Genomic DNA, 72,089 nt, shown 5'->3' on the forward strand with positions numbered 1-72,089 from the left:
TACAGGCGACCTAACTGATAAAAATAACAAACAGAAGCCAGGACACCCGAGTTGTCTACAATCATATGCCAGTAAACGCTCTGCATTGTCTTTCCCAATGCTCCCTGGCCAAGCGAACACGCTCAACACGCTCGGTTTGCATCCTCTTCTCCCAGTACTCCGGGCAACTGTAGGAAGGAAAAATATTTCACTGATCAGCAATCTCAACTTAAGGAAGGGTTTCTACGTAAAAAATAGTGCACACGTTTGTGTGGAAGAGAGAGAGAGAGAGAGAACTATTATCCCCTTTATTTATTTTTCTCAAATTCACTTAATTAATTATTACCTGTTTCTAAGCAGAATGTTGAGCTGATTCAGCCGCAGAGCGTTAGGAAAGACACCGGCCTAAAGCAGAGCCAAAGATATACGTTCCTGAGCAGGTGACCTTGGTAGAAAATATTGAGCAAAAATTTGATAGATTTACCCGGCGACAAATCGGGCATTTTGATCCGGGATCTGCAGACTCGAGTCCATCAACAACTGTCACAGAGGCTGCAGCGCTGCAACACATGTAGCAGAAGATGTGGCCACATGAAAGAGAAACTGCATCGAACACTGTGTCCTGCAAAACCAAACATCTTATTGAGTTATATCATCCACTCTCTTCAGCAGTCCGAGTTTTCACAAAAAGCTTTAATAAAAGGGCCGAAAATGTATAGCTCACGTACTCTCCTCTACAGTACTACCCTCTAAATTAGTTGTTGACACGTGGGTCACGTATCGGACCGCCAAGTCAGAGGCTAGCATGTGAGACTATTTATTTCCATAACTTACCAAGCAGATCGAACAGGTTAAGTCGATGTCGACCCGCAAGGAATCCAAGAGGCTACAAGAGAGCGTCGGCTTATCCTCATCGCCGAATGTGAGGGAGAGGTCCACTAAGAGCTCCATTGAAACGGTGTTGTTCCACCTCAAGTTGATGTACAAAGCCATGAGCTCGTGCAGCCACGGGGATTCAAGTATCTCGATGTGCAGCCTCCGCGCTTCAGTTCTGAAAGATTGCCCTTGTTTTGAGCAACATTTCTGCAAGTTTTTTTTGTGTCAGATGCTATCATTATGCCATTAAGAAAATGATTTATCATTATGTAGTTGCTTGTGACTATCTAATTATCAAAGCAGGGACAGTAGATGGTAATGTTGCCGCAGTAATCACCATTTCACACCAACAATATTGATGAGACTAATACTGTATGGTGTGCATCTTCAAATAAAGAGACATACAGGGGCGCAGCCAGGATTGGACCCGGCCTGAGCCAAACATGATGAACAATGTTGAACAGTAGCAGAAGTGCTACAGTCAATGAAGGATTCTAGGGCCATGACCTGGGTCTAGGCCCTGGGGGCCTTTGGCCTTTTTGCACCTCCGGATAGATAAATAGAGTGTTCACAACCAAGTATTACGACTTATTAGTCATCCATCTGTCAATTTTCCTTCATCGACAAAACTGAGTAATTTTAACATGTCCGTCTTACCTCCTCTTTTCACATGGGAGGTAAGAAAGTAGGAGTTACTCAGACCACTACCTAACAAAATCAACGGCTCAGATCTATTATACACTCTTACCTCCCATGTGAAAAGATGAGGTAAAAGAGACCATCTTAAAACTGCTTGCTTTTCTTTAGAAAACATATATATGTAGCGAAGGAAAACCGAATTATTGAGTTAGGGGCCATGCCTTGTCATACTTCTTTGTGATTTTCCTCATGGCTACAGCATTTACAATAGCATAGGTAACTAGGTCTTTTCCTTGCCGTACTAGTGCCTCATCAGTCCTTTGAGACCTGTTTGTGAACCAGATGAAGTACTTCCTCAATCCCGTGGATGCTACATGCAATTTAAGTAACTTTTCGACCTTTTCATTGAAGCAGCAAACGATTGTTGACAGCTCATTGGCAAGGGATGGAAAGAAACTCTCATCACGTACTGCAGATGCAATAGCTAGTGTCAAATATTGATCATGGGCCATGTAGCCTATACCTTCATTAATAACTCTTTAAATATTCGGGAACATACAGATAGGAAAACAAGTATAAATGCATGTGCAAGACTAAGGTGTTTGATTCGTATGAAGAATGCATGAACTTTGTAGACTTAGGTGTTTGATTCATGAAAATGGAAAATAAATACAAAGGAGTCATAGCAAAGGTGTTCACATTAATGCAAAGAACATACAAAGTAAACTTGTGAGACATGAGGTGTAGTATGTCATCTCTACTATGGGTAGCATGTAATCTCTATTGTGGTTGTTGTAGTCCCGTCGAGCTGTGGTTCCCCTGTACTTCCATTTTTTGCTACTCCTTATATAATACCTTAATATTTTGCAACACAATGGCTGCATGTATAGCCGACATAGAGGCCGGGAATTTACCCTCTTTTCTAGGAAAAGAATAAGCAAATGATAATTTTATTTTGGTAATGAACACCTTATTTTGGTAATGAACACCTTCATCTTAATCTCTGCACACAAAAAATCTAGAAAAAGGTTTAAGTGGATTGTACAAATATGGCATTTCTCTTTGAATCGGAGATCAAAATAAAATTGTTCTTGTTTCTTCTTTGCACCATTAATTACTATGAATCCAATTTTGATGGATAATGGCACCAAGAGAATAATTCCCCATTCTTATCATTTTCTTCACATTTTCTATAAATCAAGGAGGACCCTACATCGTCTACCTCTATCCTATAATATCACCACATATGTAGGATGTGCAAAATTAAATGATATCTCTCAAAATGGAATAATGCATGTTTTCACAAGATACTCCCTTAGGGCTAGAGGACAACTATCTTTTTTTTCAATCATGTTGCAAGAACTTAGTACCACCGTGTGTTGGGCATTAATTACTGATTTCACAAACTTAGACGGATCACTAATTTACTTGGCATTTAGGGATAAGCTTAACAAAAGGTAACCTTGTTAAGGATCTTAAAAAAAGGATCAACTACTATAACGGAAACCAGAAGTGATGTTATTGCCATGAGGGAGAGACGACTCATGTGGAGATTGTGCACCGGGCTTTCAATTGACCCACGCTTACTAGTTTTTCAAAGCATGTCTTAAAATTAGTTATCCAAGATAAGTGGACAGCCTAAGCCGAAAATTCGGGTGGGGTGTATGCTCTATGTTGTGCTATTTGAAAATTTCATAATGATCTTGTGTTTTAAAAAAAACTTTCCATTTTTTGCAATTTATTCATATGACTACCCACTGGATCCATATGCAAAGGTGTAGGATGTTATGTATTTTAGGTGCATGTATTTGAAGATGGTAGCACAAACTATGTTCAACCGACATAGATGGCATGCGTACTACACAAGTGTATCTTGTGATCCATATTGTGTTTGCTCAAACTATTTTTGAGAGTTTGCTTTTCAAACCCTTTCTACTGATATACTTTGTAAGAATGAAGTGCATTAGTCGATCGGAGAACAATAGAGAACTGATTGAAAATAACAAGCACAAAGCAATTACCATAACAGTGGCCAGCCCCGGTGCACTGGCTATGCCCTGTGACGACCATGGTGGTGTCGTCGCCGGGGAGCTGCGGGCAATAGGGACTAGTGTTGCATTTCTTAATCATTTGTTTGAGAGCCCAAAGTGGGCAGTTCCTCCTTCATCCCCTGCATATGTCTCTTGTACTCCTTGGCGAACTTCATCGCTACAATGGAAGACATGAACATCACCAGATCGAGATTTTAGGAATGGAGCGAGAAGAGAAGTTGCTGCAGGGAAAGCGATTAGTGTCAATTTAATTACCTTGCTGCTAAGCGGCTTAACCGAATTTTGGAAGAGTAGCCAACTACAAAGGCGCCCTTGCATTTGATAAGTCAACGCTAGCTTGTATTTGAATGAAGAGGCAGGCCCTTGCATTTGAATGTCAATGCCAGGTTGTATTTGAAAGAATAGGCAGGCCCTTGTTGCAAGGTCAACGGTTGTGTTTCGATGTGCACATTATGTAGTGTTATGTGCATGCTTGTGTTAGTTATTTATTAAAGCAAGATGTATGGCGGCAAGTATAAAAGGGAGTTTATATGGCGAAGCTAACTAGAGAGCATGGATAAGCTTGCGCACAGACACAGCTAAGGAGCTGACAATGAAACTTTTAAATCACTCACAAGAGCAACAAAAATAGCTAGATACCAAGGCAGTAACTCGACCATGATCGCACGCCCATCCATGATAAACTATGTAAAAATTTCTATATGGTACAAATATGAGAAAGAGTAGCATATATTTATATATATTATGTAGTTTACAACATAATATCTAGGTGTAGCCACATGTACTGGGCATCGTAGTTGGAGTATTAGCCAAATTATTATTTTTTTGTAAAAATTTCCAGCACAATTTGGACTTTAAGCCAGGTACTTTATCTATCAAATATTTTCTTTCCTTTTCGGATACGCGTATTTCTACTAATAAATAATCATCGTGTATCTATGGAAAAGAATGATAATGAAGTTAGTTTGTCGGTTGGGACACTGAATATATGAAGATCGCCCGTTTAAAGGTTTCTTCAAAATATCCGAGCACCCCGCCTCCCCTTGATGCCTATGAGAAGGAGATGGATGCCACATATGATGCTCCGCTTCTCCCCCACTTTGTTGGTGCGGTTATTCAGGTCATATTTGATGATGCAAGACATGAATCCATGCTTTATGACTTCACATTGTCTTTGCAAATATCACATTCCTAAGAAAATGTCCAAAATGGTGATGGCTTCAACTCCGACCCAAGTTTTCACATGGGAGGCATGAGTTGAGTACCCCAACATGGAAGGATTTTGATTGACAAGTCATACTGGCATGAGAGCCTAAACCTGGTGAGTCATTAAGGGGTGAAATCTAGCTCCAGCTAGCCGGAACCATGGTACAGTGGTTGGTTGATACCAATGCATGCTATAGGCCCGACATATTCTGGATAAGGATGGTAATCGGACGAGAAATAACTTGTTGGTGCATCCTTAAACTTGGTAGTATCCTCCATTGCTAGAGCCACATATGTCGGTAGAAGTCTCGTCATGATAAAACGGATAATTGGATCATACATCAAAAACTCCTCGTTCAGAGAAACAGGGCGCAAGTTCATGATGATGATGTTTACTAGGACCAATATGATATTGTGACGTCCCCACACTCGGCGCCAGTTTTTGAAGGATTTTTCGTCAGATCCTAGTAGCTATACTAGAACGAATTTCTAGAGGGAGAGGTGCAGCAATTTGGCTCCCGATATCCGGGAATGTGGAAAGAGCAGTTGTGAAAAGTAAAAAAAGCATAAAAAATGTTGCATCAGGTTATCGGTGGATCTAGAACATAGATAAAAGAAGGACATGCCATGTTTAGGCACCCAATGTCCGTAAAAGTCCTACTTATTGCTTTGCTCTCTTTCTTTATATGTGGCGTGACATCTTCTTCGGGCAGCGGGAGACGATGTCCTCACCGATGCGGGGCAGGGAGTGCTCGATCAAGGTTATGGCCGGCGTCAGCTGTGGTGGTGTGCAGGGTGTCTGGTGTACGGTGATGGGGAATCTAGGGTTAGGTTGCGGAGGACCTCTAGGGATCCACCGGATCTGGCCCGTGGAGGCCCACCGCTGTGGTGGCTTCTAGGGCTACCCCGGCGATGATGCTAGCTAGCCTCTCTTGATCCGTGCCACGACAAAGGTGGGTCTCCCAACGCGTGGACCGACATCGGGATGCCCGGTTCATGGCGGTTCTGCTATGATGTTGTCCATTTCTTGATGCCTTTGTTCTTAGGTGTCCTTTTACTCTCGTGCTGGTGGTGAGTCCGACTTCGATTCCAAGGCATCGACCCTTGATGGTCCGTCTACATGGTTGGGTCTGAGTGTCTATTGTGGCATTGGCGAGGATCTGAGTGAAAGCTATGCGCTTTGGCACACACAACAGTTATGCATGCGTGTGTCGCTTACCCTTGTGACGTCGTTGCAGGTTTCCTCTTTGTGTCTGGGTTCTGGTGAAAACCCTAGACAGTTTGTTTCGTGCTTGACGGCGACGACACTTTGCGTCGTTACCCTCTTGGGGCGTCGGCGGGGAACTCAGATAGTACCACTGAATTGTTGGAAATATGCCCTAGAGGCAATAATAAATTGATTATTATTATATTTCCTTGTTCATGATAATCGTTTATTATCCATGCTAGGATTGTATTGATAGGAAACTCAGATACATGTGTGGATACATAGACAACACCATGTCCCTAGTAAGCCTCTAGTTGACTAGCTCGTTGATCAATAGATGGTTACGGTTTCCTGACCATGGACATTGGATGTCGTTGATAACGGGATCACATCATTAGGAGAATGATGTGATGGACAAGACCCAATCCTAAGCCTAGCACAAAGATCGTATAGTTCGTATGCTAAAGCTTTTCTAATGTCAAGTATCATTTCCTTAGACCATGAGATTGTGCAACTCCCGGATACCGTAGGAGTGCTTTGGGTGTATCAAACGTCACAACGTAACTGGGTGACTATAAAGGTGCATTACAGGTATGTCCGAAAGTGTCTGTTGGGTTGGCACGAATCGAGACTGGGATTTGTCACTCCGTGTAAGCGGAGAGGTATCTCTGGGCCCACTCGGTAGGACATCATCATATGCGCAATGTGACCAAAGAGTTGATCACGGGATGATGTGTTACGGAACGAGTAAAGAGACTTGCCGGTAACGAGATTGAACAAGGTATATGGATACCGACGATCGAATCTCGGGCAAGTAACATACCGCTAGACAAAGGGAATTGTATACGGGATTGATTAAGTCCTTGACATCGTGGTTCATCCGATGAGATCATCGTGGAACATGTGGGAGCCAACATGGATATCCAGATCCCGCTGTTGGTTATTGACCGGAGAACGTCTCGGTCATGTCTGCATGTCTCCCGAACCCGTAGGGTCTACACACTTAAGGTTCGGTGATGCTAGGGTTATAGAGATATTAGTATGCGGTAACCCGAAAGTTGTTCGGAGTCCCGGATGAGATCCCGGACGTCACGAGGAGTTCCGGAATGGTCCGGAGGTAAAGAATTATATATAGGAAGTGCTATTTCGGCCATCGGGACAAGTTTCGGGGTCACCGGTATTGTACCGGGACCACCGGAAGGGTTCCGGGGGCCCACCGGGTGGGGCCACCTGCCCCCGGGGGGACACATGGGCTGTAGGGGGTGTGCCTTGGCCTATATGGGCCAAGGGCACCAGCCCCAAGAGGCCCATGCGCCAAGAGAGAGGAAAAAGGGGAGAGTCCTAAAAGGGGAAGGCACCTCCGAGGTGCCTTAGGGAGGATGGACTCCTCCCCACCCTTGGCCGCACCCTTCCTTGGAGGAAGGGGCAAGGGCTGCGCCTCCCCCTCTCCCTTGGCCCTATATATAGTGGGAAAAAGGAGGAGCAAACCAATCTAAGGCCTGGCGCCTCCCTCTCCCTCCCGTGACACATCGACCTCCTCCCGCAGCGCTTAGCGAAGCCCTGTTGGAATCCCGCTACTTCCACCACGCCGTCGTGCTGCTGGATCTCCATCAACCTCTCCCTCCTCCTTGCTGGATCAAGGCATGGGAGACGTCTCCGTTCCGTACGTGTGTTGAACGCGGAGGTGCCGTCCGTTCGGCGCTAGGATCATCGGTGATTTGAATCACGACGAGTACGACTCCATCAACCCCGTTCACTTGAACGCTTCCGCTTAGCGATCTACAAGGGTATGTAGATGCACCTCTCCTTCCCCTCGTTGCTAGTCTCTCGATAGATAGATCTTGGTGACACGTAGGAAAATTTTGAATTTCTGCTACGTTCCCCAACAGTGGCATCATGAGCTAGGTCTATTGCGTAGATTCTATGCACGAGTAGAACACAAAGTAGTTGTGGGCGTTGATTTTGTTCAATATGCTTGCCGTTACTAGTCTTATCTTGATTCGGCGGCATCGTGGGATGAAGCGGCCCGGACCAACCTTACACGTACTCTTACGTGAGACCGGTTCCACCGACAAACATGCACTAGTTGCATAAGGTGGCTGGCGGGTGTCTGTCTCTCCTACTTTAGTCGGATCGGATTCGATGAAAAGGGTCCTTATGAAGGGTAAATAGCAATTGGCATATCACGTTGTGGTCTTTGCGTAGGTAAGAACCGTTCTTGCTAGAAACCCATAGCAGCCACGTAAAACATGCAAACAACAATTAGAGGACGTCTAACTTGTTTTTGCAGGGTATGCTATGTGATGTGATATGGCCAAAAGGATGTGATGAATGATATATGTGATGTATGAGATTGATCATGTTCTTGTCAAGGGAATCACGACTTGCATGTCGATGACGAGACAACTTCAAGAAGACACGATGATGGAGATCATGATGATGGAGATCATGGTGTCATACCGGTGACAAGATGATCATGGAGCCCCAAGATGGAGATCAAAGGAGCTATATGATATTGGCCATATCATGTCACTATTATTTGATTGCATATGATGTTTATCATGTTTATACATCTTATTTGCTTAGAACGACGGTAGTAAATAAGATGATCCCTCATAATAATTTCAAGAAAGTGTTCCCCCTAACTATGCACCGTTGCTACAGTTCGTCGTTTCGAAGCACCACGTGATGATCGGGTGTGATAGATCCTTACGTTCACATACAACGGGTGTAAGACAGATTTACACACGCAATACACTTAGGTTGACTTGACGAGCCTAGCATGTGCATAGACATGGCCTCGGAACACAGAAGACCGAAAGGTCGAGCATGAGTCGTATAGAAGATACGATCAACATGAAGATGTTCACCGACGTTGACTAGTCCGTGTCACGTGATGATCGGACACGGCCTAGTTGACTCGGATCATGTAATCGCTTAGATGACTAGAGGGATGTCTATCTGAGTGGGAGTTCATAAGATGAACTTAATTATCCTGAACATAGTCAAAAGGATTTTGCAATTTATGTCGTAGCTCGCGCTTTAGTTCTACTGTTTAGATATGTTCCTAGAGAAAAATTAGTTGAAAGTTGATAGTAGCAATTATGCGGACTAGGTCCGTAAACTGAGGATTGTCCTCATTGCTTCATAGAAGGCTGATGTCCTTAATGCACCGCTCAGTGTGCTGAACCTCGAACGTTGTCTGTGGATGTTGCGAACATCTGACATACACATTTTGATAACTACGTGATAGTTCAGTTAAACGGTTTAGAGTTGAGGCACCAAAGACGTTTTTGAAACGTCACGAAACATATGAGATGTTTTGAGGGCTGAAATTGGAATTTCAGGCTCGTGCCCACGTCAAGAGGTATAAGACCTCCGACGATTTTCTTAACCTGCAAACTAAGGAGAAAAGCTCAATTGTTGAGCTTGTGCTCGGATTGTCTGAGTACAACAATCATTTGAATCAAGTGGGAGTTGATCTTCCAGATAAGATAGTAATGTTTCTCTGAAGTCATTACCACCAAGCTGCTAGAGCTTCGTGATGAACTATAATATATCAGGGACATATATGATGATCCTTGAGATATTCGCGATGTTTGACACCACGAAAGTAGAAATCAAGAAGGAGCATCAATTGTTGATGGTTGGTGAAACCACTAGTTTCAAGAAGGGCAAGGGCACGAAGGGATACTTCATAAAACGGCAATTCAGCTGCTGCTCTAGTGAAGAAACCCAAGGTTGAACCCAAACCCGAAACTAAGTGCTTCTGTAATAAAGGGAACAGCCACTGGAGCAGAATTACCCTAGATACTTGGTAGATTAGAAGGCTAGCAAGGTCGATAGAAGTATATTGGATATACATTATGTTAATGTGTACTTTACTAGTACTCCTAGTAGCACCAGGGTATTAGATACCGGTTCGGTTGCTAAATGTTAGTAACTCAAAATAAAAGCTACGGAATAAACGGAGACTAGCTAAAGGTGAGCTGACGATATGTGTTGGAAGTGTTCTCAATGTTGATATGATCAAGCATCGCACGCTCCCTCTACCATCGAGATTGGTGTTTGCGTTGAGCATAGACATGATTGGATTATGTCTATCGCAATACGGTTATTCATTTAAGGAGAGTAATGGTTACTCTGTTTATTTGAATAATACCTTCGATGGTCTTACACCTAAAATGAATGGTTTATTGAATCTCGATTGTAGTGATACACATGTTCATGCCAAAAGATAGTAATGATAGTACCACCTACTTGTGGCACTGCCACGTAAGTCATATCGGTATAAAACGCATGAAGAAGCTCCATGTAGATGGATCTTTGGACTCACTCATTTTTGAAAAGTTTGGGACATGCGAACCATGTCTATTGGTATATATGCATGAAGAAACTCCATGCAAATGGACCGTTTTGTACTCGCTTGTTTTTGAATCACTTGAGACATGCAAATCATACCACATGGGCAAGATGACTGAAAGCCTCGGTTTCAGTAAAATGTAACTAGAAAGCAACTTGTTGGAAGTAATACATTTTGATGTGTGCAGTCCAATGAGTGCTGAGGCATGTAGTGGATATCGTTATGTTCTTACTTCACAGATGATTTGAGTAGATGTTGAGTATATTTACTTGATGAATCACGAGTCTGAATTATTGAAAGGTTCAAGTAATTTCAGTGGGAAGTTGAAAGATCGTCGTGATAAGAGGATAAAAATATCTATGATATGATCATAAAGATGAATATCTGAATTACGAGTTTGGCACAGAATTAAGACATTGTGGAAATTGTTTCACAACTAATACAGCCTGGAACACCATAGTGTGATGGTGTGTCCGAACATCATAACTGCACCCTATTTGGATATGATGCATACCATGATGTCTCTTATCGAATTACCACGATAGTTTATGGGTTAGGCATTAGAGACAACCACATTCACTTTAAATAGGGCACCACGTAATTCCGATGATATGACACCGTATGAACTATGGTTTAGAGAAACCTAAGCTGTCATTTCTTAAAAGTTTGGGGTTGCGACGCTTATGTGAAAAAGTTTCAGGCTGATAAGCTCAAACCCAAAGCGGATAAATGCATCTTCATAGGACACCCAAAACAGTTGGGTATACCTCCTGTCTCAGATCCGAAAGCAATAAAGGATTGCTTCTAGAATCGGGTCCTTTCTCGAGGAAAAGTTTCTCTCGAAAGAATTGAGTAGGAGGATGGTGGAGACTTGATGAGGTTATTGAACCGTCTCTTCAACTAGTGTGTGGCAGGGCACAGGAAGTTGTTCCTGTGGCACGTACACCAATTGAAGTGGAAGCTTATGATGGTGATCATGAAACTTCAGATCAAGTCACTATCAAACCTCGGAGGATGACAAGGATGCGTACTACTTCAGAGTGGTACATAATCCTGTCTTGGAAGTCATGTTGCTAGACAACAATGAACCTACGAGCTATGGAGAAGCGATGGTGGGCCTGGATTCCGATAAATGGCTTGAGGCCATATAATCCGAGAGAGGATCCATGTATGAAAACAAAGTGTAGACTTTGGAAGAACTACTTGATGGTCGTAAGGCTATTGAGTGTAGATGGATTTTAAAAGGAAGACGGACAATGATGGTAAATGTCACCATTAAGAAAGCTCGACTTGTCGTTAAGATGTTTTCCGACAAGTTCAAGGAGTTGACTACGGTGAGATTTTCTCACTCGTAGCGATGCTAAAAGTCTGTTGGAATTATATTAGCGATTACTGCATTATTTATGAAATCTTGTAGATAGGATGTCAAAACATTGTTTCCTCGATGATTTTCTGAGGAAAGGTTGTATGTGATACAACCGGAAGGTTTTGTCAATCCTGAAAGATGCTAATAAGTATGCAAAGCTCCAGCAATCCTTCTGAGGACTGGAGTAAGCATCTCGGAGTTGGAATGTATGCTTTGATGAGATGATCAAAGATTTTGGGTGTATACAAAGTTTATGAGAAACTGGTATTTCCAAAGAAGTGAGTGGGAGCACTATAAGATTTTCTGATGAATATATGTTGATCGGAAATGACGTAGAATTTCTGGAAAGCATATAGGGTTATTTGGAAAGTGTTTTTCAATGGAAAGCCTGGATTAAACTACTTGAACATTGAGCATCAAGATCTATAAGGATAGATCAAAACGCATAATGGTACTTTCAAATGAGCACATACCTTGACATGATCTTGAAGGTGTTCAAGATGGATCAGTCAAAGAAGGAGTTCTTGGCTGAGTTATAAGGTATGAAGTTAAGACTTAAAGCTCGACCACGGCAGAATAGAGAGAAAGGACGAAGGTCGTCCCCTATGCTTAAGACATAGGCTCTACAGTATGCTATGCTGTGTACCGCACCTGAAGTGTGCCTTGCCATGAGGGTACAAGAGTGATCCAGGAATGAATCACAAGACAGCGGTCAAAGTTATCCTTAGTAACTAGTGGACTAAGGAATTTTCTCGATTATGGAGGTGGTAAAAGAGTTCGTCGTAAAGGGTTACGTCGATGCAAGCTTAACACCTATCCGGATAGCTCTGAGTAGAGATGCCGGATACGTATAATGGAGCAACAATTTAGAATAGCTCCAAGTAGAACAGTTATTTGGATTAGCTCCAAATAGAACGTGGTAGCTACATCTAGTAGATGACATAGAGATTTGTAAAGCACACACGGATCTGAAAGGTTCAGACCCGTTGACTAAAACCTCTCTCACAAGCAACATGATCAAACCTAGAACTCATTGAGTGTTAATCACATAGTGATGTGAGCTAGACTACTGACTCTAGTAAACTCTTGGGTGTTAGTCACATGGTGATGTGACCTGTGAATGTTAATCACATGGCGATGTGAACTAGATTATTGACTCTAGTGCAAGTGGGAGACTGTTGGAAATATGCCCTAGAGGCAATAATAAATTGATTATTATTATATTTCCTTGTTCATGATAATCGTTTATTATCCATGCTATAATTGTATTGATAGGAAACTCAGATACATGTGTGGATACATAGACAACACCATGTCCCTAGTGAGCCTCTAGTTGACTAGCTCGTTGATCAATAGATGGTTACGGTTTCCTGACCATGGACATTGGATGTCGTTGATAACGGGATCACATCATTAGGAGAATGATGTGATGGACAAGACCCAATCCTAAGCCTAGCACAAAGATCATATAGTTCGTATGCTAAAGCTTTTCTAATGTCAAGTATCATTTCCTTAGACCATGAGATTGTGCAACTCCCGGATACCGTAGGAGTGCTTTGGGTGTATCAAACGTCACAACGTAACTGGGTGACTATAAAGGTGCATTACAGGTATCTCCGAAAGTGTCTGTTGGGTTGGCACGAATCGAGACTGGGATTTGTCACTCCGTGTAAGCGGAGAGGTATCTCTGGGCCCACTCGGTAGGACATCATCATATGCGCAATGTGACCAAAGAGTTGATCACGGGATGATGTGTTACGGAACGAGTAAAGAGACTTGCCGGTAACGAGATTGAACAAGGTATATGGATACCGACGATCGAATCTCGGGCAAGTAACATACCGCTAGACAAAGGGAATTGTATACGGGATTGATTAAGTCCTTGACATCGTGGTTCATCCGATGAGATCATCGTGGAACATGTGGGAGCCAACATGGGTATCCAGATCCCGCTGTTGGTGCCTTAGGGAGGATGGACTCCTCCCCACCCTTGGCCGCACCCTTCCTTGGAGAAAGGGGAAGGGGCAAGGGCTGCGCCTCCCCTCTCCCTTGGCCCTATATATAGTGGGGAAAAAGGAGGAGCAAACCAATCTAAGGCCTGGCGCCTCCCTCTCCCTCCCGTGACACATCTACCTCCTCCCGCAGCGCTTAGCGAAGCCCTGTTGGAATCCCGCTACTTCCACCACGCCGTCGTGCTGCTGGATCTCCATCAACCTCTCCCTCCTCCTTGCTGGATCAAGGCATGGGAGACGTCTCCCGTACGTGTGTTGAACGCGGAGGTGCCGTGCGTTCGGCACTTGATCATCGGTGATTTGAATCACGACGAGTACGACTCCATCAACCCCGTTCACTTGAACGCTTCGCTTCCGCTTAGCGATCTACAAGGGTATGTAGATGCATTCTCCTTCCCCTCGTTGCTAGTCTCTCCATAGATAGATCTTGGTGACACGTAGGAAAATTTTGAATTTCTGCTACGTTCCCCAACATGAATTGCAGTGTGTCGACGTCTTCGGGGTTGCCTTGATCATGGAGTGAAGCTTCGTCGGCTCCCACAAGGATGTGTTAGTCTTCCATCATTTACACGTGTAATAGGAGCATCCGTTGACAAAAGGATCACCCTAAGATAATCATCTCATGTCTATTGGGAACGAATCAAATCAGATGGTTCTATTTCTCAACCTTTCCGACTTGCTCCTACGGAACCAAGGTCGAAAGGATTGAAAAAGTCAATCATTCACAACCACTGATGAAGGATTCCTCGAAAAGTATGGATTAGTAGTTCTTTTTCGAAATCGATTTGAATCGTGGTCAACGTTCTCAGCCCTCATTATCTGCTGTTGGGATGGGCGTTCCACGACAATGGCAATTTTTGCTTGACGCACTTGCTGGTACAACCTCGCCAAATAAGGAGTGGTTTTCATTGTTACTACATCGGTTGTTAAAATTAGCCCTGCTTGCAGCTTGCTTAGGAAATTATCTTCGTACCAATCCCTAACGATCACAGTCGAATCATGGGCCTTATCATCCACATATTATTTTGTGAAACCTTATGGTTGACACATTGGGTTCTAGATTGTGAACGAAAAATCAAAGCAAACACAACAACTGTGTCGACATCGTACCTTCGTGTCCAGACATCGTCATTGTGTCGACATCGTACCTCCGCGTCCTGAAATCCACACACACACACAGAAGACCGCGCATGCCTGTCTCATGTTTTTTATGCCGTCACCCAGAATGTGGACCCTGGCTCACCCCCCGACGGCCCACCAGGCGCGGACGCGGCGGGATGACAACATGCGCCGCGCTGATGCAGTGGATACCATGTGTTCATGGCTGTAAACTCTGGCCGGAGTCTCAACTTTCAACTCTCAACTCGCATCCGATTGTTCTGCGGGACAAGAGCAAGACGACCGCATTCGTCGGCCGGCGTTCGTCGAGAGACCAGGAAATGGAGCCGTACGTCGCCCTCTTGCCCTACCTACAACGGTTCGCAGGTATGTACGTAGATATATCACGTTACTACTAATTAGTTACGGCGGCACCGCTCGATGGTTCTTGGTAGTATGACTATGACGCGGCCGCACTGCTTGATACAGTATATCTGATGATGGGTAGCAGCTTCGGTTTCCGCGGCGAGCTGTGACGCGGAAGCGACGGGGGATGGCGGCGGCGATGTCTGCCGCAACGAGGCGGCCGCGCTGCAGCTCAAGATGGTCGCCGTCGCCGCTATCCTTGTCTCGAGCGCCGCCGGCGTCGCCATCCCGCTCGTCGGCCACAGGTGGCGTGGCGGGGTTCGAGCCGGTGAGGGCGGGTGGGCGTTCGTGCTCGCCAAGGCGTTCGCGGCGGGGGTAGTCCTGGGCACGGGGTACGTGCACATGATGCACGACGCGGAGGAGAAATTCTTGGACCCGTGCCTCCCGGACTCGTCGCCGTGGCGGCAGTTCCCCTTCGCGGGCTCTGTCGCCATGCTCGCCAGCCTCGTCACGCTCATGGTCGACTTCATCGGCACACAGTTTTACGAGCGTAAGCCGCGCGATATGGCCGCTGCCGCCTCCGCCACAACGAGCGCCCAAGATGAAAGGTCGCCATTGCTGGAGGACGGGAGGACTACAGGGGGCGAGAAGTGTAAGGCCACCCTTGGGCACAGCCATGCGCACGTCTACGAAGGAGTAGTGCACAACGGCCATGGCCACGAGAACGAGGAGGGCCCGTCCCAAGCTCGTCAAGTGGTGGTTTCGCAGGTACGAACACAGTGCTTGCCTTGCCCCTCCTCTCAAGCTCAAGCATAATCGATGCTGTTTTTTGGGATAGCTTATACCAGGCAAGCATAATCGTAACGAGCTCAAAAACACTATATCACTCTCGCTTAATTAATTAGTCGCTTAAGTATGTGTGCAAGAAGGAATTCTCTCGAAGCAGGCTTTCATCATGCTTTATAGATAAATCAATCATGCAGTTCATACAACAAGTTCAAGTGCACCAAAGAAAATAATAACGCCTGCTGGGGCATCAGCACAAACACATCCAAGGGGAATGCAAAGAAAGAAGAAAAAAGGCTGCCAAGTGGCCGGAGTCAATAAGAATGTACTTACTCCCATTGGACCTAACACGGTCACACCATGGCACCGACCTAGAAGCGACCAGAGCAATAAGCGGGTTGAAATCCCTCAAGGTTACCCTCGTATGAGACAACGGCGTCACTATGTACGTAATAGGGAACGACTACAACCTGCAATTCATCTTGTCCGAAATCCGCTACCGATCGTCGTCCGAGAATCCTAAAACCACAATGTCGCTCTTATCAAATTTGATCTTAAGACCGGGCATGGCCTCAAAATAGAGAAGAAGAAACTTGAGGTTGATGATATCAAGTTTCAACCCCCTCCACCATAGTCATGGTATCATCCGCATATTGTATGCACGTGACACCAACCTCCCGGGTACATTGCACGCGCACATATACTCCGGGTGCAACTTTTTTTATTAAGCTATATACTTTCAGCAAATTAGTTGCATCTTTATATGGGGTTAGTGACACACCAATAGGAAAAGATGACAAATGTGCTAGTCGAATTAATCATGCATGCTCCTTTCCCGCAAAAAATAGAATTAATCATGCATGACATATATGATAAACCAACATATCTACACCCTCCCTCCAGATGCACATATAAGCCTCGCATGGGAATGTAGGTCATCAATTTAACTAGCAAAACACATATAATTTTCCAATATATATATATAACCTCCCTCTAGTACATGCGCATCTAGACAAATCTAAGCCAAGAATTTTGGGACATATAATTTTCCAAAATATATATATAGGAGTAGGATTTTCTACAATAGCTTACCATAGAACTAGTTAAAGTTTTCAAAGGTGTAAAAGTTCTTAAAAATACTGAAAAAAATATTAAACCAACACACCTATAATATAACATGATCCAACGGCGGGATTAAAAAAATATGTCTGGATGTGTCATGGACAAAAATAGCAAATGTCTCGGTATATATTGATCCTGAAGTGAGGAATAGGGATTGACTATTCGTCACCCTCGGTGAGGAATAGTTATTCTTCACCCCCCCCCCCCCTCTGTTTCAACATTAATGCATCGTAATTTTACTTTCCGTAAATTTTGTCTTATTTTAGACGTAAAAAGAGAACGTAAGAAAACATATATTCGCCATAAAAAATACTTTGACATGTAAAATTACATATGTAAAAATATAGTATAAAATATACATAGAATACGATTTTTTGGTCTTATGACCTATATTTTTCTTTTTCTATGCAAATTTTACATAGTGAATCAATATGAATGTAACTATTTGTATTTCAATGGTATTTATTTATAAAACGATCGTAAAATTATCTCGGGTGAAGAATAACTTATTCTACCCCCAGGTAATGAATAGTATCACTATATATAATTATCCAAACAAGGATCAGCATTCTGGCCATGACCAATTTTTTGGTAGAGTAGTCTTTGGTAGCAATTCCAACTTGTCGTGGTGCTACTCCCGATCATCCATCATCATTATAATGTGGATCCAACATGTCGATATTTTTCCTCAAGACAATATTAAAATATTTGTCTCGTTGCAGCTTCTTTCTAGTGGATCAATAATAAATATTTGATAGTCATATCATTAATTTAACATGGTAAAATAAAAATAATTACATAATTTTCATTCTTTGGCCAACCACGGACTGTAGGAGGTGATTAGTTTGTTGTAGCCTGGTCAAGAAAGCAGTACCCCGCAAAACAAACATGCTAGTGTTTGGTTTAGTACACAATTATATTAAATTTCATTGCAACGCCCTTAAAAAAAATATACACTTTCTGTGTTTGTGAGTTATGTTTCAAATGTATACCATGGATCTAGAGTTGCGCATACTGAAGGGACAGCAGCCCACGTTTTATTTCATCAGTGTATATAGTATGTCACTATTGTTCTCACAAAAAAGTACTACATTCGTATTGAATCTCCACCATTATGATATGTTAGATTCGGATTGACAAATACCAACCATTATACTTATTTTCCAAGCACTAGTAGAAAACAGGGCTTTGGTCCAGGCCGGGTCATCCCATTAGTTTCGGTTCAGTCCAGAACCGGGACCAATGGGGGCATTGGTCCCGGTTCGTGAGCCCAGGGGGCCGGTCGGGCCACGTGGGCCATTGGTTCCGGTTCATCTGGACTTTTTGGTCCCGGTTGGTGGGATGAACCGGGACCAATGGGCCTCGCTCCTGGCCCACCACCATTGGTCCCGGTTGGTGGCTTGAACCGGGACCAAAGGCTCCCCTTTAGTCCCGGCTCATGTCACCAACCGGGACCAATGAGGTGCCTATATATACCCCTCGCTCGCGAGCAGAGCACCCCAGTGCTCTGTTTTTCTCTGGCCGAGGGGGAGAGGGCTTGGTGGTGCTCTAGCTCACCTCCTATGCACACAAGGTGTTCGATGGAATGCCCGAGCCACACTACTTAAGTTTTCTCCTCTCCAAGCTCGACCTCCAATCTCCATTTTTCATAATATTTGTTTAGGTTTAGCGGTCCGTCACGCCCCGTCCCGGTCTTCACCGCCGTCGATCACCCGCGCCGAGCTCATCCCCGGCACCACCATGGTGAGCCTCTTGTTCTTATCTTCTTTCTGAAAGGAAAAATATTCTTACTTGTATGTTTACATAGATACTTGTATTATTTTCTTACTTTTATTATTGCATCTTATATAGTGCGATAGTTTTGGTATCCACCCCCGTCGGCCCTCGTCCTGTCTATGATTCGGATGTGGTATATATATTATCTTTATAACTATTGGTTCATTTATTGTTTATGAAAATTATGCCGACCAACGTGACATAGATTTTATTTATGTAGGATGTATGTGAATCGGAAATGCCAACCGACCCTATTGTCGAGAGGTTAAATTTAGTTGAAGAAGAAAACAATTTGTTGAAGGAAAATATAACAAAAATTGAGGAGGAGAAGATGATATTGGAGTTGCATGTTGCGGATGTCATCGATGATCACAAGATCAAGATGGATGCAATGCGCTTGAAGATTAGAAAGATTAGAAAATATGCCATTCATACCGAGGCTTGGTATCATTATGCCGTTGGATCAATTATTACCTTGGTTGCGATTATGATCGCATTTGTTTTCGCATTGAAATGTTTTACATAGTTTCAATGTATGGTTTAATTAATTAGATGCTCTGGAGAGCTATATGTTGTTAGATGAGAACTATGTATGCACTTTGGTTTTAATGTGATGATGAACTTCTATTAATTTAGACACTTAATTATATATAATGCACGCAGATGAACCAGCAATGGATGTACGGTGACAGACACACCCACGAGTACATTAAGGGCGTGCATGAGTTTCTCGATGCGGCTGAGGCAAACAAGCAGAATGGTTTTATGTGTTGTCCATGCACTGAATGTGGGAATACGAGGTCTTACTCTAACCGGAAAATCCTTCACTCCCACCTGCTTTACAAGGGTTTCATGCCACACTATAATGTTTGGACGAGGCACGGAGAAATAGGGGTTATGATGGAAGACGGCGAAGAAGAAGAGTACGATGACAACTATGTGCCCCCTGAATACGGTGATGCTGCAACGGGGGAAGCTGGTGAAAATCAAGAGGAACCAGACGATGTGCCCAATGATGCTGCAACGGGTGAAGCTGCTGAAGATCAAGAGGAACCAGACGATGTGCCCGATGATGATGATCTCCCCGGGTCATTGTCGATGCAAGGACGCAATGCGAAAGTCAAAAGGAGAAGCTGAAGTTCGATCGCATGTTAGAGGATCACAAAAAAGGGTTATACCCCAATTGCGAAGATGGCAACACAAAGCTCGGTACCGTACTGGAATTGCTGCAGTGGAAGGCAGAGAATGCTGTGGCTGACAAAGGATTTGAGAAGCTACTGAAAATATTGAAGAAGAAGCTTCCAAAGGATAACGAATTGCCCGATAGTACATACGCAGCAAAGAAGGTCGTATGCCCTCTAGGATTGGAGGTGGAGAAGATACATGTATGCCCTAATGACTGCATCCTCTACCGCGGTGCATACAAGGATCTGAACGCATGCCCGGTATGCGGTGCATTGCGGTATAAGATCAGACGAGATGACCCTGGTGATGTTGACGGCGAGCCCCCCAGGAAGAGGGTTCCTGCAAAGGTGATGTGGTATGCTCCTATAATACCACGGTTGAAACGTCTGTTCAGAAACGAAGAGCATGCCAAGTTGATGTGATGGCACAGTGAGAACCGAAAGAAAGATGGGAAGTTGAGAGCACCCGCTGACGGCTCGCAGTGGAGAAAAATCGAGAGAAAGTACTGGGATGAGTTTGCAAAGGACCCAAGGAATGTATGGTTTGCTTTAAGCGCGAATGAGATTAATCCTTTTGGGGAGCAGAGCAGCAATCACAGCACCTGGCCTGTGACTCTATGTATGTATAACCTTCCTCCTTGGATGTGCATGAAGCGGAAGTTCATTATGATGCCAGTTCTCATCCAAGGCCCTAAGCAACCCGGCAACGAAATTGATGTGTACCTAAGGCCATTAGTTGAAGAACTTTTACAGCTGTGGAATGGAAACGGTGTACGTACGTGGGATGAGCACAGACAGGAGGAATTTAACCTTAAGGCATTGCTGTTCGTGACCATCAACGATTGGCCCGCTCTCAGTAACCTTTCAGGACAGACAAACAAAGGATACCACGCATGCACGCACTGTTTAGATGACACTGAAAGTATATACCTGGACAAATGCAGGAAGAATGTGTACCTGGGCCATCGTCGATTTCTTCCGACCAACCATCAATGTCGAAAGAAAGGCAAGCATTTCAAAGGCGAGGCAGATCACCGGAAGAAGCCCGCCATGCGCACCGGTGATCACGTGCTTGCTATGGTCAATGATTTACACTACGTAATCTTTGAAAAGGGTCCCGGTGGACTAGCTGTTCCGAATGACGCTGAGGGACACGCACCCATGTGGAAGAAGAAATCTATATTTTGGGACCTACCCTACTGGAAAGACCTAGAGGTCCGCTCCTCAATCGACGTGATGCACGTGACGAAGAACCTTTGCGTGAACCTGCTAGGCTTCTTGGGCGTGTATGGGAAGACAAAATATACACCTGAGGCACGGGAGTATCTGCAACGTTTGCACGAAAAAGACGGCATGCCTCCGAAGCAGTATAAAGGTCCTGCCAGCTACGCTCTTACTAAAGAAGAGAAAGAAATCTTCTTTGAATGCCTGCTCAGTATGAAGGTCACGACTGGCTTCTCGTCGAATATAAAGGGAATAATAAATATGCCAGGGAAAAAGTTTCAGAACCTAAAGTCTCATGACTGCCACGTGATTATGACGCAACTGCTTCCGGTTGCATTGAGGGGGATTCTATCGGAAAACGTCCGATTAGCCATTGTGAAGCTATGTGCATTCCTCAATGCAATCTCTAAGAAGGTGATCGATCCAGAAATTGTACCAGGGCTAAGGAGTGATGTGGCGCAATGTCTTGTCAGTTTCGAGATGGTGTTCCCACCATCCTTCTTCAATATCATGATGCACGTCCTAGTTCATCTAGTCGACGAGATTGTCATCCTGGGGGCCGTATTTCTACACAATATGTTCCCCTTTAAGAGGTTCATGGGAGTCCTAAAGAAATATGTTCGTAACCGCGCTAGGCCAGAAGGAAGCATCTCCATGGGCCATCAAACAGAGGATGTTATCGGGTTTTGTGTTGACTTCATTCCTGGCCTTAAGAAGATAGGTCTTCCTAAATCGCGGTATGAGGGGAGACTAACTGGAAAAGGCACTCTTGGAAGAGACTCAATAATATGCAGGGACGGATATTCTTGGTCTCAAGCAAACTACACAGTTCTACAGAATTCTACCTTGGTGACCCCGTATGTCGATGAACACAAGAACAGTCTGCTCTCCAAACACCCGGAGCAGTGCGACGACTGGATACCATGTGAACACATCAGGACTTTCAGCAGTTGATTGGAAACACGTCTCAGAGATGACAACACTGTTTGTGATGAGTTGTACTTGTTTTCCAGGAGACCATCTTTGACTGTATTGACTTACAAAGGATATGAGATAAATGGGAATACATTTTACACGATCGCCCAAGATCAAAAGAGCACCAACCAAAACAGCGGTGTCCGCTTTGATGCAGCAACCGAGAGCGGAAAGGACACATATTATGGTTACATCATGGACATATGGGAACTTGACTACGGCCCTAATTTTAAGGTCCCTTTGTTTAAGTGCAAATGGGTCAATCTGTTAGGCGGCGGGGTACAGGTAGACCCATAGTACGGAATGACAACAGTGGATCTGAAAAATCTTGGGTACACTGACGAACCGTTCGTCCTATCCAATGATGTGGCACAGGTTATCTATGTGAAGGACATGTCTACCAAACCGAGAAAAAGAAAAGATAAGGAAGCGAATACATCATATGATGAGCCAAAGCGCCACATAGTTCTTTCAGGAAAAAGGGACATCCTGGGAGTGGACAGCAAGACAGACATGTCTGAAGATTATGAAAAGTTTCATGAAATTCCTCCCTTCAATGTCAAGGCTGACCCAAGCATCCTGATAAACAATGAAGATTATCCATGGTTACGGCGCAATAAGCAAATGACACAAGCGAAGAAAAAGTGAAGACTTTCTCCCGCAACTATTATGATGATACCATGCCAACTTTGTAACACACGAACATGCTACCATTGTCTGTTTTGTACATGCACATGCTATGTGGGTGAAATTATGATACCATCCCAATTTTCAACTTTTTCAGAGTTTATTTGAAATGCTTTCATGTCTTATGGTTCGGCCCTCGTAATACCATGACAATTAGTCCCTGGCCCTAACAGAAAGTTTATAATTTTGCTCTTCGCCCCTGGCCCATGACCATTAGTCCCGGTTTGTGCCACAAACCGGGACTAAAGGGTTGGTCCTCGTTGCGGGCAGAGTTTACTCCCACCTCGCCAACTGAAGGGGGCTCACACCGGTTTATAAGCCCTTCCCTCTCTGCCCTGTTGAGCTCCTCTCAAAGTGAAAATAGATGCCCTAATAGAGAAAAGTTTAACCTAAATTCATAGTGAATTTCTCTGAAATTCATAAAAATTTACTAGGAATTTAGGTTGAATTTTCTCTATAAGCGCATCTATTCTCATTTTTTTAGTAAGTTAATCACAAACTTGTGATTCAAACAATTTTCAAAGAATTCAAATTTTAACTATTCAAATTTGAAAACTAATGGCACTAACAGAAAGTTTATAATTTTTCTAAAACTAATGGCACTAACAGAAAGTTTATAATTTTGCTAACCTAAAAGCAAACAGAATTAAAAATTAAAGCAAAAAACAAAAGAAAATAAATAATGCAAAAAACAAATCAAAAAAAAGGAAAAAACTATTTTTATAGTAAAGTTAATCACAAAATAAAATAAATAAAGCAACAAAGAAAACAAAAAACTAAAAAAGTGTTTTCAAATTTGAAAACTAATGGCACTAACAGAAAGTTTATAATTTTTCTAAAATTAAAAGCAAAAAGAATAAAAAAATAAAGCAAAAAACAAAAGAAAATAAATAATGCAGAAAAAAACAAAAAAACTAGAAAGAAATAGCAACAATAAGTATTTTGTTGTAAGTAGAAACAAAATAAAATAAATAAAGCAACAGAAAGTTTATAATTTTGCTGACCTAAAAGCAAAAAGAATTAAAAAATAAAGCAAAAAACAAAAGAAAATAAATAATACAGAAAACAAAACAAACAAACTGGAAAAAAAATTAAAAATAGCAACAATAAGTATTTTGTTGTAAGTAGAAACAAAATAAAATAAATAAAGCAACAAAGAAAACAAAAAAACAAAAAAAGTGCCACCTACTGGGCACCCACGGCCTGAATACGACTAGAAACCCTACCATGGGCCAGGATTCAGGCCCGCGGGAGGCCCAGTAGGCCCATAGGCACACATTGCACGGTTAGGCCCGAAAGCCTGCTTTAGAGAGGAGCTCGAGAGGGAAGGCGCACCGCACCTTATAAACAGGTGCGGCTGCCTCTCAACTAGCAAGGTGGGACTAAACATTTGGGCGTGGGGTAGCACAAGGCCTTTGGTCCCGGTTGGTGGCACCAACCGGGACTAAAGGGGGGCATTGGTCACGGTTGGTGCCACGAACCGTGACCAATGCCTTAGCTATATAAGCAACACTTGAGAAATTTTCACCATTTCCCTCGCCAGTTGCCCCGACGATGCCGAGCTCATCGACGTCGCCAGGCCGCCCCGACGCCGTCCGCCGCCCCTGCCGTCGCCCGTGCCTCGCCGTCGCGTCTCCGTCGCCGTCGCCGAGCCCACGTGCCCCTGCCCTCGCCCCCGAGCGGGCCTCCGCTGTCCCCGAGCCTAGCTTCTTCCTCGTCGCCGACGCCACCTCGCGGTGAGCGCCGCCCCGTTCCCCTGCTCCTCCCCTGTACTGGCTACCGTCGCCGCTGCGCGCTACCATCGCGCTGCCGCCCCTGCCCTTCGCTGCCGCCGCGCGCCGCCCTGCCTTGCGCGGCCGCCGCGCGCCGCCCCTGCCCTGTCGTGCCGCCGCCCCTGCCATTCATTTTTTGAAGTTTAATTTTTTTGTTCATATATATATATAATGTATATGTGTATGTACGTATGTGGCTATGTGCATGTATATGTTCATAGAAAATTTCGTATAATGTATATGTGTATGTATAATGTATATGTGTATGTATAATGTTCATATACAATGTATAATGTATATGTGTATGTTAGTTTAATTTTTTTGTTCATAGAATTTTTTTTCATATATATATAGAAAGTTTTTTGTTCATAGAAAGTTTTTTGTTCATATATAGAAAGTTAGAAGAAAATTTAGAATATGCTAAAATTTATAAGAAAAAAGAAGGATAGGAAAGAAGAAAATAAGAAGAGGAAAGAAAGAAGAAGAGGAGAGGAAAAGAAAACGAGAAATAAATAAGGAGAAGAAAAAAGAAGAAAAAGAAGAGGAGAAGAAGAAAAGAATAGTGGAGAGGAAGAGAAAATAGAATATCTTGTCCACTATTCCTTTCTTCTTCTCCTCTTTTTTTTCTTCTTTTTTTCTTCGATCTTCTCCTCTAGCTATTCCTTTTTTCTTCTCCTCTTTCTTCTTCTTCTTCTTCTTCTTCTTCTTCTTCTTCTTCTTCTTCTTCTTCTTCTTCTTCTTCTTCTTCTTCTTAATTTTTATCGGGAACGAGGGTGTCGAGGATCGCCGAGGGGTCGAGGGTCGGGAACTAGGGTAGAGGGTCGAGGGTCGTTAAGGGGTCAAGGGTCGAGGGTTTCAGGGTCGAGGGTTCGAGGGTTCTATAGGGTCGAGGGATCGAGGGTCGAGGGTTCCAGGGTCGTCTAGGGGTCGAGGGTTCCAGGGTCGTCGAGGGTTCGAGGGGTCGAGAGAGGTTTCCTAGTGTCAAAGTATTAAAGAAATCCATGGCTTCATCATTAGCCGGAAGTAACCAGAGCATGACGAAGTCCTCCAAAGTTATTTTGGAATGGTGTCCCGGATAGGATAATTTGCCTTTTTGTATGAATTTCAGCAAAGGCCTTCCAAATAACGATATTTGGAAGGTTCTTGCTGAACTTTGTACCAAAAAGCGAATTATCCTATCTAGGACTCCGTTCCAAAATAACTTTGGAGAGCTTCGTACCATCATGCACCTGTTACTTTCGCCTAATGATGAAGACATGGTTTTGTTGAATCCTTTGACACTAGGCAACCTCCCGACCCCTCGGTGATCCTCTCGAACATGAGAGGAAGAAGAGAATAAAAAAAAAGAGGGAGAAGAAAAAAAAGAGGAGAAGAAAGAATATAGGAGTTCTTCTCCTCTACTCTTTCTTCTCCTCTTTTTTTTCTTCTTCTTCCTCTTTTTTTTATCGGGAACGAGGGTCGTCGAGGGACATAGATGTAGTGTCGTCGTTGTCGATATAACCCCCTCCCGATAGCTTCAACACGTGGGGGGGGGGGTCGATATTACCCCCTCCTTGAAGCGTTCTCGAGGCCACCCCAAACCCTTGAAGCGTTGTCGAGGCCACCCCAAACCCTAGAGAAGCAGCGTCGAGGCCACTAATTAATATATATGATTCCTTACTATGATTAGGTAGCTAGTTCTACGTTTGCCACTAATATATCCATCTGTCATGTTTGAATAATAATTGCCATGTTGTAAATATTTGTAGAAACTATGGACACCGCCCGAGACGAAGCAAAAGAAGCGTTGTTGAGGGACATAATCGCAGAAGGAAGTGATGCCGTCTCGTTGTTTCTCAACGACACCGATGGTCTGGAAGGAGAGGGTGCAGAAGCTGGCTACGGTGACCTAATGCCGGTGCAAGAAGAAGAACATGAGGACGGCTCCGGTGACCCAATGCCGGTGCAAGAAGGAGACCGTGATGACGGCTCCGGTGACCGAACCGAGTCCGGCCAGGTATATATATTAGTTAAACCTGTGCTGACTAGCTAATTGATGCATTCATTGTTTTGGTATGTACACATATTAATTAAGTCTTTGTTCTTTTTTCTAGCCCTCTGGATCGAGCACAACTTCGGTAAAGAGACGAGGCCCGAAGAAAAAGTTGAGCTCGGATGAAAGGTTTGAGATCATAGCAATCGCGCCCGACGGCCAACCGATTGAACCCATCCGAACAAAGAACACATCTGTTGCTCAGTGCGGGGTTCTGGTTAGGGACAAGATCCCAATCAGCATCCAGCAATGGTTTAAGACGGCTACAGAAGACCCTAAGGTGTCTTATGTCAATGATATGCAGAAAAATGATCTTTGGACTGAGCTGAAGTCAAATTTCACCCTACCGCCAGAGGATAATCCAGAGAAGCCAGTTAAAGAGCAATTAATCAAGTCTTTTGCTCTTAAGAGGATGGCAGAACTATTCAGGAGGTGGAAGAAAGAGCTGAATAAGTTTGTCGAAAATAATGAGACACCAGAATTCAAGGGCAGATATGAGAAGATCAGAGATCACTGGCCCGCATTTGTGGCCCACAAGACATCGGAAAAGAGTAAGAAGATGTCGGCGATAAACAAGCAAAATGATGTGAAGAAGAAGCATCACCATCGCACAGGGTCAGGTGGCTACCTCGTAGCCCGGCCTAAGTGGGCCAAGACTGAGAATGATCTGGTTGATAAAGGGATCGAACCAGAGACAATTAACTCGCCAGACCGTTGCCGGACTTGGTTCTTCGGGGCTGGCGGAACCTTGGACCCTGTAACAGGGAAGTGCATTTGGACGAACGATCAAATGGACATACCAGTCAGGAAGCTTCAGCAGTATATCGAAGCAGCGCAGCAAGGGACGTTCTTTCCGGACAGAGAGAACGACGAGCTCACAATGGCCCTCGGGAATCCTGAGCACCCTGGACGGACATGAGGCACGCCAGGCTCCATTCCGTGGAAGGTTGGGTTTCCGGACGCAGGCGGTTACAAATCCCATGAGAGGAGGAAAAAAGTGCAGTAGACCCAAATGAAGGCGCTGCAAGCAAGGGTACAAGCGATAGAGGAATGAGAAGCAAATCGCAGCAAACGTACTGCCGAAGCTTCCCCCGAAGCTACCCCGCCATCTCAGCGGAGAAGCAGCGTGGCTTCCACCGAGCTGCTTTAGCCGGAGCATGCCTTGACGGCTCCTGCCAGCTATCCCGTGGATGCTATCACGGAGTCTCAAAATTGCCATCTTATTACGCAATGGATGAATTTGAAGGTCAAGGCGGCTGTTGGCTCTGTTTATCCTACTGAACCCGGCGCAACTTCTCACTGCCGGCCGATTCCAGAAGAATATGCTAGGGTGATGATGGATGAAATAACGGAGGGATTTGAGGACCTCCAGCTTGACCACCCTACCGGTGAAGGGGAGACTAGGCTGGGGTCTGCTCTGAAGACTCCATGCCTATGGCGGAAGGAGCTCATCAACCTTCCGAACTAGACGCCTCCGCCTCCTCCTCCTCCTCCGGCAAGTCAGGGCACTCCGCCTCCTCCACCGCCTCCTCCTCCGGCGAGTCAGGGCACTCCGCCTCCTCCACCGCCTCCTCCTCCGGCGAGTGACGATCAGGGCACTCGACCGGCTCCTTCTCCAGCACGTGGCGGCACTCCGCCTCCTTCTCCGCCTGCGCCGACGCGCCCGAGCAGCCAGCCTCCTCCTTCTCCGCCTCATCAGCAAGGGCGGAAGAGACCTGCCACCGCTCCGGCTGCTCCGGCGCGTCGTAGTCCTTCTCCTCCGCCTCGTAAGCAAGTAAAGAAGACAACCGCTCCGTCTGCTCGGCCGGCGTCTAGCAGTACAGCCAGAGGCGGGAGGACATACAGATTCGGTCCTTCTCTGAAGACTCCAGAGAAGTTACCATACGAGAGGACCCCGGAGGAGAACGCCGAGATCGCGCGAACCGAAGTGGATGACTGGTTTCAAGGGTTGAAAGCAAAGAGACATCCACCTCCGGAGGAGAAGGTAGATCCGGTGAAAGCGAAGCGCACTCTGGCTGCCCTGACAAAACCATCCAAGTCTCCGCCGAAAGGAAACTATGAGCGCATTATTGCAAAGGAATTTGCCGAAGCGGAGCGGTCGGGAAGTACTGTCAGTGATCAAAGGCTGAAAGAACGACGAGCTGGGAAACAAATTGCCCAGCTCGGCGAACAAGCGAAGCAATCGTGCCCCCCGCTCAAGGTGCCTAGCCACAACGTCGCTAATGATCTGAGGATGGTGCCCGATTATAGCAATCTTGCAGATTACCTGCCCGACGATGTACATTATGAGCCCATGGAGGTGCAGATACAAAGATACGAGTACGGAAAGCCTCTCGTCAAAGATGAAAGATCTCTATCAAAGATGATGCGAAGATTGCATGATTGGTACTTGAAAATCTGCAGAGACTCTGGGGGGAGGAGTACTTTGTATGTGAAAGTTAAAAAGGAGCATGACCTCGTTGGAATTGAACTGTTGCATGTTCCATTTGAGGAGTTCTATCAGTTTTTCAATCAATTGGCCCTCGATAAAACAACGGCCGCCTACTACTGTCTGTAAGTAGTACTACTTCTGTCATTAAGTCTATCTATATAGCTCAGCTCTTTCATTGCATGTATTTATAATCATCCTCACTATATTATGCAGATTGAAGATCGCCGAATTGAAGAAAAGACAAGTCGGTGATATTGGGTTCATTAACACATATCTCATAGATGCAACTCAGGTTAAATTTCATGCCGCAGCTACCGAGGCCAACTTGCTACGATCGTTGGTAATAAATGAAAACAAAGATATAATACTCTTTCCTTACAACTTCAAGTGAGTGTTACTGTCTTGTGCGTATTCAGTTTCCCTTATATATTAGTCAAGGTTATAGTAATGTAATTGATGAGTTATGCATGCGTGTGCAGCTTTCACTATATTCTCCTAGAGATTAAGCTTGAGCAGGGACTAGTAACCGTCTTAGACTCGAGACGAAAAGATCCTCAGGACTATGCAGACATGACTCAAATACTCGAGAAGTAAGTTAAATCGATCATTATCCACCATATCAGCAACTTTGTTCATTTCCTGATATATCAAGTAATTGTTTTCTTTGTCCGGCAGGGTTTGGAGAAAATTCACCAGAAAAGCTCCGGGACTGCCGAAGGAGCTGCAATTTAGACACCCGAAATTAAGTACTATAGTAGCATGTTCCGCGCATCTACTAGTCATTCAAGCGATAGTTTCATCAATACCATTTGGCATTCTTGCTTATCAGTTTGATTGACCTCTATTTCTTGTAAAGTGGTTGTGTCAGGAACAAGGGAATGATTTCTGTGGATACTACGTTTGTGAGTCCATCCGCCACACGACCTGTGAGCGGGGCTACACTAACGAACAATATGAAGTACGTAAATAACAACATTCACAATTTTATTTTATTACCATCATTTGTGTTGAGTTTCATTCATTCATATATATATGTATTGACCCCCTTCTTTAAATTAGATGTTTCGGAAGCGGGATGAACTCCTAGCACCAGCTCGCATGCGAGCAATTCAAGAGGAATTGGCAGCATTCTTTCTTGACCACGTGATCCCTGAAGACGGAGAATACTATGTGGACCCTGAGTCCGTATGATTATATTTGTAAGAGATAATTATTGTATATATGTAGCCGGTAGTGTCGGATAGATATACGAGAACTTGTTGTTCGACCAATCTCTCGGAGAAGGAGAGGTGGTCGATATCACTTCTCTCTCCATGCATATATGTTCATGACGATCTTCAGTTTCCTTCATTTGCTTACTAGCTAGCTAGCGTGTCTAGTCCTCTCTATACGTATGTATAGTACGTAGCGTCGACCAAGCACGGACATAAGAGAGGACACTTCTCTCTATTAATTATAGCTAGCTAACACAATATATGAAACACCTAAATTAACCCCCCAAAACCCCCAACCCCCCCTTTAAAAAAAACAAAAACCCCAACCACAGAAATGCTGACGCGTGGATGCCTATTGGTCCCGGTTGGTGCCACCAACCGGGACCAAAGGGTCTCCTTCCTGGGCTCCACGTACAGGCCACGTGGAGGCCCATCTGTCCAGGTTCTGGATTGAACCGGGACTAAAGGGACAGGGCATTAGTACCGACCCTTTAGTCCCGGTTCCAGAACCGGGACAAAAGGCCCTTACGAACCGGGACAACAGGCCCTTTTTCTACCAGTGAAGGTATATGGTGAGTGGAGGAATGTTTCTCGTACTTCACAAAACTACTCAAATTAAACTGATGCATTAATTTGAATTAATTGTAATTCATGCATGCTTGTAGACTAGATGAGTAGGAATATTACATGCATTGGTGTGTTCCTTTTTAATTCTTGCATGCAGTGATTTAATGGCCCCCGGAAGTTTCAAATGAGATGGAGATGAGCCCTTTAAATTGAGACAAGCCCTATAAACAGAAAGGATGGAGTACTAGATTATTGTGAGGATCGATGTACAACTAAAGAAATTAAATGAAGACCATGATTAATTAAGGGCCTAGATACTTTGAATTCGTCAAATCCTTGCTCTTTATTGTTAGCATTATATACTACCGTCTGGAACCTTGTCAGTTTAAGCACGTACTGCTTATAGGCTCCACTTCTAACTTTTTAAATCGATAATAGTTGTGATACAAAATTGATTTTACTTTCTAGAGAAAAGGTGGTGCTTCTTAGAAGGTCTTATTTACTATGTCTATATATGTAGCTGTATTTACCATAAATCTCTTTCTTCGAGGGAATACATCTGTATTTAGTACTGCATTAATGTAGCCAGCCATATGATCAATAGAAAATATATTTTAGGTGATGTAGACTATGTTAATCAAGCCAGTCATATGATCAATGGAAAAAATATTTTAGCTGGTGTGTGGATTAATACAATGGCCTATTTTCATGTGGTTTAATAATGTAATGAATGGCCAACCTTCAAGATTTATAGTCATTTGCTGCATGTATATATGCCTAATAATTTATAGTCATTTGCTGCATGTATGGACAACCTTCAAGATTTTGGAACTTGGAATTGTATCACACTCAGTGATCATCGGGCTATCACTGGGTATTTCGCAGAGCACGTGTACAATCAAGCCTCTGGTTGCTGCCCTCTCCTTCCACCAGTTCTTTGAGGGTTTTGCACTGGGTGACTGCATTTCTCAGGTTAATTAACTATCTCCATTTTCCCATAATCATGCTTAAGTGTGGTCTTTCAGAAAATGAAAAGAGGTGTGTTTTTTTTTTCAAAACCTTCGTATTGTAATTGAGATGTACCTGCTCAACCAATAATAGTACATATGTGCTAAACATAATAGTTCCTCACTTTAAGCAAGGTATGTCATGAAACAAATCTATGCAGGCTCAGCTGAAGGATCTCTCTATGCTTTTGATGGCGTTCTTCTTTGCCATCAAAACACCCGCCGGGATCGCTGCAGGCTCCGCCATGGCATCATTCTACAACCCGTACAGCCCCCGTGCTTTGGTGGTGGAGGGTATTCTTAATGCCATGTCGGCTGGTGTACTGATCTATATGGCACTGGTGGATCTCATCGCGGCTGATTTTCTTGGTCGGAGGATGAGCAACAACCCGACCATCTTGCAGGTTGGTGCATATGTCTCCCTGTTTCTTGGGGCCATAGCCATGGCATCCCTTGCTATCTGGACTTAGTGTTGGTGGTTGGTGTGAGTATCTATACATACTTGAAATGACTAGAGATGGAAAATAAGATGAAGGATTGGAGTTGTAGAAGCTGGACGTACACATGGCTTTCAATGCACTAGGAGTTGCTCTATAGTCCCTTGGAGAAATGGAGAAGCTGCTTCTTTTTTCGTTGGTTCTTTTGTTTCCTGTTCTCAACATGGTAGTGGTGGGACGCAAAGGTGCCTTTGTTGGTAATAAACAACAAAGTCCCTCTTTGTCATGCATTGTGAATTTGTGATGGATGGTGATACAGAAGATGAATTAGTGTTGGGGATAAGGAGCTCCAGGAACTGACTTTGTTCCCGTCACAAGCTCACATTTAAAATCGGGAATTATGCTACAAGTTCACTGCACGGATCCAAAGTGCGACCCAACCTACTCCATCCGATTGCACTTCCATGCAGTGATTCTGTTTTCATCTCCTACCGTCACACCCATAAACTCATCGCAATATAGTGCATTGGTTTTTGGTTTGAATTGCTATTTCGACTTCGTTTGGAGCGCATGCAGTTCAATTGTTCCTTTTGTATCCTTCCTTCATTTTAATAGTTAATTAAAAGTGAATTTTATATATTCCCTTTTAAACCTTTATTTTTTAAATTATTGCAAAGAGTTAATTGCTAGAATGAATAGTACTGAACTATGTGTCGTTCTCATTCATGATGTTCACATATTTGTGCAATCCCCAGAGGGGCTGTTCCAAGAAGAAGAGAGGGGGAGGGGACCTTACGGCGGCAATAAGTAAACCCAACTAACCACATATTAATTTACTCTCAACACTTGCCCTAATCACCTCTTATCCTTGTTGTCATACATCATCTTGTATAAAGTCCCCTCCAAGAACCATGCAGGGAAAATATGTGAGGAGATATACATAACTGGCCATGAAAAACTCCTTCCAAAAACCAAGTGGGAATATAAGGAGAAAACGACATATCATAATACTTGTATTACTATTGTTTCTTGAAAAACCTTCTTTAAGAAACCATTCAGAAAACAATATAAAGGAAAAGAGTGCAATATCAAAGATTCTAGGATCTCGAATAGGTTATCATCCTTGGTTCTTGCAAATCACGAATTCTTTTGTTACCAATTCCATTAACAAGTTCTAGAATAAACAAATTGGTAAGGACTTTGTAAAGAAATCACTGAGATTATTGCATGACTTCCTTTGAAAAATTATTTGTCTCCCTATTTTTCTGCAACTCAATGTGCTAAAATATTTCTGGAGCAATAAACTTTGTAATATAAGGAGGATAAAAATTATTTGTCGATATAACATGTCTACATACATTTTCATCAACATACATAGAAGTGATACGAATTTCATCTCTGGATTTCTTGATAAAAATCAGCAATCATCATAATTAATAACAATGGTTGTGTGCATCACAATGACGCAAAAGCCTGGGGTTTCAACCATTTAAAAGAATCATTCTTTGTGTAATCTTCTAATAAAAGAATTCACTATCATACCACATCCTTCCTGACTACTTCAAGCCAGAATTTGACTCTTACAGCTTTACGCAATACATGTTGTGGTTAATTTTGTAATCTCCATCCCCTCATGAATTTCCATACACACATCCGTACCAAGACACCCATATACAATTATGCTGTCACGAGATACAACAGTTCGAGACACATTCGTTATTCACAGCCATCGATATCAAATATCGAAACCTTATTTTGCTAATAACATGAGATTATGTTTCATGCAATTATTGTCGGGTCTTTGCATGAACCCTTGTGCTGCAAGCCTCGCTTCATGTCTCACCACCTCATTGTTTTCAGTTCTATCATGAACCAAAACCTATTTTGCTCCCCAAGGACTAGGAGCAAGGCTGTGGAAAATCCATGAGCATCACCGAAAATAGAATAAAGCAACATGGATGGCCATGTCCTGGTAGCATCAGAGCTACCAAACATGCAGCAGTTTGAACCGAACATAACCCTGCTGATATAAGAAGGTAATTTATAGTCTTCCTTTTGTGAAGGAACCGATAGTCCCTTGCAAAGAGATGATAAGCACCTCTGCAACTCCTGAAAAATGAAAGCAACAGAACCAAACAACTGCATCTGCCATAGCACTTTGGGACAAAGAAGTTAATGAAAAACTACCTCTACAGCTGAAGCTGTTTGTGCATCGTATCTGAGCTCACCAATGGCCACATACTAGGTGTGTCGAACTCGCAACCGCAAGTGCTAGATATAGCCTATGACTATCTGCACAACATAGCATTATAGGTAAGAAATTAACTCGTCTTTTCAGTTTCAATACTAGAGATATTGAGATAGAGAAAAGTCATATCTAGTGACAGTATCATGGAGACACTCGTCAACTATATGCCGTCATTACTTCTTATTTAAGTGGAGAATCAAATGCACATATTAATGAAAGCCATGTGTCACTACTCACCGGCCAAAAGTACAGAAAGACCAGTGCTTTATAAAGTTCATGGGCAAATATCATAAATGAATGAACAGTGTCTGGACAGAAATATACGGAAAGACCGGTGCATTATAAGGCTGCTCATAGTGGGAGTAACATAAGTACTAGCATGCATACCATATAGACAAATAAGATGACGTGGCAAGTAATTAATGAGGAGATATGAAAATAGAGTAACATAATATGAAGCTCTCTATGTTACCACACATATGACACTACTCACTATGAAGGTAGTAACATCGACCAGTAACATAGTCTAAGTGACTCCTTGTTATGACTAGCATAAAGGTCATGTGCACATACTACCACATTGATCATCAATCCCGGGAAAAAGTTATTCAGTAATCTCTGAAGACTAGTAATGCTATCACCTCTCCATACACCCTTTCCGTTGTAGCTAAGGTGCGTTTGAAGCATGGTTTTCACTTTCAGTGAGATTTTAATGAAATTCACTGAACTTCATTGATCTTATAGCAGACATTTACGTTTCGGCCAAAATATTTCAGCAATTTCAATAGCACACGGGAATTTAAATATTTTAAGAAAAATATCAAATACTTAATGGAATTCAAGTGAATATTTTGGCCCTTTGGCCAAAGTTCAAACAAAAATTCACTGAATTTCGGTGATTTCGGTTGGTGCAGCAGTCAGTGGCGGGCGTTAATAAGCACCCGCCACACGTACTTGACAGATTAGTGGCGAGCGTTGCTCCTTGCCCGCCATTGATAGGGGCGTCCGCCACTATGATACGTCTCTAACGTATCTATAATTTTTTATTGTTTCGTGCTATTATATTTTCTGTTTTGGATGTTTTATATGCATTAATATGTTATTTTATATTATTTTTGGAACTAACCTATTAACCTAGAGTCAGTGCCAGTTTCTGTTTTACCTTGTTTTTGAATGTTACAGAAAAAAAATCAAACAGAGTCCAAACGAAATAAAACTTTATGATAATTTTTCTTGGACCAGAAGACACCTACGAGGTTTGGAGAGAGGGCCGGAAGAGTCCCGAGGAGGCCACAAGCCTCTAGGGTGCGCCCCTGGCTTGTGGGCCCCTCGTGGACCTTCCTGACCTAATTCTTTCATTATATATTCTTAAATATTCCCCAAACATCAGAAGCATCTATCAAAATACTTTTTCGCCGCCGCAAGTCTTTGTTCCCGTGAGATCCCATCTTGGGGCCTTTTCCGGCACTCTGTCGAAGGGGGATTCGATCACGGAGGGCCTCTACATCAACCTTGCTGCCCTTTCGATGAAGCGTGGGTAGTTTACCACAGACCTAAGGGTCCATAGCTAGTAGCTAGATGACTTTTTCTCTCTCTCTCTCTCTTTGATCTTCAATATAATGTTCTCCTTGATGTTCTTAGAGTTCTATTTGATGTAATCTTATTTTGCTGTGCGTTTGTTGAGATCTGATGAATTGTGTATTTATGATCAGATTATCTATCAATATTCTTTGTATTTCTCTTCGAACTATAGGTTTGGTTTGGCCAATTAGATTGGTTTTCTTGCAATGGTAGAAGTGCTTAATTTTGAGTTCAATCTTGCGGTGTACTCACCAAGTGATAGAAAGGGTAGCGAGGCACGTATTGTATTGTTGCCATCAAGGATAAAAAGATGAGATTTATATCATATTGATTGAGTTTATCCCTCTATATCATATCATCTTACCTAAAGTGTTTTATAAACTTAATACTCTAGATGCAGGCAGGAGTCGGTCGATGTGTGTAGTAAAAGTAGTAGATGCAGAATCGTTTCGGTCTACTTGTCACGGACGTGATGCTTATATTCATGATCATTGTCTTAGATATCGTCATAACTATGCGCTTTTCTATCAATTGCTCAATAGTAATTTGTTTACCCACCGTATGTATTTTTTCAAGAGAGAAGCCTTTAGTGAAAGAGAGAATTCCTTATTTGGCCCTTTCTTAAAATTTGGTTCCCTATTTGGCCCAAAATAAAATTTTATTCTCCATTTGACACCTAAAATAATTTTTGTTTCTTATATAACACTTCCGTCCATTTTAGAAACTAACAGTGTTAAGTGTGAGGCGAAAAGACCGTTTTGCCCCTAGTGTATTGTGTAACTATTATGGATGTAGTAAAAAGGCAATCAATTTTAGGGATGTTCAATGAATACTGCGCATTTATATATATATGTGCTCAATATATGATTAGTTCATGATGTGCGAGTGCGTCTGCAGAGCAGAGTAGATGGCCCACGGCGCTCAGGAGGGCTCGGCCTTGGGCGTCTACGCAGAGATGGCGCCGCTGGCGTGTCTACCCATACCACAGTGGTGCCATGAGTCGCGGACGGAGTCGGCATCGCCTGCGGTTCGAGGCAGTCGCGATTAAAGATGCGCCTGCGGTAGTCGGACGTGGCAAAGGGATGCCTTAGCTCACGAGTGAGGCCCTGGATGGAGCGATGGAGCGGTCTTGGGCGTTGTCATCTGCAGGTACGTAACTTGGTTCTGTCGAGACGCGCTAGCCGATTGCACCGGAGTTGAGGTGCACGTGCACACCAAGCAGGTAGGCAACCAGGTGGATTGATTCCACGTGAACCTAGTGCATGCACGTGTACACGATATGCACGTACACGGGTAGCTACGTACGAAGCCGCCGGCTAATACACACGCGAGAACAGGAGGCACACAACACGCGAGATTTGGTGGCCACAGCCACAGACACGTACACAGGAGGCTCAGGCAGTTAGGCTGCAAGCGTCGTCGTGCACCCTCAGAGAGAGGAGTCGGAGGTAGTTGTGAGGGCTGGACGCCGCCGGCGGCGGCGGCCTTAGACTGGGCAAGCGCGTGGTTTCTGGCTGTGCGTAGGTGATTGTGGGCGTTCCCCTGGTCCTCCTAACGTGATGAACTAATCAAAATATGGTATTGTACTGATCATAGATATGCTATAAGTATAAGTTTTATGGATGTTTTGTATGGCTTTTACACGCACATAACAGATACCTAAGAAACAAAATATTGGACCATGAATATACATGCACAACATCTCTTGAACATCCATAGAACATGAGTGAACTGTTTGCTTTTTATTATATTCAGGATAGTTACACAATACACTAGAGACAACATGGCCTTTTCACCTCACACTTAACACAATTAGTGTTTAAAATGAACGGAAGTGTCATATAAGGAACAAAAATATTTTAGATGTCAAATAGGAAAGAAAATTCTATTTGGGCGAAATAAGGAACCAAACTTTAAAAAATGGCTAAATAAGAAATTCTCTCCTAGCGAAACCTATAGCCCCAGGGTCTATTTTTCACCATATATTTTCAGATCTATAAACTAAAAAACCCAACAATACCTTACTGCAATTTATTTATTTATTTTAGTTTGCTCTTTTATTTATCTTCTATACCTATCTCTATTAGATCTCACTTTTGTTCGTGACCGTGAAGGGATTGACAACCCTTTTTTCGCGTTGTGTGCAAGTGTTTGTTAGTTTGTGCAGGTGCATTAATTGGTGACTTGCTTGTGCCTCCTACTGGATTTATACCTTGATTCTTAACTGAGAGAAATTTTTATCTCTACTTTACTGCATCACCCTTTCCTCTTCAAGAAAAAAAAATCAACGCAAGCTCAAAAAATAGCACACTGCTACGAGATGGACTACAATAATGGGAAAATTACGCCACCCGCCACTGTTGGGGCCCTACCAGTGGCAAGTGGCATAATTTGCCCGCTAGTGTAGTCCATCTTGTAGCAGTGGCGGGCCGCAAAATTTGCCCGCCAGTGTAGTCCATCTCGTAGCAATGGCGGGAGGTTAGTGGCGGGCAGCCCAAAGAGGCTCGCTCGCCACTGCTGGGCTTTAGGCGCCTAGACATTCCTGTAGTAGTGGAGGTATGGTTTTCAACACCTTTTCCACTGCTAAAAGTTATTGCGGTGTTTGTAACTAAGTTATCAGGTGTATGATGCGTATGTTACCATGCTATTTACACACAAGTTACTAGGAGTGTTCTTTCAACACCTTTTTTTCCCCCTTGTCAAAGTTACCATGGTGTTTATATGTAAGTTATCAGGTCTGCTGCATGTAAACTACCATGTGGTTTACAAAAAAGTTATTGTGATATGTTTTAACAATTTTTTCTCTCGGGTAAATTACCGTGTTGTTTACATAGAAACTATCAGGATTATGTTATCAAGTGAAGGTTACCACTGTGTTCGTACGTAAATTATCAGGATTGCGGCGGATAAATTACCATGCTACTTACATAGTATTTACAGGGGTATAATTTCAACAAGTTATTTTTCCTAGGTAAATGTTACCACGATGTTTGTATCTAAGTTATCAGATATGTGGTGCATAAATTACCATGCTATGTAATTATCATGGTTTGTTTTCAACAATTTTTCCTTGGGTCAATGTTACCACGGTGTTGTACATAAGTTATCAGGTCAACGGTGCTTATATTATCATGCTATTTACATAAAAGTTATCGAGGGATATTTTTTAGTATATTTTTTACAACTTTTTGCCCGGTCAAAGTTACAGCGGTGTTTTTGCGTAAAATATTAGGTCCATAGTGTGTATGCTATTTACATAGAAACTACCGGGGTTTTGTTTTCAATAACCTTTTTCCTGGATCAATAACTTTCTCAATCCGAAGGCAGCGCTCGGTTCACACAAGTATACAAAAAAATCTAATTAGCTGGAGGTGGGTAATTGGCATCAATTTAGTTATGTAAATGTTTGGGAAGGGAACGCCGGCCGAACCTTCCGCCGGTTCCACAGCACGCGTTTGATTCACGCAGATCCTCGGCCCAACGCACCTCGAGTAGTTGACTAATCTCCTGGGCCCATGACCAACTGTTTCCTTTTTTTTCTTCTCCTGCAACCGATTCTCTTCTTCCTCTAGGTACTTTTTTCTCTCTCCTACGGGATCACAGCATCGCCGTGGCTGCGCCCTTCACCATGGCCGCACGCGACGGGGGTGAGCACCGGCGGTACTACGACAGGAGGCCATGGCCTATGAGCTCACAGGCCAGGGGGCCAAGGCTTACGAGCTCCAGGCGGATGACAACGAGGGATGGCCACGAGCTGCTATGGGGGCACAGACCAAAGGACACCCCTGTGATGTTGCAACCGGCGTTCTGAAAAGCTGACAGATGCTGGAACCGGTCATTGCCACAACAAAAAGCTACATCCGGCGTCACAAAAAGCTTCAATCGGCATTGTAAAAAGCTTCAACCAGCGAACGACGATGCTAGGGTTGGTTGCTGCCAACAGGAAAATGCTTCGACAGGGTGTCACAAAAGCTTCAACCGGCATCGCAAAAAGCTTCCACCATTTTTTGCTACATCATTCGCAAAGATGATGCAACCTCGACGATGGGGGGCAATGTTTTTTGTGCTGCAAACCACGCAGTTTTTTGCTACCACCGGCGACATGATTTGCTACCACTATACGCAGCGGCGGGCCGACGTCAATATTTTTTTTTTGCTACAACCACGTTGTTTTTGCTGCGAACGGTAGCATGGCCGTCACAGCAGGATTTTGCTACAAGCATGTTTTTTTGCTGGAACCAGCTCATGTATTTGCTACTACCCACCCATCAAAATCCTGCTACCACGTTAATTTTGTTGGAACCGGCGAACCATTTTGCTACAACTGTTTTTGGTTTTTGTTACTACTGATGTTTTGCGGATTTGTGCTACATCTATCTCCATGACATCACCTGTTTTTTCCAATCGATTTTTTGCTACAACCATGTTATGATTTTGTTGGAATCGAAGATAAATTTTGCTACATCCACCCATGGCGGTGTTTGTTCACGGCGACAATGGCTTTCTTCTTCGATGAGATCGGCAAGCAATTTTTGATACAATCGGTGAGCAGTTTTGCTTCAACCAGCACCTTTTTTGCTGGAACCTTTGAAATTTTTGCTGGAGCCTATGTTTTTCAAAGATGCAAAGCAATTTCTGATACAAATGGGGAGAAAATTTGCTTCAACCAGTATCTAATTTTGCTGGAACCAGCAATTCCAAAGCTGCAACAACCGAAGCTTTTTTTCGAGCCGTGACAGGTCACCGCGGCGAGGCGCGTTGCAAGGTCGCCGGGGTTGCTCGAACAGCGGTCGGTGGGAGGGGGGAGGAGGAGATTTGACGCAGCACGGTAGCGAGGGTGGCGACCCGGTTGGCGACCGACGAGAAATGTATGGGAGGCGTTGACCACCGGCGAGGGCGGCGACCGGTGGCGAAATGGCGGCGGCCGGTGGCGGGGCTGCAAATTACAGCGGAGATTGATGGGCACTCGCGCAGCTGGCTCTCGCTGCGGTGTGAGGGGCACGCACACATGCAGGAGGAGGAGGATGAGAAAGAGGAGCGCAACGGGAAAGAAGAAGATGACCCGAAGGGATAAGAATCAAGCGGCTCAGAGGGGGCCAATCCGACGGCTAATGCACGACCGGCCCAAACTTTGGACCGGCGCGCCGGCGCCTAGTACCGCCCATTTAGTTAGGTAGAGACATCATGTACGAATCCTATGCACCATGCTATTTGCACAAGTGTTCATTTTTTTTATTTTTTATTTGATACGTGAAGGTACAAAAGAAAACTAAATTATATCCTCTGTCAAACCCGAGCAAGCCAAGTGGTTATTGAGTTCATGACTTACCTATAGGTAAGGTTTGACTGCCGGCTCCACATGCTTTGGGATCAGGTCATAAAACCAGATTGAGGGAATAATGGCCGGAAAAAAAACTCCCTCATGCGAGATGGCTGGAAAAAAGGAACCTGTCTTCCTAGACATACGTGAGCAGGCGAAAAAAAAAGTGGGAGATGGACCTTGTGTGGGGCATTCGATGCGCATTCAACGGTGAATGGACCGTTCGGACCTGTTGCAGAATTCCGAACGCTCGGAATTTATATAATTCAATGGCATTGCGTGAGCATTATTACTAAAAGCTAGGAGCTGATAGCCGAGAGGAGAGGGAGATCGATCGACCATGGATGTCACAGCCGATCGCACACGGGTGGCACCGGAGATCGAGAAGGCTGTCGACAACATCGCCATGGAGTCGGACCCGCGCTGGCGCGCGAGCGGCAGTTGGAGCCCGTGCAGCCGTGGCAGGAGCAGCTGACGATCCGGGGAATGGTGGCAGCGCTGTTGATCGGTGTCATCTACACAGTCATCGTGATGAAGATCGCCCTCACCACCGGGCTGGTGCCCACGCTCAACGTCTCCACCGCGCTGGTCGCCTTCCTCGTGCTCCGCGGCTGGACCCGCGGGCTCGCCCGCCTCGGCATCTCGTCCCGCCCCTTCACCCGGCAGGAGAACACCGTCACGTCATCGCAAGTGCCGGTCCGTCACGTCAGCCAGTAGTACACAACTACACGTAGCACCATCCATAAGTTCTTGTGCTGGTTCTTGATGAGTAGCTAGCGATTATTTTCTGCGTGCGCTGCTGCTGCAGGTGGGTTTGGGTCGACATTGCTGGGCCTCAACAAGAAGACGTACGAGCTTGTCGGGGACTCGCCGGCAACGTGCCCGGGAGCTACAAGGAGCCAGGCATTGGGTGGATGACGGGATTCCTTCTGGGCATCTGTTTTGGAGGCCTCCTCAGCCTCATTCTCTTGTATCTATCATCTATCGTTCTTAAGAAGTTGCTTCCCACTTTTTTCTATTCTTTCATCATGCACATTGTCCACGTCAGCGGATTGCCACGTCATTATTCGGTTTCCAAAATCATCCGATTAATCTTATTCCCTAAGGTCACGGCGCTGCATGCAAGTGTCCGTCTCGCTAGGCATGCTCGATAAACCGCAATCAATATGTGTATGCAGTGATTCGAGCATCTTAAAAACTCCTCATGTTAAATTCCTGGAAAGTACTATGTGCGTCTCCTTAATTAGCTTTTGGCATTAATTCAAAGAGGCAGGCAGCCAGACCAACGCATGCGGTCGTGTAATTTTGCATGCGTGGGAACGTGGGTGGGTGATTGATCCAATTAAGGGCAGCACTGATTCCGTTTCAGCACCAATGATTTGTTCCCTAAAAAAAATCCCACCGGTTCTCCTCATCTTCTCTCTCCATATATACCGCGCTGACGCGGATGATGCCTTCAGGCGTTGTCACCATCGAAGAGCTGCTCACTGCAGCCGGCTCCAGGCCTCATGATCGTTTCCTTTATCTCTATTGCTCACGGAGCCCTGCAATCCCCGCCGTTGCAGGTACATGACGCCACCGCTCTCCTCCAAAATCACTTGTGCGAGAGGTGGGTGCTCTCCTTCCTCTCAATTTTCTCATATATATGAACGTAATTTTTGAGTTAGCTTGGTTTGACGCTCTGATTTGTGTGTTGTTTTCATAGTAGGAATCTCGTTTCCATCCCCAGCGACGTCCTCTACGGCAACAAGTCCGGCCAGTCTCTCTCCCCCAAACTCATTTCTAACTCAACTACTGCTGACACATATATCGAGATGCGATGGATCATTGATGTTTCTCCAATCTGGTTGTTTTTTTTTTATTGGAGGCACTAGATGATGGAACATTTTTTCTTCCCTTCCTTTGTGTTCTTTAGGGTTGTGGAAAGAACAAACAGATGAAGCTACCATGTATTGTTCCCCAACAACTGTATCTCTCTGTCTCCCTCCCTCTCACACATGTTAATTTAGTACAAATTCGGTACTTTTGTTGCTCTTTTCTGGTTGTTTTGTAGAATCACAACATGTGGCATATTGGGGTTCATTTCAGGTAATTTGTTCCCTATGAGTAGTATTCCATTGTGAATTTTTTGGTATCTTTCTGTTACCTTTGTGATACAATTGTGTGATTGACATTGTTTTTCTTCCCAATACTGCAGGGGTCTACTGTTGTCACAACTGACAACAATCATCTACCTACATAAATGAAAAAAAAATATGAAGCGACTCTTATGAACATACTTGCATTCTCCCTCTTATGAACATACTTGCATTCTCTCTCAAATTTACGATAACTACTATAGATTTACTATACATGATTTTTTTATAGATAGAATATCAATATTTCATTGTTATGCTTCTAATAACAATCCAAACCACAAAGTTTTTTCTCGCAGAGAGATCAGGTATGGGCTTTTCTCATTGTCCTTCAATTTAATTGCTCTTTGTTTATCTTGCAAAAAAATTGCTCATTGTTTGTTGGTAGTGTGTTAAATAATACTCTATTTAGTAAAATGGAGTGCACATGTTTCTATTAAGTAACGATGACATTTTGTATAGTTGGTTATCTTTAGCTCAATAAGTAGATCAAGGTGGAGAAGGCAAGATGATTACTATTCGGGCAAATTAGTATGAAGTATATATTTTTCTTCCTCCGATGCACTTCCAATAGACAACCAAATGATACTATCTTGAAATATATGTTACTTCTCTTAATGTTGGTGATGCATTCTTCTAATTTTGTAAATATGGAGAAAGTCTACCATATATTAATTTGCATTACTTTTTATACCATTCAAAGCTTCAAATAGACATGTATTTATATTATTGTTTCCATTAATCTTTCTCACTCTATAAATCCTCCTACACACTGCTACAAATTCCCGTAGCAACGCGCGGGGTATCATCTAGTTAGTACAAATTAATCATCCTTTCTCCCTTTCGTTAATCATGTAGACTTGGGCTGGGTGAGCCTTAGGTTAATTATAGAGAGCATTTAATTTGGCAGAGACATATGATGGAGTAGTACAAGCAATCAATCAAGATTCAAGAGTAATACATGGGTATTTTCGTCTTCGTGATGGACAATATTTTTTTGTTTTGAAATGTCGATGTGCACCTATAGTCTTTGCCTCTGACTTCAAACTTCCATGAGGGCGACGCCTAGCTAGAATTTGACCCGAAATGTATGAACCAAATTCGGTCACCATGACGGCACGGCCGGGTTCTCACCGCTTTTTGAACGCAATAATAGATTTGATGATGTTTGCTACTCTGGTTACAAGAGATATTGCAAGTCATGACATGTGTATCATGTTCTGAATACAACAATTGAATAATTGTTTTAGACTTTGGACTCAAGATTCATGGTCCATTTGTTTCAATACAAGTTTAAAGAGGAATTTATACATTATGTGTTGGAAATCTTGTACAATTAATTTTTACCCATGTTTCTTTGCGACGCGATGATTTTGCAAAATGTATTCAGGTTTTGGCGGTCGACTACAAACTAACCTACCTAAGTGGGAGTGCAACTGATGTACTTATTAATGGGTTTCACACCCCCCCCCCCCCAAGGGAGACAAGAATGCAAAGTACGGATTATGTCACCTTTGTCATGCCCATTACATAACATTACATTACATTGCCATTGATTAACTAAAACAATGATTCAAACAAGGTATGATGAATTATTATTTGATTTTTCATGACAGGAAACAAGTCAACGGGTTCCTAAAATACTTTGGGATCAACTTTATGTGGAGCTTCTTTCAAAGGTTCTACACTGGAGGCCCTGTTTGCGGTTTTGTCCAGTTCCCTACTTTTGGTCTCAAGGCTTGGAAACAAACTTGTGCATTTTTCGTTTCTACAGTTTCACAATATGATATATCAATAATTTTTTCTTACTCAACACTTCTGGGTGTGACAGGGTCTTCTTTGACTTTAGCCTCACATATGTGGGTGCCGGAATGATTTGCTCACACCTAGTGAACCTCTCCACTCTATTGGGTGCAGTTCTTTCATGGGGGAAAATGTGGCCACTCATTACCAAACAAAAGGGGGTTTGGTACCCTGCAGATGTACCAGCAAGCAGCATGAAGAGCTTCTACGGTTACAAGGTAACATGCTTTTTTGTGTATGTTAGAAATTTGATAAATAATAGACATCACTTAAAGGGTTTATGTCACCAGTATCAATCACTCACGTTACAGGCCTTCTTCTATGTAGCTCTGATAATTGGAGATGGCCCTTACCAATTCTTGAAAGTCACACTTGTAAAAGCCTATATCAAAGATTAAACCTCAATATTGTTACCAACAAAGGTGAGCAAAGCATACAATTTTTGTATTTTATCGTACTCATCTAACCTCATCGTCTAATGTGTAAAGTGAATGGACAAAATGCAGTGATAGATAAGGACGGTAGGGCTTCACTAGAGGAACTGCAGCGCGACGAGATCTTCAAGAGTGACAACATACCCTCTTGGATGGCATACATAGAGTATGCCTTGCTTAGCATCATCTCATGAATCATCACACCCCCAATGTTCTGGCAGATCAAGTGGTACTATGTGATAGTAGCCTATCTCCTTGCACCTATGCTTGGGTTCTCCAATTCCTATGGAGTGGGTCTCACTGACATCAACATGGCCTACAACCACGGCAAGATTGCCCTCTTCATCTTTGCGGCCTGGGCTGGCAAGAAAAATGGTGTAATTGTTGGCCTAGTTGGTGGTACGCTGGTAAAGCTGTTGGTCTTCATGTCTGCTGAGTTGATGCATGACTTGAAGACGAGTTATCTCACGTCGACATCCCCACGATCCATGCTTGTTGCATAGGCTGTCGGGACAGGCATGGGCTGCATTATCTCACCCCTCACCTTCATGCTCTTCTACAAGGCATTTGACGTTGGTAACCCAGACGGATATTGGAAGGCGCCGTATGCACTAATATACCATTGTATGGCAATTATTGGTGTGGAAGGCTTCTCAGTTTTGCCAAAGCACCGCCTCTCAGTCTCTGCTGGAATTTTTGCATTTGCGATGCTTCTGAGTATTGCAAGGGATATCTTACCACGTAGGTATGTCAAGTATGTGCCCCTGCCGATGGCAATGGTGGTGCCTTTCCTTGTAGGTGGGAGCCTTGCCATTGACATGTGCATCGGGAGTTTGGTGGTATTTGTGTGGGAGAAGATGGATAAGAAGGATGCTACCATCCAAGTGCCCGCTGTTGCGTCCGGCTTGATCTGTGGGGATGGCATATGGGTATTCACGTCTTCACTGCTTGCTCTTGCCAAGATTAACCCTCCGATCCGCATGAAGTTCACTCCTGCCAGCTAGAGAGTTTTCTCAGTCCCACCTTCTTGAAATATCTCTGGATTTTACTTTGTGGTGCAAGTGTTCCACGGTTGAAACCTTGTGGAGCACATTTTATGGTGTGTATGATTCCATGGCATTATATCTTTGTGGCTATCTTTATTTCTTACGATTTTATGTTGGTCATGCGCTTAAATTTTCAATGAAGTGTATCTACAGAGTTTTGTTATGAACTCTATGATTGTAATTTTTTGCTACGTTAATGTTCTTTAGACGAAAGGTATGGTTTATTCACAAAGATATACATGTGCACCTACACTTTTTGTGGAATTGGATGCATGCACACGATTAGGTGGAAATTTCATCGCAACAAAAATATTTGTGTGAAAATTGTACAACCACATCCTATGTGTGGAAATATTATTCCTCACTTATTTTCTAATTCACTCACCAATTGTTTGGCAAACTTCCCTGTCTTATATTCCAAGAATTGTGGGGATAAATCCCACATAATAGTATAAAGTTTACAATAGCTAGCAACAAGAAAAATAAAGATTGCAACCATTCTAGACAACACATGAATGGCTACAGGATATCGACCAACACATATTGAACTAGCAACTTCCCGAATCCACACGTGGATGTAGGGATGAGAAACGTGTCCCCAAACAAACACCTCCACAGACAGAAGCCGATTGCGTCGCTGGCTCACCGTTTTGGTTGCCACTAGCTAGACTGGCGGAAGGAATACCCTCTAGAGATCCTCGAGTCAGACAACCAAGTGGATCCAAGGATGCAGAGTCTTCTAGCACCACAGAAGATCAATGAGCACATGCACTGTCATTCGAAGGAAACGATTTTGTGATTGGAGATCTCCACACAAGGAATCTTACAACACGAACAAACTAGCTACAACACCACAACTGCTCAAGACCGCATGATGGGCCTCTAAACTACAGGTTGGAAGTGGAGAAGGAACAAAGAGAATTACGTCACTCGCTAAGATTGCCCCCTGTCAACGCAACATAATGGCCAGTAAACATCGACAACGTGGGAGGGAACCAACGCCATGAATTGAGAATGGAAACACATGCCTTGCCCCCAACCCATTGACAACCTCAAGAGATCGAACATGGAGCATAGCAAGATCAACGCCGGAGAAGATAAAGAGGAAATTCAAGGTAACTTAGATGAATGTGGGGGTATTTATTGAAGAAAAGAAGAAGACCACAATCTGCTAGAACAACTCCTAAATAAGGAGAAGAGACAACAAATCCAACAAGAACATAACAAGAGACATTATTAGGGATGGGGGAATTGATACGTCTCCGTCGTATCTATAATTTTTGATTGTTCCATGCCAATATTCTACAACTTTCATATACTTTTGGCAACTTTTTATACTATTTTTGGGACTAACATATTGATCCAGTGCCCAGTGCCAGTTCTAGTTTGTTGCATGTTTTTTGTTTCGCAGAGTATCCATATCAAACGGAGTCCAAACGGGATAAAAACTGACGGGGATTTTTTTGGAATATATATGATTTTTGGGAAGAAAAATCCACGCGAGATGGTGCCCGAGGGAGGCACGAGGCAGGGGGGCGTGCCCCACCCCCCTAGGCGCGCCCCTGACCCTCATGGCCACCCCATAAGGCGGTTGATGCCCTTCTTTCGCCGAAAGAAAGTTAATATCCGGATAGAGATCGTGTTAAAATTTCAGCCCAATCGAAGTTACGGATCTCCGGAAATATAAGAAACGGTGAAAGGGTAGAATCTGAGAACGCAGAAACAGAGAGAGACAGAGAGACAGATCCAATCTCGGAGGGGCTCTCACCCCTCCCACGCCATGGAGGCCATGGACCAAAGGGAAAACCCTTCTCCCATCTAGGGAGGAGGTCAAGGAAGAAGAAGAAGGAGGGGGCTCTCTCCCCCTCGCCTCCGGTGGCGCCGGAGTTCCACCGGGGGCCATCATCATCACCGCAATCTTCACCAACAACTTCACCGCCATCATCACCAACTCTTCCCCCCCTCTATGCAGCGGTGTAACCCCTCTTTTAGCCGCTGTAATCTCTACTTAAACATGGTGCTCAACGCTAGATATTATTTCCCAATGATGTATGGCTATCCTATGATGTTTGGGTAGATCCGTTTTGTCCTATGGTTTAATTGATGATCGTGATTGGTTTGAGTTGCATGTTTTATTATTGGTGCTGTCCTATGGTGCTCTCCGTGTCGCGCAAGTGTGAGGGATTCCTATATTAGGGTTTGCAATATGTTCATGATTTTCTTATGGTGGGTGGCGTGAGTGACAGAAGCACAGACCCGAGTAAGTGGGTTGTTTGTGTATGGGATAAAGATGACTTGATACTTTAATGCTATGGTTGGGTTTTACCTTAATGATCTTTAGTAGTTGCGGATGCTTGCTAGAGTTCCAATCATAAGTGCATATAATCCAAGTATACAAAGTATGTTGGCTTATGCCTCTCCCTCAAATAAAATTGCAATAGTGATTACCGGTCTAGTTATCGATTGCCTAGGGACAAATAACTTTCTCGTAACAAAAAGCTCTCTACTAAAACTAATTTAGTTGTGTCTTTATCTAAACAGCCCCTACTTTTTATTTACACATTCTTTATTACCTTGCAAACCTATTCAACAACACCTACAAAGTACTTCTAATTTCATACTTGTTCTAGGTAAAGCGAACGTCAAGCGTGCGTAGAGTTGTATCGGTGGTCGATAGAACTTGAGGGAATATTTGTTCTACCTTTAGCTCCTCGTTGGGTTCGACACTCTTACTTATCGAAAGATGCTACAATTGATCCCCTATACTTGTGGGTTATCAAGATCTTTTTTTGGCGCCGTTGCTGGGGAGCCATACCGTGGGGTGAATATTCTAGTGTGTGCTTGTTTGCTTTATCACTAAGTAATTTTTATTTGATGTTCTTAGTTGTTCTTTATCTTTAGTTATGGATATGCAACACGAAATACCAAAAAAATTAGGTGTACTTGCTGCTCATGGAGATGAGGAACCTCCTAAAACCCTCGATGCTCGCTATGTGACAGATATTATGTACTACTTTGATAATCCAGAGAAAACCCCATTCAATTTGGTAATGGGAGACACGTTGGATCAACGTGAATACTTTAGGGATTTTCGCTTGACTCAAAAGGGGAAACTAATATGGGATCAAATTTATATGTTGAAATGGTATGCTAGGCAACTATGCTTGAGATATGAGTATACTTGTTGTTCTAGGATGAAGGCTCCACACCTTCCCTTTTTATGCAAATGTAATGATAATGAAACTTGGCTTCTTATGCTAGAGATATATATGACTACTATGATGTGGAACAAATAGAAGAATTTGTTGCTTTTATGGGTGCTTATGAAATTGAATCTATGTTCAAAGAATATGAAAATCTTTATGATGTTGTCTACAGACCTGAAAATTTAGCTATCCTTAAATATTGTTATGAGAATTATGAATAGAATTCCTATATTGATGCGTTTATTGAGAAAGTCTCTGGTGTCCTAGAAGAGACTAATATTTTGTAGGAATCTATGGAAGAAGAAATTGATGGAACTGTGAGCTCATTGGATGGAAAAGATGAGGAGGAGAGCGAAGAACAAAAGGAGGAAGAGCGGATTGATTACCCATGCCCACGTTCTAATGAGAGTAACTCTTCAACTCATATATTGTTTAATTTCTCTTCATGCTTACCGAAGGATGAATGCTATGATAATTGCTATGATCCCGTTGATTCTTTTGAAATATCCCTTTTTGATGATGCTCGCTATGCTTGTGGCCAAGATGCCAATATGAATTATGCTTATGGAGATGAACTTGCTATAGTTCCTTATGTTAAGCATGAAATTGTTGCTATTGCACCCACACATGATAGTCCTATTATCTTTTTGAATTCTCCAAACTACACTATATCGGAGAAGTATGTGCTTATCAAGGATTATATTGATGGGTTGCCTTTTACTACTACACATGATGATTTTGATAGATATAATATGCATGTGCTTGCTGCTCCTACTTGCAATTATTATGAGAGAGGAACTATATCTCCACCTCTCTATGTTTCCAATACGATAAAATTGCAAGAAATTGTTTATACTATGCATTGGCCTTTACTATGTGTGCATGAATTGTTCTTTTATGACATGCCGATGCATAGGAAGAGAGTTAGACTTTGTTGTTACATGATATATGTTATTGTTCTCACTACTAAATTACAAATCATTGTTAATTAAAATTGGCTTTGATATACCTTGGGATCCGGGTGGATTCACTACTTGAGCACTATATGCCTAGCTTAATGGCTTTAAAGAAAGCGCTGCCAGGGAGACAACCCAGAAGTTTTAGAGAGTCGTTTATTTCTGTTGAGTGCTTACATATAGTTTAAAAACAACAAAAATAAAGAGGGGAACCCAAAACTTTTTCAAAAAGGAAAGTGAAAATGAGAGAGACAAGCATTGTTGAAGTGGGAGCTAGCCTTGAACTTTGTTCAGGCTCACGGAAACTTTGTGAATCTTGATTACAGAAACTTTTCAACAAAAATAATTATCCCCTTGTACAATTCCATTGTATTATAAAAATAATGTGCCATGGTTTGCCTTTAGGATGTTTACTTTGCTTGTTGGTTTGTACGGTGAAGAACAGAAACTTTGGCTGTAGCGCGGGATTTTACGTATTTTACTGGAACATCAAATGGTTCTGATTCTTTTTGCACTGTATGTCTATACAAATTGTTTATTTTTCGTAATTTTGGTAGAATTTTTCGAGTATCATAAGTGTGGTTAATGTTCTAATTATTACAGACTGTTCTGTTTTAGACAGATTCTGTTTTTGATGCATAGTTTGCTTGTTTTGATGAAACTATCAATTCCTATCAGTGGATTAAGCCATGGAAAAGCTATATTACAGTAGACACAATGCAAAAAAAACATATGAATTGGTTTGCAATGGTGCTTAGAGTAGTGATTTGCTTTATTATACTAACGGATCTTACCGAGTTTTCTGTTGAAGTTTTGTGTGGATGAAGTGTTCGATGATCGAGAAGGTCTCGATGTGAGAAGAAGAGAGGCAAGAGATCAAGCTTGGGGATGCCTGAAGCACCCCAAGTAAATATTCAAGGAGACTCAAGCGTCTAAGCTTGGGGATGCCCCGGAAGGCATCCCCTCTTTGTTCAACAAGTATCGGTATGTTTTCGGATTCATTTCATTCATGTGATATGTGCAGATCTTGGAGCGTCTTTTGCATTTGGTTTTCATTTTTCTTTTATGCACCATGCTGGTATGAGATAGTCCTTGGTTTATTTATAGAATGCTCTATGCACTTCACTTATATCTTTTGAGTATGGCTTTATAGAATGCTTCATGTGCTTCACTTATATCATTTGAAGTTTGGATTGCCTGTTTCTCTTTACATAGAAAACCATCATTTGTAGAATGCTCTTTTGCTTCACTTATATTTGTTAGAGCACGGGCATATCTTTTGTCGAAAGAATTAAACTCTCTTGCTTCACTTATATCTATTTAGAGAGATGATAGGAACTGGTCATTGATAACCCACAAGTATAGGGGATCGCAACAGCTTTCGAGGGTAGAGTATTCAATCCAAATTTATTGATTTGACACAAGGGGAGCCAAAGAATATTCTCAAGTATTAGCAGCTGAGTTGTCAATTCAACCACACCTGGAAACTTAGTATCTGCAGCAAAGTGTTTAGTAGCAAAGTAATATGATAGTGATGGTAACGGTAACAAAAGAGTAACGAAAGCAAAGTAATGTATTTGGTATTTTGTAGTGATTGTAACAATAGCAACAAGAAAGTAAATAAGCGTAAACCAGTATATGGAAAGCTCGTAGGCATTGGATCAATGATGGATAATTATGCCGGAGGCGGTTCATCATGTAACAGTCATAACACAGGGTGACATAGAACTAGCTCCAATTCATCAATGTAATGTAGGCATGTATTCCGAATATAGTCATACGTGCTTATGGAAAAAAACATGCATGACATCTTTGTCCTACCCAACCGTGGCAGCGGGGTCCTAATGGAAACTAAGGGATATTAAGGCATCCTTTTAATAGAGAATCGGAACAAAGCATTAGTACATAGTGAATACATGAACTCCTCAAACTACGGTCATCACCGGTAAGTATCCCGATTATTGTCACTTCGGGGTTAACGGATCATAACACATAATAGGTGACTATAGACTTGCAAGATAGGATCTAGAACTCTCATATATTGATGAAAACATAATAGGTTCAGATCTGAAATCATGGCACTCGGGCCCTAGTGACAAGCATTAAGCATAGCAAAGTCATAGCAACATCAATCTCAGGGATCAAACCCTAACAAAACTAACTCGATCACATGATAAATCTCGTCCAACCTATCACCGTCCAGCAAGCCTACGATGGAATTACTCACGCACGGCGGTGAGCATCATGAAATTGGTGATGGAGGATAGTTGATGATGACGATGACGACGAATCCCCCTCTCCGGAGGCCCGAACAGACTCCAGATCAGCCCTCCCGAGAGGTTCTAGGGCTTGGCGGCGGCTCCGTATCGTAAAACGCGATGATTTCTTCTCTCCTATTTTTTCTCCCCGAAAGTAGTTATATAGAGTTGGAGTTGGAGTCAGGAGGTCTCCAGGGGGCCCACGAGGTAGGGGGCGCGCCCTGGGGGGCCCACCCTCGTGGCAAGGGTGTGGGGCCCCTGGTCTTCATCTTTGGCGAGGAATTTTATTGTTTGTTGTAAGATATTACGTGGAGTTTCAGGTCATTCCGAGAACTTTTGTTTTCTGCACATAAAACAACATCATGGCAATTCTGCTGAAAACAGCGTCAGTCCGGGTTAGTTCCATTCAAATCATACAAGTTAGAGTCCAAAACAAGGGCAGAAGTGTTTGGAAAAGTAGAAACGACGGAGACGTATCAACTCCCCCAAGCTTAAACCCTTGCTTGTCCTCAAGCAATTCAATTGAAAAATTGAAAGAAATAAAGAAAGACTTTTACAAACTCTGTTTGCTCTTGTTGTTGTAAATATGTCAAGCTAGCATTCAAGTTTTCAGCAAAGATTATAACTAACCACATTTGCAATAATTCTCAGGTCTCATGTTTACTCATATCAATAGCATAATCAACTAGCGAGCCATAATAATAAAACTCGGATGACAACACTTTCTCAAAACAATCATAATATGATATAACAGGGTGGTATCTCGCTAGCCCTTTCTGAGACCGCAAAACATAAATGCAGAGCACCTTTAAAGATCAAGGACTGACTAGACATTATAATTCATGGTAAAAGAGATCCGATCATAGTCACACCCAATATAAATTAACAGTAATGAATGCAAATGACAGCGGTGCTCTCCAACTGGTGCTTTTTTAATAAGAGGGTGATGACTCAACATAAAAAGTAAATAGATAGGCCCTTCGCAGAGGGAAGTAGGGATTTGTAGAGGTGCCAGAGCTCGGTTTTGAAATAGAGGTGAATAATATTTTGAGCGGTATACTTTCATTGTCAACATAACAACCAAGAGATGGCGATATCTTCCATGCTACACACATTATAGGAGGTTCCCCAACAGAATGGTAAAGTTTATACTCCCCCTCCACCAACAAACATCAATCCATGGCTTGCTCGAAACAACGAGTGCCTCCAACATACATCAGGTCACAGGGGAGTTTTGTTTGCAATTATTTTTGATTTAGTTTGCATAAAGCATGGGACTGGGCATCCCGGTGACCAGCCATTTCTCTCGTGAGTGAGGAGCGGAGTCCACTCCTCTTGAGAATAACCCGCCTAACATGGAAGATACAGACAAGCCTAGTTGATACATGAGCTTGAGCATATAAAACAGGATATTTATTTGAAGGTTTAGAGTTTGGCACATACAAATTTACTTGGAACGGCAGGTAGATACCGCATATAGGAAGGTATAGTGGACTCATGTGGAATAACTTTAGGGTTTAAGGGATTGGATGCACAAGCAGTATTCCCGCTTAGTACAGGTGAAGGCTAGCAAAAGACTGGGAAGCGACCAACTAGAGAGCGACAACAGCCATGTACATGCATTAAAATTAATAAACATTGGATGCAAGCATGAGTAGGATATAATCCACCATGAACATAAATATCGTGAAGGATATGTTGATTTGTTTCAACTACATGCGTGAACATGTGCCAAGTCAAGTCACTTAAATCATTCATAGGAGGATACCACCCTATCATACCACATCATAACCATTTTAATAGCATGTTGGCACGCAAGGTAAACCATTATAACTCATAGCTAATCAAGCATGGCACACGCAACTATGATCTCTAATTGTCATTGCAAACATGTTTATTCATAACAAGATGAATCAAGAACGATGAACTCATCATATTTACAAAAACAAAAGAGGTCGAGTTCATACCAGCTTTTCTCATCTCAGTCAGTCCATCATATATCATCATAATTGCCTTTCACTTGCACGACCGAACGATGTGAATAATAATAAGAGTGCACGTGCATTGGACTAAGCTAGAATCTGTGGGTATTCAATAAACAGGAGAAGACAAAGCAATATGGGCTCTTGGTTAAATCAACAATACTGCATATAAGAGCCACTTCAACAATTTAATCATGGTCTTCTCCTACTGACCCCCAAAGAAAGAAAGAAAATAAAACTATTTACACGGGAAAGCTCCCAACAAGCAAAAGAAGAACAGGAAATATTTTTGGGTTTTCTTTTTAATTACTACTACAAGCATGGAAAGTAAATTATTTAAAAGCTACAACAATTTTTTTTGTTTTTCTTAAGGTTTATTAAACACACAAGAAGAAAGCATAAAAAGGAAAATAAACTAGCATGGATGATACAATGAAAAAGTATGAACACCGACATCTAGCAATGAGTGTGTGTGAACATGAATGTAATGTCGGTGAGAAATACGTACTCCCCCAAGCTTAGGCTTTTGGCCTATGTTGGTCTATGGCCATGGCTGGCCTGTCTGATATCCATAATAATAGTTGGGGTCGTACTGCGATGAGGAAGAAGAAGGCTCTGATTGCCACTGGCTAGCAATCATCTCCGGATCCCACTGATAGTTAGACTGTCATGAAGGATCAAATTGTGGTTCCGGTAAGCGTGGATAGACGTCAATGGAACAAGGTACTTGCCTACAGTCAAATCAAACAAAGAAGGAGCAGGCAAGGTAATAGTCTCAAGATGATGTTTATTAAAGAACAATTGATATTTAAGCTCTCCTGCCCTATTCTTAATAATAAAATCATGTGCTACCGTACTTTTATAATCTAGATAAACACGAGGCAGTACTTTTTCTTCCTTCTCACCATGCCTAATAGGTACGTTAAAATGTGCAGCTAGGCGTGTAGCATAGATGCCTCCAAAGATGGGGCCCTTTGTACGGTTCAGACTTAACCGTTTAGCAATAATACCACCCATACTAAAAGTGTTATCAGTGTATAAACCATGGAGCAGAATAATTATATCAGGGATACTAAGGTTTCCACAGTTTCCGTGTCCAATTAAGCAACGACTAGCGAATAATGCAAAGTAACGTAAAACAGGAAAATGTATGCTAGTGATTCGTGCATCGGAAACCTTCCTAGTTTCTCCTACAGTGATTGTATCAATAAACCCCTCCACATCATCATGATGTGGTTCTTCTGTCTTGCCCCCAAAAGAGACTAAACAAATCCGACAAAAATCATAAAGTGACATCTCCTTATGCTCATCATATAAATGAAACTCCACCGTAGGTGGTGAGTTCCTAGAATGAAAATGAAAGTTTTGCACAAAGGTATTTGTGAGTAAGAGATACTGATCGCATTGGTCGTGGAGGAAAGCGGTGAGGTCTGCATTATGAGCCAATTCATAAAAATCTTCATAAATCCCGACTGCTCTCAAGAAATCCTCGGAAGGCCATTATACTTAGGCTTCGGTGCCTTGTCCTTCGAGCTTTGGCTCGATGAGTGATACGTCCATTTTGCATCATGCTTTTATATCGATATTTATTGCATTATGGACTGTTATTTCACTTTATATCACAATACTTATGACTATTCTCTCTTATTTTACAAGGTTTATATAAGGAGGGAGAATGCCGGCAGCTAGAATTCTGGTCTGGAAAAGGAGCAAATATTAGAGACCTATTCCTCGCAACTCCAAAAGTCCTGAAACTCCACGGAATGTCTTAAAAGAAATAAAGAAAAATCCACGCCAAAGATGAAGGCCAGGGGGCCCAGACCCTGCTCAAAAGGGTGGGGGCGCCCCCCTAAGGCGCACCCCCTACCTCGTGGGCCCCCTGGTGGCTCTCTAATGCCCATCTTCTCCTATATGAGGTCTTTCGATGAGAAAAAAATAACAAGGAACTTTTTGAGATGAGACTCCGCCGCCACGAAGCGGAACCTTGGCAGATCCAATCTAGAGCTCCGGTAGAGCTGTTCTGCCGGGGATACTTCCCTCCGAGAGGGGGAAATCATCACCATCGTCATCACTAACGCTCCTCTCATCGGGAGAGGGCAATCTCCATCAACATCTTCACCAGCACCATCTCATCTCCAAACCCTAGTTCATCTCTTGTATCTAAGTCTTGTCTCAAAGTCCGGGATTGGTGCTAGTAGGTATTGATTACCCCTTGTAGTTGATGCTAGTTGGTTTATTTGGTGGAAGATCATATGTTCAGATCCTATATGCATATTATTACCCCTATGATTATGAACATGAATATGCTTTGTGAGTAATTACGTTCGTTCCTGAGGACAAGGGAGAAGTCTTGCTATGAGTAGTCATGTGAATTTGGTATTCGTTTGATATTTTGATAAGATGTATGTTGTCTAGCCTCTAGTGGTGTTATGTGAACGTCGACTACATAACACTTCACCATTATTTTGGGCCTAGAGGAAGGCATTGGGAATTAATAAGTAGATGATGGGTTGCTAGAGTGACAGAAGCTTAAACCCTAGTGTATGCGTTGCTTCGTAAGGGGCTGATTTGGATCCACATGTTTCATGCTATGGTTAGGTTTACCTTAATACTTTTGTTGTAGTTGCGGATGCTTGCAGTAGAGGTTAATCATAAGTGGGATGCTTGTTCAAGTAAGAACAGCACCCAAGCACAGGTCCACCCACATATCAAATTATCAAAGTATCGAACGTGAATCATATGAACGTGATGAAAACTAGCTTGACGATATTCCCATGTGTCCTCGGGAGCGCTTTTCCTATTATAAGAGTTTGTTCCGGGTTGTCCTTTGCTACAAAAGGATTGGGCCACCTTGCTACACTTTATTTACTTTTGTTACTTGTTGCTCGTTACAACCTATCTTATCACAAAACTATCTGTTACCACTTATTTCAGTACTTGTAGAGAATACCTTGCTGAAAACTGCTTATCATTTCCTTCTGCTCCTCATTGGGTTCGACACTCTTACTTATCGAAAGGACTACGATAGATCCCCTATACTTGTGGGTCATCAAGACTCTTTTCTGGTGTCGTTGCCGGGGAGTGTAGCGCCTTTGGTAGGTGGAATTTGGTAAGGAAAAATTTATATAGTGTGCTGAAATTTACTGTCACTTGTTACTATGGAAAGTAATTCTCTGTGCAGCTTGTTCGGGGTATCTTCACCCCGACCAGTAGAGCAAAGAGTTGCTCCTCAACCTACTGAACCTACTGAAAATGAAACTCCTTTTAAATTTCCTTTGGGTATGATGGAAAAACTGCTAGCTAACCCTTTTATAGGAGATGGAACAAAGCATCTTGATGAGCACTTAATATATGTGGATGAAGTTTGTGGATTATTTAAGCTTGCAGGTATACCCTATGATGATGCTAAGAAGAAGGTCTTCCCTTTATCTTTGAAGGGAGACGCATTGATATGGTATAGGCTATGTGATGATATGAGATCATGGGACTATAAAAGATTGAAGCTAGAATTTCATCAAAAGTATTACCCTATGCATCTTGTTCATCGTGATCGCAATTATATATATAATTTCTGGCCTCGCGAAGGAGAAAGCATCGCTCAAGCTTGGGGGGGACTTAAATCAATGTTATATTCATGCCCCAATCATGAGCTCTCAAGAGAAATAATTATGCAAAGTTTTTATGCTCGGCTTTCTGAAAACAATCGCACCATGCTCGATACTTCTTGTGCTGGCTCTTTTATGATGAAGACTATTGAATTCAGATGGAATTTATTGGATAGAATTAAACGCAACTCTGAAGATTGGGACCTCGACGAAGGTAAGGAGTCAGGTATGACACCTAAGTTTGATTGTGTTAAATCTTTTATGGATACCGATATTTTCCGTAAGTTTATCACTAAATATGGACTTGACTCTGAGATAGTAGCTTCTTTCTGTGAATCTTTTGCTACTTATGTTGATCTACCTAAGGAGAAGTGGTTTAAATATGATCCTCCCATAGAAGTAAAAGTAGCTGCACCTATTAAAGTTGAAGAAAAGACCGTCACTTATAATGATCCTATTGTTCCTACTTCTTATACTGAGAAACCACCTTTCCCTGTTAGAATAAAGGATCATGCTAAAGCTTCAACTGTTGTTCGTAAAAGCAATATTAGAACTTATACACCTCCTGAGCAAGTTAAAGTAGAACCTAATATTGCTATTGTTAAAGATCTCTTGTCTGATAATATTGATGGACATGTTATTCAGTTCGAAGGTGAAACTGCTAGAATTGCTAAACCTTGTGATAAAGATAAACATTGACCTGTGGTAGGCGTGCCTGTTATTTCTGTTAAAATAGGAGATCATTGTTATCATGGCTTATGTGATATGGGTGCTAGTGCTAGTGTTATACCTCATGACTTATACAAAGAAATTAAGAATGAAATTGCACCTGTTGAGTTAGAAGATATTGATGTCATAATTAAACTTGCCAATAGAGATACTATTTCACCAATTGGAATTGTTAGAGATGTTGAAGTCTTGTGTGGGAAAACTAAATATCCTGCTGATTTTCTTGTTCTTACTTCTCCGCAAGATAGCTTTTGTCCCATTATATTTGGTAGACCCTTCTTAAATAATGTCAATGCTACCATAGACTGCACTAAGAATGTTGTTACTGTTGGCTTGGATGATATGGTTCATGAGTTTAATTTCTCTAAATTTAGTAAACAACATCGTGAGGAAGAATTACCTAGTAAGGATGAAATTATTGGTCTTGCTTCTATTGCAGTACCTCCTAGTGATCCTTTAGAACACTATTTGCTAGACCATGAAAATGATATGTTCATGAATGAAAGAAGGGAAATAGATGAAGTATTCTTTAAACAGGAACCTATTCTGCATCACAATTTTCCTGTTGAAATTTTAGGGGATCCTCCTCCACCCAAGGGTGATCCCGTGTTTGAGCTCAAACCTTTGCCTGATAATCTTAAATATGCTTATCTTGATGAAAAGAAGATATATCCTGTTATTATTAGTGCTAACCTTTCAGAGCATGAAGAAGAAAGATTATTGAAAACTCTGAACAAGCATCGTGCTGCTATTGGATATACTCTTGATGATTTAAGGGCATTAGTCCTACTCTATGTCAACATAAAATAAATCTGGAAGCAGATGCCAAACCAGTTCGTGATCCTCAACGACGTCTGAATCCTAAAATGAAAGAGTGGTAAGAAAAGAAATACTAAAGCTTCTGGAGGCAGGTATAATCTATCCCGTCGCTGATAGTGAGTGGGTAAGTCATGTCCATTGTGTCCCTAAGAAGGGAGGTATTACTATTGTTCCTAATGATAAAGATGAATTGATTCCACAAAGAATTATCACAGGTTATAGGATGGTAACTGATTTCCGCAAATTAAATAAAGCTACTAAGAAAGATCATTACCCCTTACCTTTTATTGATCAAATGCTAGAAAGATTATGCAAACATACACACTATTGCTTTCTAGATGGTTATTCTGGTTTCTCTCAAATACCTGTGTCGGCTAGATATCAATCAAAGACTACTTTTACATGCCCTTTTGGTACTTTTGCTTATAGACGTATGCCTTTTGGTTTATGTAATGCACCTGCTACCTTTCAAAGATGCATGATGGCTATATTCTCTGACTTTTGTGAAAAGATTTGTGAGGTTTTCATGGACGACTTTTCTGTGTATGGTTCCTCTTTTGATGATTGCTTGAGCAATCTTGATCGAGTTTTGCAGAGATGTGAAGAAACTAATCTTGTCTTGAATTGGGAAAAGTGCCACTTTATGGTTAATGAAGGTATTGTCTTGGGGCACAAAGTTTCTAAAACAGGTATTGAAGTTGATAAAGCCAAGGTTGATGCTATTGAAAAGATGCCATGTCCCAAGGACATCAAAGGTATAAAAAGTTTCCTTGGTCATGCCGGATTTTACAGGAGGTTCATTAAGGACTTCTCAAAAATTTCTCGGCCTCTGACTAATTTATTGCAAAAAGATGTACCATTTGTCTTTGATGATGATTGTGTAGAAGCATTTGAAATACTTAAGAAAGCATTAGTCACTGCACCTGTTATTCAGCCACCTGATTGGAATTTATCCTTTGAAATTATGTGTGATGCTAGTGATTATGCTGTAGGTGTTGTTCTAGGGCAAAGAGTTGACAAGAAATTAATTAAATGTTATTCATTATGCTAGTAAGACTCTAGACAATGCTCAAAGAAATTATGCTACTACTGAAAAAGAGCTTTTAGCAGTTGTATTTGCTTGTGATAAGTTCAGATCTTATATTGTTGATTCTAAAGTAACTATTCAAACAGATCATGCTGCTATTAAATATCTTATGGAAAAGAAAGATGCTAAACCTAGACTTATCAGATTGGTTCTCTTGCTACAAGAATTTGATTTGCATATTGTTGATAGAAAGGGAGCTGAGAACCCCGTTGCAGACTACCTGTCTAGGTTAGAAAATATTCTTGATGACCCACTACCTATTAATGATAGCTTTCCTGATGAACAATTAAATGTTATAAGTACTTCTCGTAGTACTCCATGGTATGCTGATTATGCTAATTATATTGTTGCTAAGTTTATACCACCTAGCTTCACATACCAACAAAAGAAAACGTTTTTCTTTGATTTAAGACATTACTTTTGGGATGACCCACATCTTTATAAAGAAGGAGTAGATGGTGTTATTAGACGTTGTGTACCTGAGCATGAACAGATCCTACGCAAGTGTCATTCTGAGTCTTATGGAGGACACCACGCTGGAGATAGAACTGCACATAAGGTATTGCAATCTGGTTTTTATTGGCCTACTCTCTTCAAGGATGCCCGTAAGTTTGTCTTGTCTTGTGATGAATGTCAAAGAATTGGTAATATTAGTAGACGTCAAGAAATCCCTATGAATTATTCTCTTGTTATTGAACCATTTGATGTTTGGGGATTTGATTATATGGGACCTTTTCCTGCCTCTAATGGATATACACATATTTTAGTTGTTGTTGATTACGTTACTAAGTGGGTAGAAGCTATTCCAACTAGTAGTGCTGATCACAACACTTCTATTAAAATGCTTAAGGAAGTTATTTTCCCAAGGTTTGGAGTCCCTAGATATTTAATGACTGGTGGTGGTTCACACTTTATTCATGGTGCTTTCCGTAAAATGCTTGCTAAATATGATGTTAATCATAGAATTGCATCTCCTTATCTCCCACAGTCTATTGGTCAAGTAGAGTTGAGCAATAGAGAGCTCAAAGTAATTTTGGAAAAGACTATTAATAGGTCTAGAAAGAATTGGTCCAAGAAACTTGATGATGCATTATGGGCTTATAGAACTGCATACAAAAATCCGATGGGTATGTCTCCGTATAAAATGGTCTATGGAAAAGCATGTCACTTACCTCCCGAACTAGAACATAAGGCATATTGGGCTATTAAAGAGCATAACTATGATTTTAAACTTGCCGGTGAGAAAATGTTATTTGATATTAGCTCACTTGATGAATGGATAACTCAATCTTATGAAAATGCCAAGTTGTTTAAAGAAAAAGTTAAAAGATGGCATGATAAAAGGATACAAAAGCGTGAGTTTAATGTAGGTGATTATGTATTGCTATACAACTGTCGTTTAAGATTTTTTGCAGGAAAACTTCTCTCTAAATGGGAAGGCCCCTATGTTATCGAAGAGGTCTATCGTTCCGGTGCCATAAAAATCAACAACTTCGAGGGCACAAATCCGAAGATGGTAAACGGTCAAAGAATCAAACATTATATCTCAGGTAATCCCATAATGTTGAAACCAATATTATTGAAACCGTAACACCGGAGGAATACATAAGGGAAACTTTCCAGAACGTTTCAGACTCCGAAAAGGAATAGATATGTGGTACAGTAAGTAAACCGACTCCAAAACAACTTTTAAGGCCATATTTCTCCGTTTTGGAATATTTAGAAAAAATAGAAAAATAAGTAGCAGTCCGGGAAGGACACGAGGGCTCCACGAGGGTGGTGGGCACGCCCTACCCCCCTGGGCGCGCCCCCTACCTCGTGAGCACCTTGTGTGCCTTCCGGACTCCGTTTTCTTGCACATTATGTATTTTGGTTGGTAAAATTTCATTATATAATCTCCCGGGGGTTTTGACTCCCGTATCATGCAAAAATCTCCTGTCTTTGTTTCGAGCTATTTTTCTGACAGATCTAGATTATCATGACGTCCCCAAGTGCTTCCAAGAACAAGTTCTTCGAGAAGGTCATCAACCCTTACCTCGTGGAGGTGCTACGACACCCTCGAACCATTGAGATGCGTGTTGGGTTGTTGCACATCCGTGATGTTGAGGGACCAAAGGGAACCGGAAGCATGGAGACGAGGCTCAAAGCAATGGAGCAACAAATTTTCAAGTGCGAGGGGATGGTGGAGTGTGGAATCAACGCTAGCCACACGATGCTCATGGAGTTCACTAACAACTACAAGCCGGATGCTAAGAACGCCGAGGAGGCCATCTTCAAGCTATATGAGAAGATCGAGCACCTCCAAGCCCAAATCTATGACCTGCAAAACCAAAACTGTGAGTATGAATATAGATTCAAAAGAATGAGTTTGGCTGCAGATTCGAGGATTTCGGAGACTCGATCATCCTTCTATGATGGTGAACCTATGCCTTGGAAGATGGATGACAAGCCCGCATCATCAACAACACCTCCACCTTCTTCACCAACCAAGGAGATATAATCACATGGGTATGGGCACTCCCCTTGGCAACTGCCAAGCTTGGGGGAGGTGCCCCGGTATCATATCACAATCACAACTCCCATCTTTACCGTTTTTCTTAGTTCAATCCTATTAGTAGTATCTTGATCTAGTAGAATAAAGTTTATGGCATGATCTAGTTTTGAGTTTTGCTTTATGATCTCTCTATGTAATCGAGTCTGTGAGCTATATATAATAAAGATTATTATTGAGTCAAGGGCTTGATTATTTTACCATGATCTTGGGTGAACAAAAGAAAAGAGAAAAAGAATAAAAAGAAACAAAAAGTTCATATTGATCTTATTGAGAGTAATGACTTCACATAGAAAGAGTATGATGATTAAAAGTTGTTGGGAGTTGGCAGACATAGCTTTGGTCATTGTTGCAATTAATAGGAAGTAATAAGGACAGAGAGGTTTTCACATGTCCAAAATATGACAACTCCCCCAAGCTTGGCACCTCCCCCAAGCTTGTGATTGTTATACAATACCGGGGCACCTCCCCCAAGCTTGGCAGTTGCCAAGGGGAGTGCCCATACCCATGTGATTATATCTCCTTTGTCGGTGAAGAAGGTGGAGGTGTTGTAGATGATGTGGGCCTTGGGTCCATCTTCCAAGGCATAGGTTCTCCATCATAGAAAGATGATCGAGTCTCCGGGATCCTCAAATCTGCAGCCAAACTTATCCTTTTGAATCTATATTCATACTCACAGTTTTGGTTTTGCAGGTCATAGATTTGGGCTTGGAGGTGCTCGATCTTCTCATGAAGCTTGAAGATAGTCTCCCCGATGTTGTCAGCATCCAACTTGTGGTTGCTAGTGAACTCCGCGATCATCATGTGGTTAGAGTTGAGTCCACGTTCCACCATCCCTTGGCACTTGAAAACCTGTTGCTCCACTGCTTCGAGCCTCGTCTCCATGCTTCCGGTCCCCTTTGGTCCCTCTTCATCGTGGATGTGCAGCAACCCATCACTCAACTCAATGGTTTGAGGGTGTCGCAGCGCCTACGCGAGGTAAGGGTTGATGACCTTCTCGAAGAACTTGTCCTTGGAGGCGCTTGGGGCCGTCATGATAACCTAGATCTGTCAGAAAAACAGCTCAAAACAAGAACAGAGGAGGTTTGCGTGATACGGGAGTCAAAACCTTCGGGAGGTTATATAATGAATTTTTACCGACCAAAATACGTATCGTGCAAGAAAATGGAGTCCGGAAGAGACACGAGGTGCTCACGAGGTAGGGGGCGCGCCCAGAGGGGTAGGGCGCGCCCACCACCCTCGTGGGACCCTCGTGTCCTTCCCGGACTGCTACTTATTTTTCTATTTTTCTGAATATTCCAAAACGGAGAAATATTGCCTTAAAATTGTTTTGGAGTCAGTTTACTTACCGTACCACATACCTATTCCTTTTCGGAGTCTGAAACGTTCTAGAAGGTGTCCCTTATGTATTCCTCCGGGGTTACGGTTTCAATAATATTGGTTTCAACATTTATGGGATTACCTGAGATATAATGTTTGATTCTTTGACCGTTTACCACCTTCGGATTTGTGCCTTCAAAGTTGTTGATTTTTATGGCACCAGAACGATAGACCTCCTCAATAACGTAGGAGCCTTCCCATTTAGAGAGAAGTTTTCCTGCAAAAAATCTTAAACGAGAGTTGTATAGCAATACATAATCACCTACATTAAACTCACGCTTTTGTATCCTTTTGTCATGCCATCTTTTAACTTTTTCTTTAAACAACTTGGCATTTTCATAAGCTTGGGTTCTCCATTCATCAAGTGAGCTAATATCAAATAACCTCTTCTCTCCGGCAAGTTTAAAATCATAGTTGAGATCTTTAATAGCCCAATATGCCTTATGTTCTAGTTCGAGAGGTAAGTGACATGCTTTTCCATAAACCATTTTATACGGAGACATACCCATAGGATTTTTGTATGCAGTTCTATAAGGCCATAATGCATCATCAAGTTTCTTAGAACAATTCTTTCTAGACCTATTAACAATCTTTTGAAAAATTAATTTGAGCCCTATATTGCTCAACTCTACTTGACCACTAGACTGAGGGTGATAAGGAGATGCAATTCTAAGATTAACATCATATTTAGCAAGCATTTTACGGAAAGCACCATGAATAAAGTGTGAACCACCATCAGTCATTAAATATCTAGGAACTCCAAACCTCGGGAAAATAACTTCCTTAAGCATTTTAATAGAAGTGTTATGATCAGCACTACTAGTTGGAATAGCTTCTACCCACTTAGTAACGTAATCAACAGCAACTAAAATATGAGTATATCCATTAGAGGCAGGAAAAGGTCCCATATAATCAAAGCCCCAAACATCAAATGGTTCAATAACAAGTGAATAATTCATAGGCATTTCTTGACGTCTACTAATATTACCAATTCTTTGACATTCATCACAAGACAAGACAAACTTATGGGCATCCTTGAAGAGAGTAGGCCAATAAAAACCAGATTGCAATACCTTATGTGCAGTTCTATCTCCAGCGTGGTGTCCTCCATAAGCCTCGGAATGACACTTGCGTAGGATATGTTCCTGTTCATGCTCAGGTACACAACGTCTAATAACACCATCTACTCCTTCTTTATAAAGATGTGGGTCATCCCAAAAGTAATGTCTCAAGTCATAGAAAAACTTTTTATTTTGTTGGTATGTGAAGCTAGGTGGTATAAACTTAGCAACAATATAATTAGCATAATCAGCATACCATGGAGTACTACGAGAAGTATTTATAACATTTAATTGTTCATCAGGAAAGCTACTCCCTCCGTCACGGTTTAGAAGGCATAGTTAAATTTGCGTGCGTTTCCACAATAGACAAAGTTTAGGGCGCATTGCATTTATTTCTAGTAGCTAATTAGTACTATTTTTATATGCATGCGTAGTGTGAATGCTATTTTTTAGCCCATCTCTATATGCATGCGTAGTGTGAATACTATTTTTTAGCCTATCTCATAACCAATAGATAACCACCTAGGTCCCAGAGAATTTTCAACCGCGCCTTCTAAACCGTGACGGAGGTAGTATCATTAATAGGTAGTGGGTCATCAAGAACATTCTCTAACCTAGACAAGTTGTGAAAACCACATCTTTTATGATTGGGAGCACTCATTAAAATATGACATGCTAAAGAGTTGATGTTGGACAAGGAAGACAACGTAATGAGTTATGTATTTCTTATATCTGAGATAAAGTATGTTGTCATGGATCCTCTAACTTGTTGAGCTTGCCTTTCCCCCTCATGCTAGCCAAATCCTCAGCACTAAGTAGAAATACTACTTGTGCTTCCAAAATCCCTAAACCAGTTTTGCCATGAGAGTCCACCATATCTACCTATGGATTGAGTAAGATCCTTCAAGTACGTTGTCATCGGTACAAAGCAATAAAAATTGCTCTAAATATGTATGGTTGATTGGTGTGGGAGAAATAAGTTTTATACGATCTTGTGATGTGGAAGTAATAAAAGCGCCGGAATGCATAATAAAGGTTCATATCACAAGGGGCAATATAAAGTGACGTTCTTTCACATTGAGATTTATATATCCAACCATAAAAGCGCATGGCAACCTCTGCTTCCCTCTGCGAAGGGCCTATCCTTTATTATTATCTTCTACCTTCTGCAAAAGTCATGGTGATCTTCACCTTTTCATTTTCATTTTATCCTTTGGCAAGCTCAGCGTGTTGGAAAGAACATGATATATATATATATATATATATATATATATATATATATATATATCTAATTGGATGTCGGGGAGCATGAACCATTATTGTTGACATTACCCTTGAGGTAAAAGGTTGTGGGGCAAAACTATAAGCTCATATCTTTCTCCGTGTCCGATTAAAACTTCGTAACCACAAGTATCACGTGAGTGTTAGCAATTATGGAGGACTAAATGATAGTTGAGTATGTGGACTTGCTTTTTAGCTCTGACATAGACTCTTTCCGATGTTATGATAAATTGCAATTGCTTCAATGAATGAGATAATAGTTTGTTGGAGCCCAATAAGGTTTATGATTTATACTCTTGCATTGTCAATAGATCATCACTTGAACATAAGTAATCATATGACAAAATCTATATATGTTGCTGTTATGAGAATAATCATGATGCCGTCATGTCCATATTTTATTTTTATCGAGGCCTCTACCTCTAAACATGAGGACATATTTATTGTTATCGGCTTTTCGCTTCAAGACAAGCGAGGTCTAAGCTTGGGGGAGTTGATACGTCCATTTTTCTTCATGCTTTTATATCGATATTTATTGCATTATGGACTGTTATTTCATTTTATATCACAATACTTATGGCTATTCTCTCTTATTTTACAAGGTTTACATAAGGAGGGAGAATGCGCAACTCCAAAAGTCCTGAAACTCCACGGAACGTCTTAAAAGAAATAAAAAAATCCACGCCAAAGATGAAGGCCAGGGGGCCCACACCCTGCTCACGAGGGTGGGGGGCGCCCCCCCCCCCTAGGGCGCACCCCCTACCTCGTGGCCCCCCTGGTGGCTGTCCGACGCCCATCTTCTCCTATATGAGGTCTTTTGATGAGAAAAAAATAACAAGGAACTTTTCGGGACGAGACTCCGCCGCCATGAAGCGGAACCTTGGCGGATCCAATCTAGAGCCCCGGCAGAGCTGTTCTGCCAGGGATACTTCCCTTCGGGAGGGGGAAATCATCACCACCGGCATCACCAACGCTCCTCTCATCGGGAGAGGGCAATCTCCATCAACATCTTCACCAGCACCATCTCATCTCCAAACCCTAGTTCATCTCTTGTATCCAATTCTTCTCTCAAAGTCCGGGATTGGTGCTAGTAGGTTGCTAGTAGTGTTGATTACTCCTTGTAGTTGATGCTAGTTGGTTTATTTGGTGGAAGATCATATCTTCAAATCCTATATGCATATTATTACCCCTCTGATTATGAACATGAATATGCTTTGTGAGTAATTACGTTCGTTCCTGAGGACAAGGGAGAAGTCTTGCTATGAGTAGTCATGTGAATTTGGTATTCGTTTGATATTTTGATAAGATGTATGTTGTCTAGCCTCTAGTGTTGTTATGTGAACGTCGACTACATAACACTTCACCATTATTTTGGGCCTAGAGGAAGGCATTGGGAAGTAATAAGTAGATGATGGGTTGCTAGAGTGCAGAAGCTTAAACCCTAGTTTATGTGTTGCTTCGTAAGGTGCTGATTTGGATCCACATGTTTCATGCTATGGTTAGGTTTAACTTAATACTTTTGTTGTAGTTGCGGATGCTTGCAATAGAGGTTAATCATAAGTGGGATGCTTGTTCAAGTAAGAACAGCACCCAAGCACCGGTCCACCCACATATCAAAGTATCAAAGTATCGAACGCGAATCATATGAACGTGATGAAAACTAGCTTGATGATATTCCCATGTGTCCTCGGGAGCGCTTTTTTCCTATTATAAGTGTTTGTTCCGGCTTGTCCTTTGCTACAAAAGGATTGGGCCACCTTGCTGCACTTTATTTACTTTTGTTACTTGTTGCTCGTTACAACCAATCTTATCACAAAACTATCTGTTACCACTTATTTCAGTATTTGCAGAGAATACCTTGCTGAAAACTGCTTATCATTTCCTTCAGCTCCTCGTTGGGTTCGACACTCTTACTTATCGAAAGGACTACGATAGATCCCCTATACTTGTGGGTCATCAATGAGCCCCTCAATAATCTCCTCATCATTTTCTGAAAAATTCTGAAATTTTTTAGTAACTTCAAAATAAAAGTAAACCAAACTCAATAATATTGATTGCAACTACTCCTACAAGTGCCTAGGGCCTATATCAAGAATCAAAACTACTTTTGACCATATAAATTTGACATGCAAGCTCAAGAACAGGGTCACCTAAGCAGCAAAAAATTGCAATGAATAAAGCACTAGAACAAAAACTAATTGGACCAATGGAGGAGTCACATACCAAGGAACAATCTCCCCAAGCAGTTTTGTGAGAGGTGCTTTGAGCAAGGAGATCGAAAATGGCAGCAAGATGAGCTAGAACTCGTGCTTGAGTTGGGTTTTCGTGTTTGTGGGAGGAAGAAGAAGAGGATGGGTGCAGGAATAAGTGAAGGAGGGCCACCGTGGGCCCACGAGGCAGGGGGCGCCCTAGGGGGGTGGGCGCTCCCTCCACCCTCGTGGCAAGGTGGTTGGCCCCCCTGGTGTGTTCTTTGTTCCATTAATTCTCAAATATTCTAGAAAAAATCATATTTAATTTTCAAGGCATTTGGAGAACTTTTATTTTCGAGGTATTTTTATATTGCACGGGTAATCAGATAACAGACATAAATTATTTATTTTAACTTCATTTCAATTAAATAACAGAAAGTATAGAGAGGGTACAGAAGGTTGTGCTTCTAGTTTCATCCATCTCATGCTCATCAAAAGGAATCTACTAACAAGGTTGATCAAGTCTTGTTAACAAACTCATTCTGATTAACATGAAACCGAAGAAATTTCGAATAACACTAGGTTACCTCAACGGGGATATGCACATCCCCAATAATAAGTATATCATATTTCTTCTTAACAGTAGGAAGAGGAAATTCAAAACCTCCAAATATAATCAACGGAATTTTTCCGATAGAATTGACACTATGAACTTGAGGTTGTTTCCTCAGAAAGTGTACCGTATGCTCATTACCATTAACATGAAAAGTGATATTTCCTTTGTTGCAATCAATAACAGCCCCTGCAGTATTAAGAAAAGGTCTTCCGATAATAATAGACATACTATCGTCCTCGGGAATATCAAGAATAACAAAGTATGTTAAAATAGTAACGTTTGCAACCACAACAGGCACATCCTCACAAATACCGACAGGTATAGCAGTTGATTTATCAGCCATTTGCAAAGATATTTCAGTAGGTGTCAACTTATTCAAATCAAGTCTATGATATAAACAAAGAGGCGTAAGACTAACACCGGCTCCAAGATCACATAAAGCAGTTTTAACATAGTTTCTTTTAATGGAGCATGGTATAGTAGGTACTCCTGGATCTCCAAGTTTCTTAGGTATTCCGCCCTTAAAAGTATAATTAGCAAGCATGGTGGAAATTTCAGCTTCTGGTATTTTTTCTTTTATTTGTAATAATATCTTTCATATACTTAGCATAAGGATTGGTTTTGAGCATATCAGTTAATCGCATACACAAAAAGATAGGTCTAATCATTTCAGCGAAGCGCTCAAAATCGTCATCATCCTTTTTCTTGGATGGTTTGGGAGGAAAAGGCATGGGTTTCTGAACCCAAGGTTCTCTTTCCTTACCATGTTTCCTAGCAACAAAGTCTTTCTTATCATAACGTTGATTCTTTGATTGTGGGTTATCAAGATCAACAGCAGGTTCAATTTATACATCATTATCATTACTAGGTTGAGCATCATTATGAACATCATCATTAACATTTTCATTAGGTTCATGTTCATTGCCAGATTGTGTTTCAGCATCAGACATAGAGATATCATTTGGATTATCAGGTGGTTCAGCAATAGGTTCACTAGAAGTTTGCATGGTTCTATCATTTTTCTTTTTCTTCTTTTTAGAAGAACTAGGTGCATCAATTTTATTTCTCTGAGAATCTTGCTCAATTCTCTTAGGGTGGCCTTCAGGATACAAAGGTTCCCGAGTGATTCTACCAGTTCTAGTAGCCACTTTAACAGCATAATCATTTTTCTTACTATTCATCTCATTGAGCAATTCCTTTTGAGCTTTAAGTACCTGTTCTACTTGAGTGGTAACCATGGAAGCATGTTTGCTAACAAGTTTAAATTCACCTCTAATATTAGCCATATAATCACCCAATTATTTAATCATATCTTGTTTTAATTGTCTACCAAAATAAGCATTGAAGTCTTCTTGCTTAAACATAAAATTATCAAACTCATCCAAGCATTGACTAGCAATTTTAGCAGGATGGATTTCAGCTTTA

General features: G+C 42.2%; 1 protein-coding gene and 2 pseudogenes across 1 annotated transcript; 2 read left to right on the forward strand and 1 right to left on the reverse strand.

Annotated features, from left to right (window-relative positions):
• Positions 1-61: 61 nt before the first annotated feature.
• Positions 62-2,006, reverse strand: LOC125519814 (annotated as a pseudogene).
• A 12,902-nt stretch (positions 2,007-14,908) lies between these two features.
• Positions 14,909-32,410, forward strand: LOC125519153 (zinc transporter 10-like). The gene is made up of 4 exons (XM_048684037.1): positions 14,909-15,184; positions 15,309-15,931; positions 31,756-31,905; positions 32,102-32,410. Exons 1-4 carry the CDS (start codon positions 14,977-14,979, stop codon positions 32,408-32,410), a joined length of 1,290 nt encoding a protein of 429 aa, XP_048539994.1. The 5' UTR covers positions 14,909-14,976.
• A 9,456-nt stretch (positions 32,411-41,866) lies between these two features.
• Positions 41,867-46,902, forward strand: LOC125524449 (annotated as a pseudogene).
• Positions 46,903-72,089: the final 25,187 nt, after the last annotated feature.

The sequence above is a fragment of the Triticum urartu genome, chromosome 7 (assembly GCF_003073215.2).
Source record: "Triticum urartu cultivar G1812 chromosome 7, Tu2.1, whole genome shotgun sequence".
Taxonomy (NCBI): domain Eukaryota; kingdom Viridiplantae; phylum Streptophyta; class Magnoliopsida; order Poales; family Poaceae; genus Triticum; species Triticum urartu.

Excerpts from the sequence above, each read along its gene's own strand:
- LOC125519153 (XM_048684037.1), top strand. The coding sequence starts at position 14,977 with ATGACAACATGCGCCGCGCTGATGCAGTGGATACCATGTGTTCATGGC. Across the intron at positions 15,185-15,308 it reads CTACCTACAACGGTTCGCAG|CTTCGGTTTCCGCGGCGAGC; the intron begins GTATGTACGTAG and ends GATGGGTAGCAG. Across the intron at positions 31,906-32,101 it reads TGGGTGACTGCATTTCTCAG|GCTCAGCTGAAGGATCTCTC; the intron begins GTTAATTAACTA and ends AAATCTATGCAG.